Source organism: Elaeis guineensis, chromosome 1 (assembly GCF_000442705.2).
Source record: "Elaeis guineensis isolate ETL-2024a chromosome 1, EG11, whole genome shotgun sequence".
NCBI classification, from domain to species: domain Eukaryota; kingdom Viridiplantae; phylum Streptophyta; class Magnoliopsida; order Arecales; family Arecaceae; genus Elaeis; species Elaeis guineensis.
The window spans coordinates 113,592,418-113,664,506 of NC_025993.2; the positions used below are offsets into that span (position 1 = coordinate 113,592,418).

Below are 72,089 nucleotides of genomic sequence, written 5' to 3' on the forward strand. Positions count from 1 at the left end.
TTCTACTCTGTTCCACAAAAATAAAAACAAAACAAAAAAAACAAAAAAACAAAAAAAGAAAGAAGAAGAAGGTTGCTCCCCGACTTGGGTCACGTATGATTCTTTCATTAAACAATAGAGATTGATATTTTTATATTTTTTTAATAGCATAATATTTTTATCCTTTAGTTATACTCTCTTATAGTGAAAAATGAGTTCCTTTCCGATGGCTATATTTGTATTAGGATGATATATTTGTTTATCTAAAATAATAATTTGAAAGAGTACTCTACAAAAAAAATAGCTCAAATGTCAAATAAAATAAATTATCAAAAATAAATGAAAAAAAATAATATGTTTGATTTTAATTTTTATCTTTAAATCAACAAAATATTCGATCACAAATCAAATATTTTGAAAGTTATGATCATTTCAATTTCTATTTCAATCCACTCTGATTTCAATATCAATTCTAATTCAACACCCCTTAATTTCGATCAAAAACTTGACCCTATGAACGTGAAAAATAGAAACATGGAGGGTCTTTTGAGGTACCACCTTGGCTGAGCAGACGGTAACAATAATCAATGATTCTTTGAGCAGTACTTATCATTTATATTATCTAATTAAATATCACATGTTATCATCCAACTCTAATAACAAGCTTATTCATTCCCTCAAGCATGGAAACCAACATTTTATGATGTCAAAGGAGAGCATCGACCATGAGACAGGCAAGACCGAAGCTGGCTTGTAAAACAATTCAAAGCCTCATCATTCTATCAAAGGTTATCAAGTAACGCTAGACGGCAAGGTTGCAATTTGCAATGGTTCATCATTCTATCAAAGGTTATCAAATAATACTAGAAAAACAAGGTTGCTTTTTGCACCATGCTTTGAATTCACTTGATAATTTCTACCCTGATTAGGACAGCAGCATCGGAAAGAACTACAAATACAGCATGGGTCGCAGACCTTAAAGACTTCGATTGAGACCAATCAAGATATATGGATACTGTAGCAGCCAATCCCCTCATCGCCTGGTCGCCGGAAGTGAGCGTCTGCAAAAGAAGTCCGCACTGATCGGAGGTGACTCCGGCGGAGACTCTCCGACGGTCAAGTCAGAGAGGAGACTAGGCAATAGTAGAAAAGAATCAAGGAGCTCAGCGATGAGAGAGAGAGAGACCTAGAGAGGGGAGAGTTCAGGGGTTTCGAAAGAACCTCCTCCAACGCTGTTGCCTTCTCCGTTTTATAGTAGAGCGTGGCATGGCGCCGTCATTAATGACGCAGATAATGGGAGGAGTTGTCAAATCGTCGGAGGCTGTCAGAATCGTCGTGGACTGTCAAATCACCGTGGGTTGTCAGAACGAACCCATGTCCTCGGCAGGACAATGTCCCAAGGCGGCTATGCCGCATGCCTTTGTCAGGACGGCGGCCCTCAGTAGTCGTACGGTGTTTGAGGAAGCCGACCGATCATACGTCGGCATTTGGTTGTGGGATGTCAGGTGATGATCCGGAGGCACCGTCGGCTGATCAGGTGTCTTGCTTAAGTCGGACGTCGGCTGCCAGCTCTGACAGTGAGTCGGTAATATGGGTTTGGCCGCTCGATCGGTCGGGAACAGCATGGGTCGGTTCGGCCGACACTCCTTCAGTCGGACAATATCGGCAGCTACTATCGACAGTCATCGATCAGTGCGGTCGGTAGAGTCGGGCATCGGTCGGAGTCATCCGTCGGTCATCGATCAGACCGGTCCGAAGGTAAGTCGGCGTATGGGGGTCAGTCAATATATCCCAACAATTGCCCCCTCCACTCCTGAGTCCGATGTCGTGTTGGCTCGCTTGAACACGTGGGCGACGGCTTCGGACGAAAGGAGTGGTTTTCCGTTATGTCTTGCCCCGACTCTGACGATCGCATCAACGAACGATCCGATGTCGGTCGTTCCGACTGTAGGTCGAGCATGCATGTTGGGTCGTTGCTCGTCGACACGATCATTCCGCAGAGTCTAATGGTCGAGTAGCGTCCGACGTATTTGGATAGGATAACGATGGCAAGTCGAATATCCATTGTCCGACCCCTAGGTCGGGTGTACACATCGGGACGTATGATAAACGGTGGCAAGCCGAATATCCTTCGATGGGTCGTGACCGGGTCGGTATGTCGCAAGTAGCATGTCAAGTCGTATGATAGACGATGGCAAGCCGAATATCCTTCGACCGGTCATGACCAAATCGGTATGTCGCAAGTCGAATATCCGTTGATGTAGCATGTCGAGTCGTATGATAGACGATGGCAAGCCGAATATCCTTCGACTGGTCGTGACCGGGTCGGTATGTCGCAAGTCGAATACCCATTGCCCAGACCTTGGTCGGGCGGGTATGTCGCGGTTGTCTTGGCGTTTTGCCCTTTCTTAGTCGAAGTTAAGTTGGCAAGTTAGCCAGCCGCATTGGTCGAAGCCCTTTGCCTTCAGAGGTGGGGCCGTCGGTTCGACGATCGGTGATCGAGCCGTTGATTCGATGATCGGCGATCGAGCCATTGGTTCGACGATCGGTGATCGAGCCGTTGATTCGGCGAACGACGATCGAGCCGTGTTGGTCGGGGCCTTTTGCCTTCAGAGGCTGAGGCCGTCGATTCGGTGATCAATGATCGAGCCGTTGATTCGACGATCGGCGATCGAGCCATTGATTCGACGATCGACGATCGAGCCGTGTTGATCGGCGATCGAGCCGTTGGTTCGGTGATCAATGATCGAGCTGTTGATTCGACGATCGACGATCGAGCCGTTGATTCGACGATCGACGATCGAGCCGTGTTGGTCGGCGATCGAGCCATTGGTTCGACGATCGATGATCGAGCCATTGATTCGGCGATCGACAATCGAGCCGTGTTGGTCGGGACCTTTTGCCTTCAGAGGCCGAGGCCGTTGGTTCGGCGATCGAGCCGTTGATTCGGCGATCGACGATCGAGCCATGTTGGTCGGGGCCTTTTGCCTTCAGAGGCCGAGACCGTCGGTTCGGCGATCGATGATCGAGCCGTTGATTCGACGATCAGCGATCGAGCCATGTTGGTCGGGGCCTTTTGCCTTCAGAGGTCGAGATCGTTGGTTCGGCGATCGATGATCGAGCCGTTGATTCGGCGATCGAGCCGTGTTGGTCGAGGCCCTTTTTGCCTTCAGAGGTGAGGTTGTTGGTTCGACGATCGGTGATCGAGCCGTTGATTCGACGATCGGCGATCGAGCCGCTTCGATCGAGGCCTTTTGCCTTCAGAGGCCGAGGCCGTCGGTTCGGCGATCGATGATCGAGCCGTGGATTCGACGATCGATGATCGAGCCACTTCGGTCGAGGCCTTTTGCCTTCAGAGGCCGAGGCCGTCGGTTCGACGATCGATGATCGAGCCATGGATTCGATGATCGACGGTCGAGCCACTTCGATCGAGGTCTTTTGCCTTCAGAGGCCGAGGCCGTCAGTTCGGCGATTGGTGATCGAGCCGTGGATTCGGTGATCGACGATCGAGCCGCTTCGATCGAGGCCTTTTGCCTTCAGAGGCCGAGGCCATCGGTTCGGCGATCGGTGATCGAGCTGTGGGTTCGACGATCGACGATCGAGCTGCTTCGGTCGAGGCCTTTTGCCTTCAGAGGCCGAGGCCGTCGGTTCAGTGATTGGTGATCGAGCCGTGGATTCGACGATCGACGATCGAGCCACTTCGGTCGAGGTCTTTTGCCTTCAAAGGCTGAGGCCGTCGTAGATTCTTCGCTCCTTCGAACTCTATCAGGATCTGCGCACGAGGAGCGGGGAAAGGAGTGTAGGAGTCATACCTGCGATGCGTCGGTCTCAGACTCCATTGTCGGGACGAGACCTGTCTATCGGTGGGGCTCGCTGGGTTCAGCAGGAGCCCGATTTTTCTTCCGCTTCTCCTTCTGACCCGTGCTCTCGGTCAGGCGTCGGTCGAAAGCTCCTTCGTCCATGCGCATGTATTTGTACGCGTGCTCCAGCAATTCGGCATACGTCCGGGGGAGGGTCTTGTCCAAAAAATAGGTGAACCGAGACCCCCTTAGTCCCCACTTCATGGCCGAGATAGCCATGTCTTCGTTGAGGTCCCGGACCTCAAGTGTGGCCACGTTGAATCGGGCCACAAAGTGTCGGAGCGTCTCGTTTTCTCTCTGCTTTAGGGAAAAAAGGCTGTCCGAGATTCGTGGGGGCTTTCGGCTAGTACTGAAATGGGCCACGAAAGCATGTTCGAGCTGACCGAAGGAGCGGATGCTTCCTGAGCGGAGGCCGGAGTACCAGGCCCTGGCAGCTCTGCGGAGTGTGGCGGGGAAGCTGACGTAAAGGAGGGCATCGGTTGCCCCTTGGATTGTCATGAGAGCCTTGTAGCTCTCCAGATGGTCAATTGGGTCGGTGGAGTCGTCGTAAGGCTCCACATGTGGCATCTTGAACCGACTAGGGATCGGCTCGTCGAGGATGAGTCGGGAGAGAGGTTGGGTGGTCCGAAAGTCGACGTCGTTCGAAGACTTCTGGCCATCCACCTGGAGTTGAGCGAGCCGACGGTCGATTTCTTCGAACCTACGTTCGTAGTCGTCCAACCGTCGGTGTTGAGAAACCCCAGGAGTTGAACCTTCCAAAGAATGTGAGGGTGAGACGGACGGTGTCCTCGGCCGCTTCCCCTTCCTTGCCCGCTCCAGCTGGGAAGGAGAGGGATGCCGAGACCGGTGAGGGTCATGCCGTGGCTGCCTTGCTCCTTCTCGGCGGGAGTGCTGAGGTGGCTGCTCTTGAGGAGGAGACGGGAGCTGATGCAGGCATCGGCGGCTGCTTCTGGACGGCATAGGGTGCGTCGCCGGTTGTTCCGCTGGCGGTTGCGGCAACTGAGTCGATTGCTGTTGGAGGCTTTTGACTGCATCCGTCAGAACGGTCATTTGCCGCACGATCGTTGCGATTTGCACCTCCGTAGTTGTCACTGGATGCGGAGAGCTGGGCTCCACCATGGAAGGTGGAGGAGGGGCCTCTTGCCGGCGGGTAGAGCGCCTCGCCGACCCGGTAGCCCTCGATCGCTGAGCTCTGGTTCTTGTCATTTCGAAAGGATGTTTCGAGTGCTGTGAAGGTCGTGATCCCCCCTACCTGACGCGCCAAACCTGTTATGGCCAATCCCCTCGTCGCCTGGTCACCGGGAGCGAGCGCCTGCAAAAGAAGTCCGCACTGACCGAAGGTGACTCCGACGGGGACCCTCTGACGGTCAAGTCAGAGAGGAGACTAGGCAACAGTAGAAAAGAATCAAGGAGCTCAACGATGAGAGAGAGAGAGAGCTAGAGAGGGGGGAGTTCAGGGGTTTCGAAAGAACCTCCTCCAGTGCTGTTGCCTTCCCCATTTTATAGTAGAGCGCGGCATGACGCCGTCATTAATGATGTAGACAATGGGAGGAGTTGTCAAATCATCAGAGGCTGTCAGAGTCGTCATGGGCTGTTAAATCGCCGCGGTTGTCAGAACGAACCCATGTCTTCGGCAGGATAATATCCTAGGGCAGCTATACCGCATGCCTTTGTCAGGATGACGGCCCTCAGTAATCGTACGGCATTTGAGGAAGCTGACCGATCATACGTCGGCATTTGGTTGTGGGATGTCGGGTGATAATCCGGAGGCACCGTCGGCTGGTCAGGTGTCTTGCTTAAGTTGGACGTCGGCTGCCACCCCCGACAGTGAGTCGGTAATATGGGTTCGGCCGCTCGATCGATCGGAAACAGTATGGATCGGTTCGGCCGACATTCCTTCAGTCGGATAATGTCGGCAGCTACTATCGACAGTCGTCGATCAGTGCGGTCGGTAGAGTCGGATGTCGGTCGGAGTCATCCGTCGGTCATCGGTCAGATCGGTCTGAGGGTAAATCAGCGTATGGGGGTCAGTCGGTATATCCCAACAGATATCTATGTTCATTACCACAAAATCTTCTAATGCAGGGCCAAAAAAAAAAAAAAAAAAAAAAATTCTCCTGTACCACATATTCCGGCAGAAAGCCCCAAACAATACAACAAAGCTTACCAAATTGTTACATGGTTAACCCCAACCCCTGGTGTGCTAAAAGTGAATTTTAAAGGTACAGTATAGGCTCTTCCGCTGCTGCAAGCTATGTTACTTCGGATCATAGAGGATCTATGCTTGATGAAGGTGGTCAAAAGCTTAAGCGTTCTTTAGTTCCATTCGCTGAATTAGTTGGAGCCTTGGAGGAGTTACAGTTTGCAGTTTTTCAATTTCAAGTTTCTCAGATACGGATTGAAGGTCACTCTTCTGTGGTTATTCAGTGGATTCAAAATCTTAAGTGTTCTAAGCATTTGCATCCTGTTTTGTTGGATATTTTGCATCTCACAAGGTCGTTGGGCTGTTAAAGTTTCACACGTCTACTGACAAGGGAATAGAACATCCAATTGGTTAGCTTCTGCTGCTCTTCACGCTGATGTTGGACTGGGAATTTGGTGATCTTATTCCTTCTGACCTTGCAAGGCTTTTTAGCAGTTGATGTTTATGGGCTGGGTTCTTTCAGGTTGTAAAGTTTTGACATCCTTGTTTGTATGTTTTCATTGCTAGATTGTATGTTTTCATTGTTAGCTTGGCCTTACATGTACCCCCACCCAAGCCCCAACATAATTAACAAATAAGTACTCAGCAAAATAAAAATAAAAGGGATTTCTTAACTAACGAACTGTCTTGTTCGAAGGAAATGCATTTCAAACCCAAATATCATCCTTAATGTACAATGTCAACAGCACCATCCAACTAACGTGATTTACTCTTTGCAGGTGTAAACGCTTTGAGCACTTGAAAACAATTACCTGATCTTTTTAACCTTCTCGACAGTCAAGTTGTGGAAGTCCATGCATGCACTTCAGGACTGATATGTTGATGCTGTTACCACTGCAGATATATCTGTATCTACAATAGATTGTAAAGCATACATTCATTTATCCTTCCGCTGATGTTGCTTACCTTCTCCGATGTTTGCAATAATCAACGACAGATACTGAGCAGACACCGGTAATTTAGCAAATTACAAGAGCAAACTTACAGTTCAGTTAAACAAAATGGCTGTGACTTAAGAATTAGAGACCATCAAAAAACTTTACAAATTCCTCAAAAGTCTCCCCATGCCTAATTTTCACCACTGATCCATTGTCCACCTATAAAGTAAGCAAAGTAATGATAGTCTTAGATGTTCTAATAATTGATGAAATGTGCATGCGCTAAGAAGAGATTAAAAAACTACTTGTGAGATACAAATTTCCCACCCAGTATTCAGGAGGGCGCATTTTAAGATTATATGTTGAAGCCATGCTCATGCAGTACGCACCAGCATCATGAACCACCAAGCCAGCTCCCTGAAAGTGCATTAACCTCCATTTGGTAAATGAAGAAAAGACTTGACCAGCACAAGGAGAAGGAATAGACACTATTAGAAGAGAGAGAACCTTGGCTGGTGTTGGAAGCTCTCTATCTTTCCCTAAGAAGTCAGCAGACTCACAGACAGGTCCAACCACATCAAAGGTCGAAACTTCTGCATCTGGAAGGGAAGGAGAGACCAGCTCTATGTGCTGCAGCACAATCAGAAAGACATATTATCAGCCGTGAAAAGAGCATCGGTGATAGTATTGCAGATTGGTTGTTTTGTTTTCTGCAGATATAAGATCATAGTATAGTGCCAAAAAACTTGTCATCCATGTAAATTATTCTTTTTATTATATAAAGATGCAAGTTAAAAAGTTTCCCACTAAACAAGTATGAAATGTGACCTGTACAATAAAGCTAAGTAAAAGGTCAATGTTGTTTTCCCTGTTCAACAAGCATGTGCTTTTCCAATCAATAAAAGTTGGAGAGTGAAGGTCCTTCAGCATTTAGAAATAAATGAAGAATTTTAATTAGGTCTGACTTGGTCTCAGATTGTATGTCCAACAAATCTGCCAAAAAGCAAGGTGCACGCATGCAGAAGTGTGTCTGGCTCAAACCCTACACATTGATTGCCTAGATAAATGGTTTGTTCAATAACTATATAATGTAGCAGACAACGGCAAAAACCAGATATTCTTATGCTGTGTTATGAAGATTAAAATTGTGGGTTCAAAGGTATGTAAAAAATAGGTCAGAGTCCAGAAACATTCCTCTATTAGTATTATCAACATCTAAAAGTTTCTCAATGACAGGTGCACATTTAACACAAATACACAGAGTTCGTCAGATAGGAAATGAGCATTGTGTTTTCCATTTTTCCCCGAGTTATGTGTGCATTCCCCAATAATTTCACATGAAAAAAGCAGAGAAAATATACGGTCCAGATCAGGGTTTGCCGTATCGGGCCGAACCGCCCGGTACGGGGCATACCGAGCCGCACCGATCCCTTACCGGTCCGGTTCGGGCCTGTTTTTCGAAAAACGACCCCGAACCGCACCGAACCATCTGATTCTGTGCGATTCGGGCCCATACCGCCCGGAACCGGGCGGTATAGCTCAGTTCATCGTTGGTTCAAGATGAACCGAACCGTACTGCTCGAGAGACCATTTCACATGAGGGAGGGGGGAGGGGGGAAGGTGGGAACCTTTTCACGTGGTTGGGGGGGGGGAGGGCCTGGTGCTTAAGGAGGGGGGAGAGAAATGGGCGTGGCCCACTTCACATGGAGGGGGGAGGGTCCAGTGCTTTAATAAGCACCAGGCCTTCGATATTCTCTGAGAGTTCTCTGAGAACACCTGTGGCCGTGGGTAACCTTGGTCTCAACGGTTTCGTTGAGACCTCCAAAAAATTAAAAAAGAAGGCAAAATTTCATAAAATTGAAGGAGTGATTTGAGAAGAGGCTGATCTTTGGCCAGAGGTAAGATAATCTGTTATCTTGTTAGTATTTTTTTTTTGTTTTTGTTGTTAGAAATAGGATAAAAATGAGGTAAAATGAAAATAGGAGAAAATCATGCCAAAATCTTATGATTTTGGTATGATTTAATTATATGTGATAGATCTTTGGAAGATCTACACAATGACACCAAAATTGTTAATTTTTGTTAATTATATATATTTTAAATATTTTTATATATTTATTCATTTAAAAATTAATAAAAAATAAATTTAAGGAAAAAAATCAAAATTTGAGAATCATGTTTAGAATAATTCAAGCTACTTAAATCTAATCTCAAAATTTTTTTGAAATATTTGAAATTTAAAAATATTTTTTTTAATTATTTAAATAAAAAATTAATTATAAAATAAAAAATATATAAAAATAGTGTTATATTTTAGTTAATTTAAAAATATTATTTGAAGCATATAACATATTTATTTTGAATTTATAAATTTTAAAATAATTATTAAAATTATTTTAAAATTATACATAATTATTTTAATTATCATTAAACTATCATGTTTTGTTATACTTGCATATATTTATAAGAAAAAAATTTAGAACACGACGTTTGTTTACTTTAATTAATCAGATATTTTATAGTATATATTTATTTATATAAAAATTATTAAAAAAATAAAAAAAATAAAAAATCAAAGTTAGTTTTGAAATTGAGAATAATGTTTAGAATGATTCAAAATAATTGAAAATTTTGAATCTAACTTAAGATTTTTTTTGAAATTTTTTTATAAATATTTAAATAGTAAAAAATATTATCAAATAAAAAATATATGTAATTAATGTTATATTACAGTTAATTCAAAATATTAGTATTTTGTTATACTTGCAGAAATGAGTAAGAAGAAAGATCTAGAGCGTGACATCGGTTGGGATTATGACGAGATGCTCTCGGCTCGGCATCATTAGAGATATAAATGGTGCAACATAGAATTCAAGGGAGGAGGGGTGACTAGGTTGAAGCAGCACATGGCTGGTGGTTATCTTGATGTATCCATGTATCGAAAATATCCGCAAGAGGTCCGACAATTGATGAAAAAGTACTTTGCTAATTCGAAAGTAGCGAAGGAAAGGACAAAGCAGAAAAGGACCAAAGTAGACCGTCGAGCTGCAGAACCACCTTCTTATTACTCTAGAGAGTCAGAGGAGGTTTCTGCTTCAGATGATGAGGAGGCACGGATTGAGGCTGCCATTCAGGCGAGTTTGACAGATCAGTACCGGCATGAGGAGATGGTCTGATACAGAAAGCGATTCGGACCATCATGCTACGAATCAGGGTCTGGATCAGCAACTGGTGGGAGAAAATTCAAGTTAAGGAGGACTAGCTCAGTCAGAGAGCCTGGTGGTAGAGGAAGCAAACGCAGCATGTCTTTTTTGTTGGGAGCTTTTGGCAGTAGGAGGTCCTCCAGAGATATTCCAATAGGAGCCAGCATTCAGGATTTGGATCCACATGCTTTGCCCAACAAAAATTCAAAGCAGCAGAAAATTGACAGTATGCTGAAAAAAGATAAGAAGAATGATATGTGACGAGCTATTGGATCATAGTTTTATTTCAGCCATATTCCAACAAATACAGCAGCCAATCCTTACTACCGATCTGCTATTTCAGCCATAGAAACTGCCGGCCAGGGTGTAGATCTTCCAGGACCTAAGAACATCTATGGTCAGCTTCTTGACAGCAACAAGGAGGATTTGCAGAAATGGATTGTTTCTTACAAAAATAAATAGCCTACATACGGTCTGACAGTGATGTGTGATGGTTGGACAGGTCCTACTAGATGGAGCATCATTAATTTTTTGACATACTATGATGAAAAAATATTTTTTCACAAATCAATTGATGCTTCAGATAAGATGCACGATGCCACATATATCTTTAGTCTGATGAAGGAGGTGATTGATTCAGTGGGTGAGCAGCATATTGTGCATGTCATCACAGATAATGGACCATAATATAAGGCTGCCAGAGAGTTGCTGATGGAGCAACGACCGCAGATATACTGGACCCCATGTGCTGCACATTGCATTGATCTTATATTGATGGATATTGGAAAGATTTGCAGGGTGCAGCAGGTAGTGGAGATTGTCCAGACCATTACTAGATTTATTTACAATCACACATGGATTCTTTCATTGATGCGGACGTATACTGGGGAGGAGATCTTACGATCGGGTATCACACGATTTACTACCAACTACATAGCACTTATAGTCTTCTTCAGAAGAAAGCAGCCCTACGTCAGATGTTTGTCAGTGCTGAGTGACGGAGAACAGATAAGCGAGAGCCGACACTGATGGAAGTCATGTGGAGAACTTGGTAACGAGTCAGTCATTTTGGCAGCGGCTGAAAAGGTAGTGAAGGCTATCAAGCCTTTATATGAGGTGCTTTGCGCTGTGGACAGTGAGAGATACCCCTAGATGGGCTCCTATATTACATGATGGAGAGGGCAAAGAAACAGATCAGTGAGAATGATCCCAAGCATGCTCAAGAATTCATTAATATCATTGAGCACCGTTGGAACTATCAAATGGGTAGAGATTTGCATCTAGCTGGTAAGTTTGGATTCAAGAATGTTTTAAAATATTTTTTCGAAGCATGAAAATAAAAGTATCTTAATCAGTCTTGAAATTTATCTGCAGCTTATTATTTGAATCCGAGATTTCAGTATATCATTCTGGAGATAGATATGGACAGCGAGCTTTTTGTTGCTTTTCGCAATGTCATATATAAGATAGTGCTCGATCCAAAAATCGCATCGTTGTGTCTGCAAGAGATATGCTAGTTTAAAACAGATATAATTATTCAACTGAATTCGATCTGATATATTTATAAATAATAAATATATTTTATTTCAGACGAAATAGTTTAGAGAGAGATCACACAGTTTTAGAGTTCCATCAGCTGTCGTAAGCAAAAAATAGATGAATCCAGATAAATTACATATTAATAATGAGCAACATAGATTGATATGTAATTTTACTTAATAATATCATAAATTTGATATGTCATTTTGCTTTTGCAACTGAATGGTGGATTCATTTTGGAACATCAGTAGAAAATTTGAGACATATGACTGTCCAAACGACGAGGACGATCTTTGCTAGTGGCTGTGAGCGTAATTGATCCACTTTCGCCTTTATCCACAGCAAACAGAAAAATCGTCTGACACAAAAATGCCTCGACGATCTTATATATGTTCACTACAATCTGAGGTTGAGGCTAAAATGCATTCAGGAGGAAGTTCAATTAAAGTACACTGATCCGATGCTGGATGATTATGCCGACGAGGACGACGATCCAATCATCGGATGGCTTGCAGATCAGCAGCAGGAGCCAGAGCTTGATGAGCCGGGATCCCCTCTACGATCAGTCAGTGTGGTGGCGAGGGAGATCAGGATGGATCCAGAGCAACGAGCAAAAAAAAATATTCTACATAAGGTTCCAACTGATCAGCCATAGCCTGAGGGGACACAAGGGACTCATTCATCACATAACTCGCTGTCCGATACATCTTCCCAGAGATTCGAGCGAGAGATGTATAGACGATCCTCCCAATGCCAGCAAGAAGGCATCCATCCTCCCAATCACAAAAAACTCAATCACAAAGAGGCACAAGAGGGAAAAGAAAAAGACAGTTGTACGTGCACCACTCTCGAAAGTACAGGAGCTATCTGGCTCAAATACGGACACCAGGGAGAGTGATGATGATACTGATAGTAGTAGCCATGGATCTGATGATCAAGGAGGAACTAGAGGATAGAAGATCACTGTTTATGAGACAGCCACAGAATGACATTCGATTCATCGACGAGTCTCAGTTTACACATGTCACAGAGGATAGAGATCATGGTGGACGAGTCGGTAGAGACTGTGGGGAGCCGATTTCATATAGACAACGGATTCCTAAAGGTCGTCCAGCATATGATGCAGCTGCGAATGATCTTGCACGTGAAGTAGGGTCCATGGATGTATCTGCATCATCCTCGCATTATGGATCTTATTATCCGCAGCCACCTTATAATCCATATGCATATGGTGCATCCGAGGCATCATCTTCTAGTGATTACTATTCTATACAGCCTGGAGCATCTTACGAATCAGATTTTGCTACTAACATATTTGGATGGACTCCTCCACAACCGTACCATCATCCGGAGGATACTTCTCAGAGTCAGAGTTTTAGTGAGAGATCTGAGATGTCTTACAATCCAGAGAGGATGCCTTATGGGATGAATATTCGAGAGTACGATGCAGCTTGGCTAGAGGGTTGGACTGATATCCCTCTAGATTATGTTAATGATCCAGACATCTACGAGCATCACAGACACTCGATAAAAAATTAAATGCAGAGTACATCTTGAGGTTCGTATATCAGTTATTACGCTTTGTACTTAAATATTTAAATACATTTTAATGCATATTTTATATATTTTTTCTTTAGTTTTAAGATGACATAGTTAAAATATAATGTAAATAAATATATGTTTGAAATTTTGGATCAAGAGTCTTTGTACCGCTACCTAACTCCAAATTCAACCCAAATATGTCAATAATATGCAATATAATACCATTTTGAGGTTGTATTTATCAATTATTAACTTCAACATTCAAAAAAAAAATTTGAAAATCGAAAAAAAAAATTGTATACCGATACCGAACCGGTACGCTTTGGCATACCGTGTGTCGGTAATGGTATGGTATCGGTATCGTATCGGACCAGCACCGGCACGCCATTCGGTACCGGTACAGGAAACTTTGGTCCAGATTATATATATATAAATATTACTTCCAAAAATAAAAAGAATAAAAAGACTAACAACAGATATCATCCATTAATTCTCCCGCAACAGGATGCAGTCAATCTTTAGCAGGAACATAACATAAATTTTTCAAATTGAATACACATTCTTCAGAAGTAAGCAGATTTGTGAACTATTTAATCACAAATACCCTGCTGTAACTCACTTTGTAATCTTATAGGCATATAATAAGCAGGCAACCCGTCAATAGTTAGATAACATGCACGATGTACCTGATATGCTCCATGGAGGCTAGGCCGAATGAGCTCTGCCATGCTGCCATCAATCACTATAAATTTTTTTGTCCCATTCGTTTTAACACCAGTCACCCGATTAACCAAGCAGCAAGTATTAGCAATAAGCGATCTTCCAGGTTCAATAATGAGAGTCAGATCTCGAGAAAGGACCAACTCACGTACCTATATGTACATGCCAAGTCAGTAAACTACAAAGAAATAATTGGAGAAACATGGTTCAGTGTGCATGAGAGTGTAAGTTCATGAATGAATGCATGTGTCAGTCTATAAGAATTTGATGCCAACAATCATGCCAGAAAATGCATGATTACATTTTTAAAACCACCTATGCTGAAGAACTTGCTGACCATGATGTCTATCACAAATAATCAAATATACTATTGCCACCAGAGCATGTAAAAGGAAATTAGCACATATGTTAAACTTACAGTATTGATGAGATCCATGGGTGCTGGAAGGACCGTGCCAGTATGATAGTAATCTATCCCCAAACCACCTCCAATGTTCAGATATTCTAGTTCAAAACCTTGCGCGCGAATTTGATCAATGTAATTCACCATCAGAACTGCAGCATCTCTGAATATGTCCACCTACCAAAACAAGAATAGCTCCTTATAGTTCAATGATCAGGATTCCATGCTGTACCCATAAGTTAATCTTCGCACATTCTTGGTCATTTGTTTATGAGAAAATAACTTGCTAGTTTGCAATAGTCTAAGCTCCTGCTAATTGCAATGTGTCACACTTGCTCAGGATCATTCAATTGTTCTCCAGCAAAATAGGTTTTAGATCATATGCAATTTCTGTTAATGAATGTTCCATGAACAAAATAAAAGAGCACAAGGGTGGTTCGCTAATATATGAAACTTTAATAAAGAAAGAAATCAGATACACCCTAGGCATCAAAGGACGTTCATCAAGTTCATAGAGATATTAAGTTAATTTATCAAAATGAACCATAAATATATCAGATATATCCATAAGAACAACTTATTACAAAGTGACATAAGTTAAGAGACAAATACTACAAAGACAATTGGTGCATCCTACTCTAGTATTTAGTAGAATAATTTACATGACAAAACCTGCAGTCCAGTCTCCAATTGGTGCTTGTTAATTTGTTATAGAATCAAAAATTAAATGTACCAGTCCAACCAGAGAAGTGATATCTATAAAAATTACTGTCCATTGACCTTAAAATAAACTATATTGGTGATTCATATGTTTTGCTACTGAAAACCATCTCCTAGCATGGAGTTTGTCAGATTGGCTCCATACTGAAAGTTGCTTACACAGAAAAGAAATAGTATAAAGGCAATGTAGAACTTAACCATCCATTGGCATGAAAATATATCCATAGTAAGTACATACAGGAGGTATCCAACTCCTAGTCTTCCCGCGCACAGCCAGCATCACCTTGTGGCCATCCATTGGCATGAAAATAGACTACTAATTGAGTCACTAGAAAACAAAAGCAAAAGAGGGAAATATATCCATAGTAACTACATACAGGAGGTATCCAACTCCTAGTCTTCCCGCACACAGCCAGCATCACCTTGTGGTACCTCACATTGGTGGGAAATGGAAAATCATTTCACACTGCATACTCTAGAATCTATAGTAACCTTTTCTCTGTGAGAGATCAATGTGAGTGGTACCATTAGAAATCTATAGAGAAAATTAAGAAATTATAGAAATAAAAGGATGGGAATATAGATCTTGGATGATGAAAAGCTTTAATCATAACTTTTAAGAAGAGATACAAGCCCAGTCATTCTGACAAGTTCAAAAGGTAAAATGTCATCACGACATGTGGCAATCTCCTTCATGCTGTAAATCCTTTAGAATACTTATGTTACATTGTGTTTTTCTTAAAAGTCTTATCCAGACAAGGAATAGCATCTAAAAGTCCCAACTTAGTTATATGTTAATGGAATGTGTATTATTCTGATTAGGAATAGCATTAAAATGTTTCAATTTAAGAAATAGAAACAGAATCCTATAGGTAGCTATATTGCAATGGTCTGGGCATCTTTTTACATGGGAATCCATAGGAATCTGAATTTCTATTAATATCATGTGTTCTCTAAGCTAAAAATATTCTTTCAGAATGCAAGTTGCCTACATTGGCCACCTTATTTTTAGCAATCAAGGAAGTTACAATAACGGCTTAACAAATAAATTTTAGCACAAGCTACTTAACAACCTTTTCTTGTCTCTTTTATTTATTTCTTCAATTACAATACTGCATCAAAGATTTTCAAACATTAAAGCAGGATATAGCAGTCGGCAGACAAAGGTCTTATCCCACTAAAAAGAACACTAAACTATAGTAATCCAAGTATTACATGCATGGTTCATTGAACCATCCCAAACTGGACGGTTTTGGGCGTTCCGAGCCGTACCAGCTGCAAATCGGGATGGTTCGGTCTTTCAAATCGGAACACCAGATGAGGGAGAAGAAAAGAGAGAAAGAGAGAGAGAGGAGGGGAGGAAAAGAGGGGACGACGCCTCTGTAGGGCCGATGGTGGCCCGCCGAGGCCATCGAAGGGCCATGAAAGCTTCTGCAGTTCCGTATCGCCCGATAGGGTGTTTAATCGAGGGAGATAGATAGAGAGAAAGAAGGGGAGCAAGGGTACCGAAAGAAGGCACATCCAGAAGGCGTCGTGGCCACCAGACGGTAGAAAAGGCATGGCAGAGCTGCAGCAGAATATGGAAAACCATTCCTGTTGATCTGCTTTTTTTAAAAAAAAATAATGATGAATAGTGAAGCCAGCAAACCTGTTGCCGACTTTAGTGTGGTCGGACTTTTTTAAAAAACATCATGAAACAGATAATCACCCTTGTTTCACGTCCGTAGAGTTGCAGGCCGTGATGTCACCATTCGACAACTACGGTGGCTAGTCGGAGGCCCTTTGACGACCTTTCTGCCAACTTTTCCTCCCTTCTTTTCTTTCCCTCGTAGAGGAATCGTAGGCTTTGGTGGCCTTCCAAGCGCATCCATGGCCTACCTGTGGCCACCCTGCCAGCGTCTCCTCCCTCCCTCCCCCTCCCCTCTCTCTCTTTTCCTCCTCCCCCATTCCTTTCTTCACTTTTGTGTTGATTCGCACTGGTCCGATCTGATACAAACCTGTACCAACTTGTGCCGTCAGCCGACCAGCACAGGTCCCAATACCAATTCCGCAGACCTTGTTACATGTATTGCAAGTGAAAACCATTCATTTTTTCAGAATCTAATGCAATAAACCTATCCTTTCTTTTTCGTCAATGCATATGCACACTCAATATCATAAGGAATCAAAGAGAATAAAGATGAATCAAGATAAAATGCATACAATTGTAACATGAAACATAAACTTTATGCTCATACAACTCCTCTGTACTAGTAAATTTATATATCCAATCAGTTATATATTTGTAATATTTTTGTAACAAAACTACAGAAGACATGATCAAAACTTTTCCTATTATGCAAAATCTATAATTGGTGCAGCGGAATAAAGAAGTAGGTTTGATTGTCAAGTTAACGTTTCATCTGGAGTACCCTTTAGCACGTAATTTTGGAAAACAAAGTTTGAAGTTCTTTTGGGTTTTCAATCCATTTAGAAGTCAATCAGAATGAGGAAAAAAAAAACATGTCAGAAGATTCAGCAAAGTGAATAGGTACCTTTGTGATCGTCGATCCCAAATGACAGTGGGCTCCAACAAGCTTGATTTCATTTGAGTATGACTTAATAGCATTTAGAAACCAGTGTAAATTCTCATTGCGAATACCAAATTTGGAAGTCTTGTTTCCAGTGGCAACATAAGGATGGACCTACAATAAATAGTAAGAATAGACAAATTTAAGTGTGTAAGTAGTCACAGACTTCTGCCTGAATCGCAAACAAATGTATGCTTCAAACGTAAGTCAAAGACAAACAAGCTGGGCCAACACTTGTTACAGTGATAAATAAGAACTATAATTTTTATAAATTTCATTATCCTAAGTTCTGATATTGGTTCCAGTCCTCCAACTGAATTGGCTTTCTTTCACTGTATGAGAATCTCACTTAATCCATGAACTTGCATGTTATGATTTACTCAATTCACCAAGTTTTATTAGTATTGCCTTTCCACACCTGTCCTAGATTCTAGCATAAAGAATATCACAAGAGGCCAATTTTTTCATTAATAAACATGCACTAGCACATGATTTCAGGAAAGCATATAACAGAGTACAAGGATGGATGATTCAATGGGCACTAAAGTATAAGATCAGACAAAAAGGATGTACCTTAGAAACTTAATATTGTAGGATACTCAGCTTTGTGGCCAGTGTTGACTAAAAGTCAGTGATAAGCCTTTTTTGATTCTTCATTAGCTCGAGATAAGTTGATGGATAAGGAGTGGCATGTAGGAGGATGTCTGAGATAGTCCAACTTGCAGATAGCATACTGTTTAAGGGCAATATAAGAAGCAAAAACCTGAGAAAATTGATGAAAGCTTCAGGAGATGATTTAGAAAGCAGCATAAGAAAGGAGCTAAATGTCATGCAAATTAAGTGAATTTCTGGACATAGAACAGTCAGTGGCAACAAAACAACTCGGGAAGATCTTTTTGTTATCCAAAATCCGTTACCCATAGGTGGGGAGAGTTGAGTTAGATTTATGGATGAACCTGTGATAAGCTTCTAGACCGTTGCATTATTATCACATATTTACTATGGTAACTAGCACTACAGACCTGTAGTGCTTGTCCATTGGGAGTACAGTTGGGGACTTGATTAAACACATACTGCAGAGGCAGCATGAATAGGAAAGCCTGGAGTATAATTAGAAAACATGTGCTTTGAGGCCATTTTCCTATATAATACAGTCATATTAAACAAACAATTAAGATATAATAAAACAATGTCAGCATATCAATCGAATAAATTAAAAGCGTCTGCATCTAGAAAACTATGTTTAAGTGGATAAAACTAAAGGAAGTTTATGTACACAACATAGACTAAAGTAAATGAGAACAGGTCGCAGAATTATAGCTCCACACAAGAAAGACAGAAGGTCAAAAGAATAGGAAATGGGTTCGCGTGATAAATTCAATATGGAGGTACTAAATAAATTTGGATGAAAGATGTGACTAGAGAGACAAAAAGGTTCTGGAACCATTCCATCCTTGCTATGTACGAACAGCATTGAGATTAACAGTCTCCCAAATCCAATCCACTGGACGACAGAATGCTGGATAACTATTGCCACAATTATATTTGTTATGCACATCATTCTATTAATATAATAAACATGAATATCATGTAGCAAGCACACTTTATACATCATAATAGATATAACTGAATGGCAACATCATACCTGTGGATCAACATCTGGGTTTATTCTAAGTAAAACTGGAACTTTCTTTCCCACAACTCTTGCTGCAGTCACAATGTTTTCCAAGTCAAATTCACTGTCAACATTAACAAATACACCATTTTCGGCAGCTAATACAAGGTCCTCCACAATCTTCCCGTTTCCATTGAATATACACCTGGTCTTCAAAATACCAACTGAAAACATTAAACATTGCATGAACGGTGAGCAAAGATGATCATGTAAAACAAAACCTAGATGATTATAGAGCTATAACAACCCAAACATATATGCTATTATTCGGGGTACTAGACCAAAAAGATACACTTACAGCTCGCCACCAGGGCCACGTATCACTACATGGCAAGACAGAAAAAAATACAGGTATTGCTTTAATAGGAAAAAGTGGAAAGAAGAGATCCAGCGTGAATATTTGAGGAGTAAGCCTAAAGGCAATTTGAAGAATAAACCTCAGATATCTCATTCAAGTATAACAATGTAATGACAATCAGATGTATGACCCATGAGGCTGCTTACCACCACTGATTACCTCCAAGGGTGAGGATAGAAATAAGGAAGTGAACATAACTGATTGACATCATTAATGAGTCATTGCCATTCTAACAACTGATGGAATTATGAGCTGGTTTTTATTCTTCTCAGTCACGAAGGGATATTGTACAAGAAATCTACAACTAGAAACAATTTGACCCTATAATATTTTAACAAGTGTTGTCACTAGATGGAAACAACGACAAAAACCATAAAACTATAATTTTTATTGCTCTTCAGATGTTGGGGGGAAGGGGACTTCTTACCATAAATAAATCAAAGCATTTACTGCGACAAGCAGGAAGCCAATCAAAGAGCTGCAATCTTTCTTAAAGAGTTAAAGTGAGCTCAGGGAGAAGAGAGGAAGAAATGTTAAGGCTTCACCTGGTAGGGTCAAAGCCGGCACGGAGGGCAAGCCTGAGCTCGTTCCCGCTGACGAGCACGGCGCCGCACCCGAGTCCCCTGAGGTGCTCCAGGATCTTGAGGTTGTTGTTGGCCTTGATGGCGTACCCAACGATCGAGCGCAGCCCCTCGAGGGCCTCCCGGTAGGCGTCGAAGTTGCGGGTGATCTGGGCCTTGCTGTAGAGGTAGAAGGGGCTCCTCTCGGCTCCCTCCATGACGTCCTGGACCCGGACGCCCTCGCAGTAGAGGTAGCCGTCGGCGGACTTGGAGAAGCAGTGGTGGAACGAGGCCTCGGCCGCCAGCACGGAGGCCGGGGCGGCGGAGGAGGACACCCTGAGAGCTAGAGATCTGCATCGGGAGGGGGTTGGGAAGGAGAGGGAGGGCTTGGAGGAGAGGAGTGGAGCGGCGGGGTTAGGGTTTCCGAGGGGTTTGGAGCAGGAGAGAGGGCGGCAGACGAGGTGGGCGACCGCCATTTTTAGGAAAAGGAAGCGTGGGACGGGAGCTGCCTCGGTGGTGGGCAAGGGAAATTAATGGAACGATGAGCGTTGGGGTTTAGGGTTTTTGGGGCATATTTTTGCTAGGCTACTGTCCAGGCCCAAACTTTGTGCCCACTGAGTCAATTTGACTAAAGGTTTGACATGGAGACCAGAACATCAGGATCTATAGCCCGTGTTTAATTTGGAACCATGCGCCAAATCTGGTAAAAGTGCATCCAACCAGACCAAAGTTGGCTCAATCTCGTACCAGTGTGTTCAACAGAAATTGCTTAAAGGCATCCTATAATGATATTAAATATATAGAGAGAGGACCTAATTTAAAGTTAAAATTGAAATCAAAATGGATTGAAATGTGAATTAGAATGATTATATTTTTGACCTATTTGATTTTCGATCAAAATTAAAATGAAATCTAAATATTAAGAAAAAATAGAGATCGAATTTTATAGAATTGAGATATTCTGGTATGCTCTTAAAATCTGAACGTGAATAAAACTCCCTTCAATCAAATAATTGAAATAAAAATTACTTATTTCTATTTCAAAACCAAAATCCTCCAACTAAACATGCTGTACATTGATTCATAAGATCCTATATCTTATATTCATCAATATGAATTTATTATTATAATTTTAGTACACTTTGAATTAGATACTCTGTGTATGAAAGCTTGATAATTATTATTCCATCCTTCAAACTTTTTGGATTAATCAATCTAGTACATTGCAAATTATTAGTCCCTCCCACCAACTTCCATCATCAAAATATTCTTACTGACATGGATGTAATGCAATAGAAATAATAAATAGCATTTTAAAAGCCAAAATATCAAATTAAATCACACACACAACAAAAAAGTATACCTAAAATTCAAGAAAAATATATCTTAATGCTACTTTGTAGCCAATGCTTTGTAATAAATACTTCATTGACTTGATTATATACCTCATTAGAAAGTTAAAAAGATTGATTAGAAAGAGAGAAAAGAGGTTGAGTTAAAATATGTGAAATGAGAATAAGAGAGAACGTTAATTAGAGGAGGGTGGATGAGAGAGAGAGAGAGAGAGAGAGAGAGAGAGAGAGAGTAGGGTGTGGGGGAGCTAAGAGAGGGAGAGAAAAGCTAATAAGGGAGACATAGAGACATATAAAGAGGTGCCATATAGCTGGAAAACCATTTCTCTTTTTTTTTTTCTTTTCTTTTTCTCTCTCCATGCCAATCTTTTTCATTCCTGTCTCCCCCTTTCAAGTGGATATCACAACTTTTTTTTCTATTTTCTCTTTCCATGCCAATCTTTTTCCTTCCTCTCTCCCCCTCTTTCAAGTTGATATCACAACTTTTTTTTTTTTTTTTTTTCAGATTTCTTTTTTTTTTTTTTTTTTTTTTTTTGTAGATGTTCAAACTCTTCCCATCTTCTCTCTCCTCCGGCGTAATACATACGATTGGGTGAAGAACTGCTCACTTTTCCTCCAATCGCATCCAATTTTGATGAGACTCGATCGTTATCTTGTTAACCGTTAGATCTAAATCCAACGGTAGAAAAATTATCAATACTCCCAAGAAACTTTAGAGGCTGGACGCGTGAAGTAAACCAAACTCGAATCCGCAAGCCTACAGACTTCTCATCTCTTCCACCCGGCCTTCCGCTCGCTGTCTCCGTCCCCGCGCCGCCCGGCGGCACCGCCTCCTCCGCCGCCGCGTAAGATCGCTAACTCTCTCTCTCTCTCTCTGGAGAATTCACACCTCCAGCCATTTTCTCTCTCCTCGCCGTCGAATCAAATCCAATTTTTCTATTTCTCACGCTAAAAAAAGGATCACCCCCCCACCCCAATGTATCGTACAACTTTTTCTTTTGTCTCCATGATTTCAATAAACTGAGCGTTGTGGATGATAATTTTGACAGATTGATGATCGATTTCTGGAAGATTGGTGGATTTTGAGATTTGGTTGAAGGATGTGTAGCATTCAGACAAATATTGGTTGCCCTAGCAAAGGACTTCCTTTGTTGGGTCCCAATGGGAGGAATGGAAGAAGTTACACTTCTTTATCTCTATCTTGTTTATACGCTTCAGCTCCTGTGGAATTCCAGCGAAAAAAGGTGTATCCAAGGCTGGTTTATAGTGCGCCGACGTCTAAAAGATGTGAACCAGTTTGTGCGTTTGGTGCGAAAGGAAGCTCGAAGAGCCAAGATGATGTAATGGAACTTATGAAGTTTGTTGGATTGCATTTGCTTTCTTCTTCTTAGGGTTCTTGTAAAGTTCTAATTGTTGCCGTTGGAAATCATTGGGTTTCTTGTTGTTTGTGATTATTATGGAACAGCATAGTGTAGATAGGACAATGAAGGGCTTTTCGCGTGCCTTTTTTTTTTTTAATCCAAGCACAAGATTAGGTTTAATTTGCTAGTGCTAAGTCAGGAAATTACATTTTACACCATTTGCTAGAATATCTGCCTATATAATGTGCTTTTAAATTGAATTCAGGCTTTTTCAATGGAATCCCTAAAGAAAGCTATGGAAGGTGTGAAACAAGAGAAATCGCTGCAAGATATGTTGAAGCAGCAGATGCAAGACTGGAAATTTGGGGGAGGTGGAGGCAAAGGAAATCCTCCCAGAGGTGGTGGCGGCGGTGGCAGCGATGGTGATGGTGAGGGTGCTCCACAAGATGAAAGTTCTGCAGAAACATTTGATGAAATAGTGCAAGTGGTTTTGGCAACCATTGGCTTTATGCTTGTGGTAATTATATCACATTCTTTTCACTAACTTTGCCTTATATTGATATGTATTTGGTACAATATAGAAGCATTTAACAACAAGAGGTCCCATGCTACTTTCTTCGTTTTATTATTTTACCTTTAGTAATCTATGAAATTTATCTTGCATCCCTACTATTTCTTGAGTTCTTTATCTGATCACTCTTCCGACCTTTCTTATTTAGCTGTCTTAGCAAAGGCATGTACAAAAGGTTCATGTTTTATTTGTTTAATTAGTATGAAATTGTCTTTTTAATGTGTTTATTTACATAACATTGTTATGAATTACACCTTGTTCCTTGCTTATATTATCCATCAACCTAATTGGCAAGGCCTTTTTGACATTAAACTTACCATACTATATCTTTATTTGGACAAACTGGGAGTTTGAGGAGCAAAAGCAAGGGAGGTCCATTATGATGATGAAAATAATCTACTAGAAAAGGCCTATAGGTTCGAGAGGCACTAGCAAGCAAGGATGGTAAGAGAATTCAAAGGGTATCAGTGAGGAATTTACGTGACCCTTCCTATTTTTCACGTAGATTGTCATATTTTGTATTTGTGCTGCTTGGCAGGGCTGTGGAGAAGCGACAATGTGCTCTTCTTGGAAGTTAGTCGAAGATAGTTCTTGTTTGTTTATTTTATGGTGGTTTTTTTGCAAAGATACATATCTTGACTTTTGAGATCTTTGGAATCATGAAATATAACTTGATAAAGTGGTGATGGAGTGTCATCAATTGTTGCATAGACCCTGCTTTGGAAAATTGGAAGTGAATCTAGTGACTCTGAATCAGTCATCTAGATGAGGATACTGAAGTTATCTCTTGACTATTAGCAAAGCAATGTAGCTTGATATTTTAAGAGCTTGCATGAAAGTAGACCAATCGAACCTTTTGTCTAGAAGATAACTTTAGGAATGGTGGGAAAGTGTTGTGTAAGGAATGTAGGTATATCATGTCTTGACATTTTCATTTAAGGATGTAGGTTTGAACTAAATCTACCCAATCTTTTTTTTTTCTTCTTTTTTTGGTTTTGAAACCTTTCTCGAACCTTATCCCAGTGAAAAAAAACCACCCTTAGCTTGTTATTTTACTTACCAATACTTCATTTGGTCACTTGCTTAAGATTCCCAGATCTGCAGTTAACTCAATGGTACTTCGCTTCATTTGCATTAATTTAATATATTATATTCAAAATTAGTTTTCTAGTCCTTGTGAATGTAGATAACCAAGACAACAAAGATTAAACCCTGTTTCTATATACACCACAACAATCGTAAAGTCTCCTTTATATTTTCAAGTCTTAGATTAAGGTACAATATTTTCTGTCCTATCCCATTTGCATTCATATTAGACAAGATGAAAGGAGAGCATTTTCCACTTAAAATTGCACATTCAGATTTGGCTAAGGTCTTAGCCTTGATTTTGATCAGAAAAGGAGGAAAGTGAGTGCATGTGGTAATTAATGTACTTTTTAAGATAAATACGAGTATTCTTGGTATAGAAAATGACAGATGGAATCAAGAAAGATTATTGTCTAATTCCATAACTGTTATTTTTGTATACAGTACGTATGTGTATGTGTCTATTTATATTTGAGATAGATCAGTCTGGAACTATCTATTTAATATTAAAATATCTAAAACCTTTTAAAGCAAAATCTAAAAGGAAGAACCTAGAAGGTGAAGTAATGGAAGTGAGAAAAGAAAAATCATGATGGGCATTATTTTGTAAGTTATGAAATGCATAGTTGACAGGAAACATGTATTTTCATGCAAAATTTGAGACATTCCTTGCTTTTTGGTTTACATATAAAAAACTAAAAACTTACTATGCAATAATTATCTGACTTAGGGTCCTCATGGGAAATAAGATCTTTCTTTTGCACATACGGAACATTTATGAGATTTTGTTTACTTAGATTTTTTGCATAAGAAAACAGTAGAATAATAATTTTTCTTATTTTACTACCGATAGAAATTGCTCAAAAGTTGGTGATATCATGAAAACCAAACAATACTTCTCTTGGTTGGATATTCATGGAATGCAAGCACTAATTTATTAGTCAGGTTCATAAAATATGGACAAGCTTAATTTTTCTTGTAATTTAATGCTCAAAAGGAAGGCTTCGGTTTAATCGCCACACTTGAGTTAGCAAAATTCTAGAACGTCATCCACAATCAATGATTCCTCCCTCATCACAGAGAGCTGCAATTTTTTTAAATTAAAAAAAGAGCAGTTAATGGGTCATCTGTAGCTGAATTTTAATCTGACCAAAATGCTATGTTTGTTTTTGACATAACCCAAGATTGATTTTGCTGATACCAGCCAAATCCAGCTAAACCCTAAAATGGGACCAGTTTGGTATTAGATTATGCAACAATTGTTCTTAAATTACCCTGTCATTTTGACTTGGCCAAAATCTCAAACTTCTAGTTTGTCCAGAACCTGCCATTCTTAACCAAATCCCAGTCTTTTCTGCAACCTGTTGTCTGCCTACCCTAGTTGCATTCTCAAAAGTCTGCTTTAAATCTTGAAATATCTGACACCCCAGTCCAGCCCTTTGAGTATGGCTAAAACAAAATTGGATGCAGGTCCCCAATGTAAAAGATCCAGGAACAAATTTCTTGTACACTAATAACTTGAATTTGAAAGTTTGCAGAAGGCCTGAGACTTTTATACAATGTTGCTTGCATTTTAATTAGCATTTCTCTTTCCTTAACTTACTCCCATCAGATTTGCATCAGCTAGAAGGTTTGAATTATTATGACCGGGCAAAGTAGCTGAAATATCTCTTCTAAAACAATTAAGCTAACATACTACAATTTTACCTTCATTATATCATTCTTATATAGATAAATACAATGAACTAGGTTCTAGCATCCGATGTCCTTGAGTTGTCTTGCAGCTCCTTTTTTCTTAAAGACAAACAAACCCATGAATGTGAACAATTCCCTTTGAAGCCTGTAGACCTTTAGCATTTAGATTTTGCATTCATTCTTGAAATATTTATCCTTGGCTACCATTATCTTCAGATCAATGTTCCATGTTTACTGATGCCAGCATACAAGAATGTGACACTATTGAAATCAAAATGCCCTGATATATGTTCAGTTGCTCAAGCACATTGAGTGTCCAAGAATTTAAACTGGTGATAGCTAATGCATGAAACTTCTCCATGTGCATGATTAGATATTTAAACATTTGCATGAACACGTGGATGTTAATTTGAGTTGCATACTTATCTGTTACCTAACCTGGCTATCGAACTACCACTAACTTAATGATCAATTTTTAAGCTTATAGTTTGGATCTTGGTGAATCAACTGCAGATTCTTGCCTCTCCACATAACTCTTAACATTACATCTTCTTCATGCCAAATGTGTTTGGATTGGTACATGTCTGATGTGTACTGTAATTCAGCTAAAGTACACGGTATCAGTTCCAACAAAGCAGCAGATTGTTTAGGTAATTATGGGAGTCATCTTTTGGAGGATTATCTATTCTTGAACTTTGATCAGCTGTCACATGATGTAGAGATTATACTGATAGAGGATCTACTTGCATGTGCCATGATAGCTTATTCAATGCCTTAAGGTCTTATTCTCCCAAAATGGGAAAAAAATGCTAAAGTTACAATCTCTGCCATATTTGTAGTCTTTATATCATTGGTTTATGAGATACAAAACCAGTTTTGTCCTCAAGGAAAGATAATAAAATCACCGAACAGATAAACCTTGTATAAATTTATTATAGATATTTTTTAGGAATACCAACTTAATTTTTATGAGCATTGCTTTAGCTTGTTCAATGTAAGTAATTTATGCAAGTAATGATGCTTAATGATAGCATAGGCCAATTAGATGATCATTATGGATACATTATGTTAAGTATAAAATACTTACCTTTTTGACAATTCTGTTTGCCTACATTATTTAGTTTTCCTTCTGAAGTGACTTTATGCCGTCTAATTGAACAGAACTTCCTCTAGGATGGCGCTGATGAGTCTATAGGCTATTGATCAGTTAAGACAGACCTAAATGTGAACCATTTAGACATAGGATTCCAATACTGGCAGTTTGAAGGCAAGATGTTTTGGAGCATCCTTGAAAAGTTGTCTAGAATATCTTAGGAGTAATTCAACGATCTATAGTTTATGATCATTAGAGCTAGAAATGGAGAGGTAAGAGGAAGGTAATATTACCTTGTCTCCATAGCAGGAGACATCTTCATCTTGCATTATGAGGGGTGTGCATGTAGTTCAAAGGGTACATCAAATCAATGTTCGCAGTATCAATGCGTGTGCCGCCTAAACTGGGCATAGTATTGTACTGTACTGATACTCGATACAAGGGTTGTACCGATTGTCAGTATGCCGAATTAACCCCCATACCGAGCATAATGATACTGTACCAACATGATATCCAATGGGGTCTGGTATCAAGATTGCGAACCCTGCACAACAGTGTTGGTGCATGGTGAGTTTTTGCTGAAATAGAAATTTTGCACAGAACTGCTGAAATATCTAAAACTCCTAGAATTTTCACGGTTTCAACAGTTTTTGTCAGTTCTGCAATTTTATGACTAACCAAGATCTCACTGGCTCTACTTGCACATCACAAATATATACTTCTAAAAGAATCATATTTTTGTGGTTTTTACACGATAGCCTGGCTTTGGTTTTACATGTTTGTTACCAAACAATACCTTACAATTTCAAAATGGTTGTTAATTGTATTGTTTTCCTTTTTTTTTTAGAGTTTCTGGTATTGTTAATTTTCTATCGATTTCAATGGTTTACACAAAAGGCTCCAGTGAATAAATGTAATCTAAAATGATAAATCATATGGTTACCCTTTTTTATTATTTTGTCCTTTATGACTTTTTCTTTTTTTGGCTGAAACTCCAAAATTTTAATCAAAACTGAGCTTTTGAGGTTTGGTGTATGGTCAGCAAAAGGACTAGATTGACTTTCTGACTGATCTTTAAGCTTGAGATATAACTCAATGTTCGAACTTGTGGTGATATAAGTACATGCTTCTTCAAGATGCCCTTTGAAAATTTATATGGGCATTCAGACTTGGATATGGAAGAGTTGTTCATGTTTTCCCACTACTAAATGAAGTTCATCTATCATTCATCCTCAAGATAAACAGGTTATGAGTCACACGAATGTATGCATACTTAAAGTCAGCAGTTACGATCAGACCCTTTTACCACCTTCTTGCCTCTCTGCTATATTAGTATTTAAGACTTCAGAATGAACTTGTTTGTTGGTAACTAAAGGGTATATACATTTTTTTTTGCTTCCTAATTTCTGGAAGGTACAATTCTTGAATGTCCACACCCATTTAATAGTTATTGGTGGCGTTGCATGTCATGTGGCTGCTAAACTTTGATAGTGTTGTTGGCAAAATAGCATAATCAGGGTGGGAAGTCAATTTCATTCACTTTGTTGTCCGTACTTTTTTTTTTTTTAAAGCACTTATACCAGCCCAATAGCCACTCAATATGCGGTTGTGCATATTGATAGGCTGTGGTCTAACTTAGCCCACAGAGAAATCAAATTGTTATGGAGACGGGAGACCCATTTGTTCAACAGGTAGGTCATGCCTTGTCCCGGATGGTTTTGCATTGTGGTAGGGTAGATAGTTTGAGATGTTGAGTATATCCAGGTAGCATCAGTGACTTTTCACTTGTCTCAAGTCTGACCAAACCTCAAATTTGGCATGGATGGTGAATTAGGTTCAGAATTTAGACCTTACCTAGTGTGCATCCAATTTTTGTGTGTAGTCTGGGTCTAGATTGTCCTGACTCCAGGTTGGATCTAGGTCTATCCAACTGCTTGCAGCTTTACCTTGAATAGCAACTCATGATACAGTTGTTAGGTAGCAACCATCCAGTAAACCATGAGCATCATTGATAACTTGCTATCTGACTTCTGTTTTAGTGGGCTGCAGTCAACGTTTCATTAGTAAATCAAGATTGATTTAGCTAATAATATGGCTCTTATAACGAGCCTTTTAACTACAAAAGATAGACAAAGTATTTAGGTCTGAGTAATGCTGGCTCTGGCTCTGGTAGCAAAATCTTCTAATCATGTTTTGTTGTTGCGGTCATACTTGCAATACCTGTCTGTTTGACAAAACTTTTATAGAAGAAAACTTGAAAGGAAATAAATTTTTTGAGCGTTGACAAGTCATTATCGTCCTCCCAAACATCATGTAGCTAGAAATGTATAAACATGCAAGAGAACTTTGACAACTTTTAATCGAGTAAAAATATCTTTATGCTAAAGATTCTTCTCTTACCCCTGTTCATCCCTCCTTTTCTTGAGTAGAAATGACCTAAATTAGAAGATTGTGTGGATCTCTCTAGCCTTATTACATGCAATCTTGGAAGTGTGTTTTTGACTGCATGATCATCAGGAGTATTCTATACCACTTGCAAATGAAATAATATTTTAGGTTCATGTTTTACTGGAAAAGTATTCAAAATTTAGGCATTACATGCATTGTTATATTCTATATTCAATACACAAAAGGACTCATCCATTTGTTGGTTTTGCAGTACATTTACATGATCAGAGGTGAGGAACTGGCACTTCTAGCTAGAGACTACATCAAATATCTTTTTGGGGCCAAGGAAACTATGCGGTTGAAACGTGCCATGGATAAATGGCACAAGTTTTGGGAAAATATAACCAGGAAGGAGGTGGTGAGTGAAGGTTGGTTGGCACGAGCGATTGTTACTACGCCCACATGGTGGCACAAACCAAAGCAGTTGGCACGTCTGGTGGAATCTCTCTATCGAGACTATAAGAGACAACAAGAAAGAGAACATGAATCTTAATATCTCGGATTCCTTTTTAATACCTTTCTTGTTCCTCCCAATCTTTCAAGCACAGTTTTTCAAGACCATGTATGGATCTGCATACTAGGTTAGACTTTGTCCATATGGGAAAATGGCCTTTGTTGTTTTGGAGACTATTATATGCTCGTTATTGAGATAGTTAATCCATTCACCTTAGTGCACGGACAATCAATGTTTTGTAGGAAAATGCATTGAAGATAAGTTTGATATGCTTTTTCAAGTGTTTCCGCAGTTCAGCTCTAGTTACTCACCTTTGTATATGATTTTGCCCTTTTCCGGCAACTAAGTAGCTATTGCCTATTATGCTTAACATCTGTGTATTTGATGTGGACCGATGTATTAGCAATGTTTGCATAATAGCATGGATGCAGCTAGCAAGGAATTCTTGGATGGTATGTATAAGATATTACAACAGATGGGATGCCCTGTTAATACTTAGGTTCCATCATCACATTTGCTTTGGTTTGCTTAATCTGTCTTATATATTTTGTTGGTTCTGTGAGTTACAGTTTTCATGCGGAACAACTGAGAAACTAATCCTTCAAAAAGCTGTAGAACGTATCATCCATTATCTGGAACGACATCTTGATATGTTTGATTGGCTGTGAATTTTAAGGGTTGGTTGTTTTTGTTCATTCTGTTATGCAGCTATCCATTTGTTTTGCCAGCCATAGCTTCCATGATGTGCATGCCAAAGATGGTTCGTGATACTTGTGGCCTATATGACGTTGTGATGTGCTTTTCTGATGATGTAGCCTTGCTCTTTCTTTTCAACTGGCACCATAGAGGCTGCCTTTGCAAGGAGCAGCAATATGCTGTAAATCAGCTGTGTTACCTTTCAATGCAAAATTTTTGTTACTAAAGCATCCCTTTAAAAATGTCTTGTACTTTCGTTCATTGTTTTGATTTATTTAGGATAACGATTAAGAAGTGAGACTTCAATTTTGGCAGTGGGGTTCTTAGTCTAAGGTGATATAACTGTGTGTTAATAGAATGCTCGGCGATTCAAGGGTTCTGTATTTGGTAGTCAAAGTTTGTAATCATAGGGTGCTCCTACCCTAGAGTCAAGTTGTTGTAGACGATTAGTTTGCTTTGGCTCCTATTATCATGGTAGGTGAAACTCCACGTGTTCTCTCAACAATTTATTGATAACTGAACTTAATAGGGCTTTGACAAGCTTTGTGGTGATCACTGGCTTAAGCCTGAAAAATTGAGTGTTGTAATTAATCTTTTGAAAGGTGCAACGTGGTGAATTTATATCTTAAGTTTGGATTACTTACCCAAGTTTGCTCTTCTATATCATGTTCAGGTTGTATCTTTTGCACGGAAGAAAGCTTAATCTTCTTTTGTGACATCAACCATTGGGTCACGTAGGTCTCCGAACACTCCAAACTTGTTCATTCATCTTCCTACATAGATCTTGAAACAACTATTGGTAATCCAACAATGGATTTGTGCTGAGAAAGTTCATCTTTCTTTTACATAAAAGTAGACCAGATAATATCCTGTCTAATCTATTTTCATGTTTGAATATATCTGAATATTTATAAAAATTTGAACATTTAATTAATATCTATATCTGTATTCGTCAAAAAACAATAAACATGGACATAAATAGATAATTACCCGATCCATATTTTAATATTCAATTCTATTTGTAATTCAATTTAATTTTATATAGCACTTATAAATTTTTAAAATATATATATAATTATATTAGCATACTATTAACTTTATATATCATTCATTTAGTAATATATTTGATTCTGTAGTCATAAAGTTTAATTATATGATTTATATCCGCATCTATATCGATATTTTCAGTATCTTATTTATATATATTCATTTAAAATAAATATGGATATAAATTTTTGTATCCGACTAATTTTTATATTTATATTTATAAAATAAAATAAATATAAATATATTGATATCCAATCTGTACCCCATTTAATTTCAGCCCTACCTTCTAATAGTCCATAGAGGCCTGATGTTGATACGTGACTTTGGTCTGGCCCGAATCAACCCTCCGGTTGCTTTTCACCGTCCCTCTCGTCTCAATCCTGTGAAAAGTCATTGATGCTAAGACTACGACAATGACGGGGAGCAGTTGGAAAGACAAGGGGAGCAGTTGGAAAGACAAGCATAACATGAGCTTGGTCTTCTTTCACGTCCTGTTTTGAAAGAGAAGAGTGGCAAGTACTCTAGTCCTTCATCACACGGCAAACAATATTTTACTTCCTCTTCTCTCTATCAACAGCGTTATACGAGTGCAACTCCCAGTACAAATCAGTCAAGGCAATATAATTCCCAGTCGATATTGAAATTACCATCAGAAAATTATATTTACCACACTTTCTAGATGAAAATTAACAAGCAAAAGCATTCCATGACCAGAGCCAAGAAGCCAACTCAATGACCCTCGTGACCAAAGCCAATTCAAGCTCAGATCATGTGGACCGCTGGATCACCTCGATAGACACACCGTGCCGGCAAAATTATGCAACAAAAACAATGTTCCAATCTCATTTCCTATCGGATAATGATCGATCAACCGCCATGCGATGCATTTGTAACCAATTGTTTTGTTTGTCAATTTCATATAGTTGATACAATGCGTTAGAGGACGACATTATTTATGGACCAAAGTTTTGGTTCATCCAAATGTACAGGACCATTTCCCAGTAACTCCAATTTCTAATCTGGTCATCGCTTGCACGAGGTGCCGGGACCTTCATGCAAAATTAATGATGTAAGTGTGATTCATGGTATTCATGACGTAGCATGGAAATCTCACATGAAAAAGTTACACACCTCATGCAGCTTGTACCTGATATATAGCATAGATTGTCAGGAAGGTGCAAAAAAAAAAGCTACCCATTTTTTGTGTGAATCTAAAAGATTTGTGTGATTTTGGGACTAGGACGGCTGGAAGCCCAGCCCCATACCAAGTGATGGTATGTCATCAGAGACAGAGATGAGAAACTCTGCCAACTTCACCAATTGCTCCTAATGTGAGGTTTTTGTTACACTACCAATACCCCCTGAGGTAACGTGTGACATGGTTAAATAGCTTGCACTGATCATTAAATTGTCGGTGGTTGCACAAAAATTGTAGCCAGGCTGCCTCTATAAATACCTCTACTGTTCATCCAATTCTTTCATGAGCTAGTAAAATGGCAAGTACTAGTATGATCTTATTCATATCCCTCCTGCTAGCTGGAATAATCTCCCCCTCAGCCTCGCAGAATTGCCGGTGCTCGCCGGGCTTATGCTGCAGCAAGTATGGGTATTGTGGCGCCGGCAATGACTTCTGCGGTCCGGGTTGCCAAGAGGGGCCGTGCCAAGCCCCGGCACCGGCACCGGCACCGGCGAACGGTGTCTCGGTTGCGGATATTGTCGCGCAGCAATTCTTCAATGGAATCATCAATCAGGCTGGTGGTGGATGCCCTGGCAAGGGCTTCTATACGAGGGCTGCATTTCTTGATGCACTCGGGTCCTACCCTAACTTCGGCCGGGTCGGGACGACCAATGACTCCAAGCGTGAGATCGCCGCCTACTTTGCTCATGTCACACATGAAACTGGACGTAAGTTTTCTACCATGCAAGGTCTCAGAGAAAAAGTCGAAAAGTTAAATTTCTCTATAATTTTATGAAAGAAGGTTGTCACTTGTTAAGACACAACCAATTTCAATGAGGCTAGGAAACTAGATATACCTAAGTAAAAGAGAAGCCTTCTAGCCCACAAAAAGGCAGGAATGGGATACAAAACAAGCTAAACCATTTCCAACCCATGTACGAGAGGTAAAGGGTTCTCTTAAGAACTCAAATTGTGATGATAGTTCTGCAACTTGGATGATAGGCTGATTATTACCGGCTGAGACCAATAGAGGAAAACTACTTCTTAGCTATTCTTTCAGTGCAATAAATCGGCTATCATATTTTATTTATTTATTTTTTGATCCTCGGTGTGCAATTTATTTTTTTTTGTAGAGTTGTGTAGCCGCATACTGCTGTCCCACACCGTCCTGATACTTGGGACATGGGACGTGCTGTACACTTGGGATAGTAGATATCACAAAATATGAGAAACTAGGATGATGCTAAGATGATCCTATCCTAATACATGGGATGGTATTCTATCCCAGTATTCCATGGCGGGATATGGATCCTTAATGCTAAAATATCCACTCTTAGATCTAAACATTTCAACAGAAAAAATGCTGCAACTAATTTTTCATTTTTCACAAGCAGACCTCTGCTTCATCGAAGAGAAGAACGACACATCCCAGGACGACTACTGTGATAAAAGATTCATCCAACAATATCCATGTGCCCCAGGGAAGAAATACTATGGCCGTGGCCCTCTTCAATTGAGCTGGAACTATAACTACGGTCCTGCCGGAACAAGCATTGGATTTGATGGCTTGAACAAGCCTGAGATAGTGGCTACTGACGTGAACACATCCTTCAGGGCCTCTTTGTGGTTTTGGATGGAGAATGTGCACTCAGTCATAACTTCTGGCAAGGGATTTGGAGCCACAATCCGAAAAATCAATGGTGCTTACGAGTGTGATGGCAAGGGGGTGGATTCGATGAATGCTCGTGTTGGATACTATAAAGATTATTGCAAGCAGTTTGGTGTGGCACCAGGGGATAAGCTCACTTGCTAGGTCATATGGGGGAGCCACTTGGAATAATACCTATATCATGTATGCGAGTCTGAAAGAAATAAAGATATCACATAACGGGGAATAAATATTAACAACGTAACATGACATGTTTGCTATTTAAAACTACAGAACTAGGTGCCAGGTCATTGATTTGATAAAATATTTGGATGCTGAATGTTGGAGACCTAAGTTCGATCGTATTATCCTAACCTTGATTTTTGTCGGACTTCCACCTTAATATTTTTTTTCTTTTTTCAAAAGGATAATTTAGAGAAATAGCAAACAAACCTTAGCCAACTCAGACTACGTATGCTATCTAGTGCCACATTGGCCATGTTAGGGGTCCCAAGTGTTACAGTCCCACGTTAACTAATAAAAAGGATGCTATCTAGATTTATTAACCTGGACTGGTCCTCCTCCCGACGGTTTAAACTCTTGGGATATGAGTCCATAACAAATGATATCAAAGTCAAGTCTATCGTGCATCACAACTTTTATGAGTCATATGGATCTCCTGCTGAAAGATACTAAGATTGAGGACCCAGGCCAGGAGTAGACCCCCTCTCTCGAGACACCAACCATGACAAGGGTATTCCAAGATGGGTAAGGAAAATTGTTATAATCCCACATTATCTAATAAAAATGATGCCATATAAATTTATTAGTCTGGACTGGTCCTCCTTCCGACAGCTCAAGCTCTTAGGCTATAAATCCATGACACAAGGAGAACCTCTGATGCCATGCCTCTTCTACAAATGGCATTTATTGCATGGTGAATGTAATATGGTTGCTAATTGCCTCGCAGGAATGGCTACCACGCTTCCAGATTAGGTAAGCAAGATTGAAGAGGCTTTTCCTCCCCTTGTGAATGCTTCTGGAGGGGAATAGCCTTTCTGAGGGCATCCTTCGCTATGATCCTGTTACCTCATAAAATAAAATAAAATAATTTTTTTAAAAAAAATTCTTGGTTACATGGAGACCTACAATTAAATCCAATCATGTCCAGCCAGCTTGATCTAAAACAACTACTTAGTCTTGGACTTTGAGATTCAGACACATTTTTTCCAATTTTTTTTTTTAAAGGAGAATTCAGGTACAAATCCTAGTCAGTCACTTGGTGAGCTGCGCGATATTTGCTTTTGGATCATGTCTATGTTGGCTACGGGTTTAATTCCCATAAATCATAGAATCACATATATGCTCTTTCAGACACAGCAAGTTACCCTTATACATGCAAAGAAAAGTGGATATCAAAAATTTTACAAAGTTACAACTCTGCTTTCCAACTGATAAATTATTACGTATAAGCGCACATTTTGAAGGTACTTCATGGTACTAATAAATTTGACATCCTCCATTACTATAAATTGGGCACAGTCCACATATGATGTGTTAGTAAGAGCTATGAACTACCACTAGCAGCAGCTGAGGCTTCTTGAGCCTTTTTCTCCCTCTGCTTTTCCCGGCGCTTCTTGTTTCGCAATGCATTTTTGCTCATTTCTCTAAATTCATGTAAATAACATTGACAGTTAGCAACCCACTGACATCTATATAAATAAAAGAAACAGAGAGAGAGAGAGAGAGAGAGAGACTCACTCCGCAGGAGCAATCCCCCCAAAGAGCTGCCATTTACAGAAAAGAATATCATTAGAATGTCTTAAATATCTGACTGCTGATAGTCTGCAAAATAATTGTGCATATTTCGTATGATGGTACTACCCCTATCTCTTATCAACCATAATTTTTGAGATTATGGATAACATCCAGGATACATTTTGGTGTACAAAATATAAAACTTGAAAAAAAAAAAAAAAAGCTGGTGATGAGACAAGTGAATAGGGCTTATATCAAAATACTGATGAAAGCTATTAAGGATAAAAGGGTTTAAAATTCAGCAGCATATAGAAGCACATATGATATACATATTTAGTCTGAATAAAAATGAGAACCAAATTTAGTTTAGTGATGGCAAAGAGGAACACCAATCTGATCATTTTTGTTATCAATCTAAAATGCTGAAAAAACAATGACATACATAAACACATTTGCGATCAAACTAGAGTTAATTATACCAAGAGAAAATGCACTTCTAGGATGCATGGGTGAAAATAGATTGGACTTTTGTCTGTTCGGAACTGTTTGTGTCCAAATCTATTTGGATATAGATATAATTCATGTCCAAATATCTAATTGCATTTGCAATTCGATTTAGTTTTATATAGCTCTAATAACTCCAAAAGAAAATAAGCAACAACATCAACATATCTTTGTTTAATCTTTTTTTTTCCCCATACAATGATATATTTGATTTGATCCATTGCATCTTAATGATCAGTTTTTTAATCCAAAAATGTAACTTGGCAGAAATGTTTAGGAAAGCTAAGATAGAATTGATAGAACATGAAACTTGAAATGACTTGCAGAGATATCGTATTTAGCTCAGCTGTTAACAAAAGCTTGCTGGTTACAATTACAGGGCTCTCTTAAAACTATAATAACACTTCCTGATATTCCCAATTAGATGTACGACTTCCAGATCTAAATGCTATACAGAAGAGTGGACTCAGCAGAAGTATTGAGGATCTATTAACATGTCACAGCCATTCAAGAATTTATTGTGGCCCATAAAACCTAAGAATACACAGAAGATAGCATTACTTGCACATTTAAAACACAAACATGGCAGTCATGACATTTGTCCAAATTGATATGTCATATAGTAAAACAGCAGTGCATAGAAGTATGAGTGCTGTATCTTTGTTCCAATAAGTGCCTAAAACCACAGTAGCCATCCGTCCATATAATGAACTCCATTCCAACTCTCAAATACTTGCAGCCACAACTTCAATTATGACAACCATCGGTGAATTGGAGGGGGCAGTTGAAACAGAATGCTTTATAGAATCCTAGTTTCACAGGGATTCTCATATTGCACCTAACCCATGTATGAAGTTCCAACCAATTCAACACCGACCATTCAATTCTGATCTGGTCAGTCTATCTATGAGATCCAATAAGAACACATCAGTCCAATCCACTCGTATTAATTATCTGGGTAGCATAACAAGCTCTTTTTTTTTTTTTTTTTTTTCAGGAATAAGATGGAGCTGCAGACACCTTTGAAACAACAGCAAATCCAATTTGGGGCCTATAGGTCCTTTAACTTGCAATATCCTTCAGTCAGGTAAGACATTGTGCATCCAGATTTTCACTTACAACTTGAAAAACAACAAGAATTTTTTTATTTAAAAAAAAAAAAAATCTCTCAAGCTTTCTTCATTACTCTTGTATTTTCTAACTTCCATTTTTTGGCTTAAAGTATTTTTCATTGGAACATTGGAACTATTGTATACAACAACCATTGTTGCATACTCAACCAGGCTTAGTCTACTTGTAGATGGTATTCAAGCATGAATGGGTCGAGACCACAGCATACATACATAAAAATGCACAAACTACCTTTTAGTCTACTTGAAGAACAATACTGGCCATTTTTAGATGAATGAGTTCTCTCTTTTTTTTTGCTAACTTTGAAACTATCACAAGACCACATAAATTTGAATAACAACATATGATATGACTGAATACATACCTCTGCTTGAACTGCAGCAGCACTCTTAGCCTGTGGTGGACGATAGGCAGCCGGTTTTTGCACAGTATTTGCAGAGATCTTAGCGGACGCTTGCGATGATTTAGGACCTTGTGCTAAAACAATAATGAAACTCATGAGCCAGACATGCACAAGATTTATAGTTTTTATGAATTATGGAAATAAAATAACCTTGCTTTTTTGGTTCATCAATCTTTAAAGTATCGACAGATTTCACAAGATCGGTAATATCACCAAACTCTTCAGGTGCTTCTGGCTTCCAATCAGCCTGCATCATTAATATCATTTAATTATAAAAAAAATGAGGGCTGATTTGGGCATGCCACTACTCATACAAATATATAACATGGTCGTGCAGAGTTGGGGAAGTTTGGGACTACTCTAGAGAATGATAGACAGACCTGATACAACTTATTGAACATCTTCTTAAAATACAGGGAGCCATTGTGGTGGAATATTTTTATCCTTCAGGGAGAAAGCAGAGTCATGTTAATCACAGTTCATTTGGCAGAAACTTTTGAGAAAATGAAGGTGCAACATACCCATTGTCTATTTGTAACCGTGGTGCTGTTGTGGCTGTCATGAAATAACGTCCATCAGGAGACCATTCGCTTGTCACAGAACATTCTGCCTTTGTTGTTCCAAGCAACTTCTTTTCTGAATAATCCCAAAAGGCCTGAAAAAGAATCAAAGCACTCAACTCTGATGCAAAGGAACTATCAAAAAGGAAAAAAGATGACTTGTATAAAAAACTTCATTGACTGTCATGTATTCCATGAAGGTGTCAAGAGTTAGCTAATCCTGATTGGCTCGACAAAATTTGTACTTGGGCCTAAAAAATATGCTCTTGGACCAAGACTGGGCATAAAACTTCGCAGTCTAAGCAAGCTTAGTCAATGGTTGGGCTTAGGATTTAACAAGATGCATTTCCGCCAATTCTCAGCCACATCCAGTCCAAGTGGAGCCCAAAATTATATAGATCCGAAGCTTATCATATTCAAATCTGTTTCAAGCAGACACATATAAGATTAGCCCAGCCCACCCCATCCTGGCTCGGTCTCAGTTGGGCCTTCAATTAAACTTTCTGGCCTAATGAGTGTGGTCGGGTCAAGCTTTTTCAGCTATGAATTGGGCCAAAGGTTCTTTAGATTATAGCATGGCATAAGCCAACCTTACAACTGATAATGCATATATCTAAAATATGTATTTTATATAATATGTTGTAACTTTATAAGTTATGTATATACTTTTAAGGTTCAAAAACCTAAACAAAAGATAAGGGAGTTAGATTCCAGAAAATCCTAAAACCAGCTCTCCCTTTCTCCTCTAGCTGACAAAAACCTTGCAAATCTGCTCACTCCAGGTCCAAGGTACCACCCCACTCTCTCCCCTCCCGTCCTAGTCGACCACCGCCCTCTCTCTTCTCATCCTCAACTCTCTATGCTCTGCCCTATCCCAGCTGATTGCCGCCTGACCGATACGAACCAAAGCCACCCACCCTCTCTCTCCCCCCTACTCCTTCCTCTCGTGTCCCCACTACCCTGACCAATTACCGCCTTACACTTGTCAGCCAATTCTACTTTCTCCCCAATATTTGAGTCAACTACTATCTGAACCATGCCAATCAGAATAATCCTCCATCACACTCAAATGGGTTGCAAAGGCTGGGGCCAACCAGCCCAATATAGCCAGGATGGATCGGTTGGGCCTAGGTCTTTCAGTCTTTGATTGGGTTAAACTCAGCCCAGGTATTTTAAGCCTGGCTTCAAGCCAAAGTAAGCTCAAGCTGGATCCTGTGTTGACAGATCATGTTGTCCCTGATCAAACCCAGCCTAGCCCAACAAATACTCCTACAATAAGTTACCAGTTCATCCACAACTAGGATATAGATCTCTTTTTTATTCTTTTCCACCACAATATTCATTTCTTTAAATAGTAGTATCACCCAATGATTGCTCTCCATGCTTGACGTTAACTTCTTGTTGTTCATCACCTATTTCCATTCCTTCCACCTTACCAAAAACTAATGATTCATAATGTCTTGATTGCGCTTGTTGTACCCACGATGAACTTTTCCACAACGATAACAACAAAGAATAATTTTTTCATATCAAAATTCCACTTGTATTATAGATTCTAGATCCAATCAGGGCATTAAGTCTCAAAGATTTTTGAAGATCAACTTGTATACATATTCTTGCATATTATTTCATAATTCCTTACCAGCAACAACATCAGATTTTAAAACTTACATAATCTTTGAGACAATGATTCTTAGAATATCTAGTTCCCAGAGTTCAAATTGGAGTTATTGTAATCTTACCCAAAATGGCTTCCCTCCAAAAAAAAAAAAAAAAAAAAAAAAAACATAATGGTTGAGTTTCAAAACCTGCATTAGAAGGTCGGAAATCCTTTTTCCACCTTTGTCAACCCAGAAATCTTGCATTATTCGCTCAAGAACCTCAAGGAAAAACATTCATCGGATCATCTTCTGTCTGGAATTAAAAATATAAAAGCCATGCTTCATATCATTTGCCATGTAAGGTTGTTAAACTTGCCATAAAGATGTGATAGCTTCTCTTAAGACATCACTATGTAGTTCAGAACTGAGCATATCATGAATGAATCAGGGTAAAAGTCTTGAGCTTCTAAATATTTGCTTTTGTTAACATGGGGTATACTATATTTGCTTGAACTTTCTTTCCCACAACCTTTGTCCAATGTAGATGTCTTGGCGGAACTAGGTCCTCTATTTAGTTGGCTTCACCTTGTAAAACCTTTGATGCACTTCTATCTCCATATTAGTGTTGCATCAATGGTTTGAAGCAGCCATCCCACCAATTTCTGAAGGCTCAATCCTACCGGATGGAGAAGCCTACTCCCAACCCTCAACAAGCTTCTCCGACCCATTCAAGTGAGAAGAGGGGCATGTAAACATAAAGTAGGAAGAGAGAGCGAAAGGGGCATAATAGAGAAGGAAGAGATTAGGTTTATGTGGTTTTCAACATGCCTTTTAAGGTACAATATAAATGTAGAAGTTTGCACTTAGAGACATTTCAAGGATATGCTTCCACCTAATCATTTACTACCACTTATTTTTTGCAAAAAAAAAAAAAAAGGACACCAAAGGAAATTTCTTGCTATTCAATAGAGCAAGATCCCATCATTTTAACATCTGTTTTACATAGAAATGCATACATTTGCCCAAAAAGACACTATGGAAGGGGAATTTCTATCACTAGTTACTGCTATCACCAAGTTTTTTCTTTAGATATTTGTTGTCTTCTACACATAAGATGAAGCTTTGTATTGCAATAAAGCAAATCAATTCTGTAAAGACGATCTATAATTCGATCAGATGCAATGACCAAAACATGAAACAAGATTAGCAATGAACAGTGTAAGGATAAATAGCAAATGAAAATTATAGAAAGTTTCCTTTGACTAACGAAGGCACTTAAATAAGAGAAATATAGACCAGTGAACAAATAATCAAGTATATTTGAAGTTATAACTGGTAAAACAGGTTAGCAGGCTACACCCTGATAATACATTTCCTTAGTCGCACTCATTTAAAGCAACCTTACAACAGGAACCTATCATTTGACATTTAAAAAGGCATTTCCTCTAGGTAATGTCCAGATATTTGGCATTAGCTAACATCTAGAAAGTGAAGGCAAGGCGTACAAATGCCTGCATGTTGTGTGGATGGGTGAAAACCAGTCCAAACACAACAAACTTCTAAAAGAGGCTGTCATCTTCTTAATCTGTATAGTGTATAGCATATATTAATAGTCTAATATCAGTAAACAAAGTAACAATTGTGTGCTAAAATCAAGACCCCATCCTTCATAGAAAAAGTAGTTATGGACATACCATATCACCAGGCAAATTGCCAAAACCTGCCAAACAAATAACTGCACAAACCAAAGTTAAGGCAACAAGTTCGAATATATGAAATAAAGCATCTCGATCTCTATAGTGCAGCTACAAATCATTCAATAAAGAACTATTGTTTTCAACAACCCTTGACACAGTCCATAACCACAATTGGCATGTAATAGTTCTCAATGATTTTGTGCTGAAGGATACATCTTCCTTTTGGGTTCCATCTGATTGTGTTATAAGGACCTTGACCAAGATCGAGCAGTGGATTGCATTTCTTGTCAAAAATTGTTGCTTTAGCAGGCATGACTGAAACAAGTGAAGGAATGTTATAACAAAAGCAAGATATGTAACATGTAATAAATTAAAGCACACGTGATGCAGATAAGGGAATAGAAATGAAAAAATCGAGAGGTTACATCCATAAACAACAGCAAATTCAGAACCCGAAGAAGACCACTGGACATCATGAACAGGCCCATCTTTACCTGTGATCCATTCTTATGATCAGCAATGCTGCATGAATACATTGACAACAGTGACTTTAAGATTCAGAACTTAGAAAAATAAAACATACGCAGAGGAACAAGCCCTTCATGTGTTCCATCAATTGTCAAGTAATTCAACTTAGATTCACCATAATAACTCTGGTTGCTTTTATCCACATCAGATTGGGCCACAACAAGAAGCCCCGTAGAGCCACAATTCCAATGCAACTGCACAGTAGAACAACGGAAAAAGCTTCGCCTGGCAACAGGCTGAGCCTGTGCATCTTTATTACAAGAAAATATTTGAACACTGGCTGGGATACCCTGAGCAGAAGGTTGATGTCAGATGCAAGTTTCTTAGGAAATGCTTACCCACACTGAATATGATAACTGACCTTGGATTCTGCCACAAATGCTGCAATATGAGATGCAGGAGCCTTCGAAAGCTCCACAGCAACCACCCCAGGTATTCTTAACCTGTAAGTAACTCCTTTGGAAAAATCTTTGGCATCAAAAAATTGTATCTCATTTGTGGCCATCCGGCAGGCAATAGATTCATCAGAGCTAAACTGAATTGATGGCCTGAGGAATTAAGTAATTAAATGAAGCATTCATAGATTAAAGTCTATAGAAACAGAAGCATGGAGTTAAGGTGTTTTAACAGACCATGTGGTTTTGGACATATTCTTTTGAAATTGTTGATAAACAGGAGTACCAGTCTCTATTTCCCATAACACAACATTTTTATCTTGCGGTGTAGTGGATTTCTGGAATGTCTGAAGGTAGGTTCCACATGGAGACAGAACAGCAGCAAGGAGAGAAGGAATCTCAAAGGATCTAATCTCAGTGAACCCAGAGCAATTATAAACAACAACAGTAGAGGAGTTTTTAATCACGATAAGCCTACACCCATTTTCACTGAACTTTGCAGAAGTACAGGGAACTCTATCAAGACTGACATGTGGTTCGCCATTACTGAATGGTGGTCCTCTCCAAATTGTGAATCCTTCAGGTTCTCGAACTGAAGTAACCATGAAAAGAGTAAGAAATACTAAAACAATAAGGAAAATTGGCACAAAAGCCACAGAAAGTTACCTAAAATTTGCAGGCTTGGTGATTGATCCATGGACATTACCAGCTCTGAGTGTAATTGGACCTCAAATGGTCAAGAATGGAGGGATAGATGCCAACTTTGAGCAGTCTCCAACTTGTATGCCCTACACTTGAGGATTAGGATACCAGCACCTGTCATTCATAAAAGGGTTTGCCTTCATTCCAAAATGACAATGACCTGATAATACAGCTAGATATAGGTCTGCCATATCAGGTGGGTTCTTGTATAGTTCCTGTTTTTTTCTTTTTGGAATTCACCTACCTATTGGATCATCCAAAGTCACCCTGATACTGTAATGATCCAAGTATAGGTTGGGTTGGATTGGACTGTTACATTTCTTTTTTTCCTCTAGAAATTGTTTATCTCATTAGCATTTGATAAATTGGATCTCAATCTGGGTTTATTCCTTTTCCAGGTGGCTCATACCAGACCCAGTTATTAATCAGGTGTGTTGGTTATACATACCAGGGGACAAGACCCTACTTATTAGCAGAAACATAGCAGGATGTGAACATAGACCAAATCCAGTACATCCAAATTCAGATCAGATCTATGGCACACTGATGGACTTGGCTAGATCTCTTCACAAAGAATGCAAACACATTCAATTTCCTTAACTGCCGGTATATGACACATATGAACCCCTATAAAAACCTTGCTGCTTAACCCATATTCAGATGTTCATGCATCCATAATCCCTAGCTGTACATAGTAGCAAAATTACAGAAGAATAGATCATGTGGTGAAGCCAAGAAGCAAGACAGTGTTTCAATAGAATACTTCTATGTTTTATGATTGCAGTGTTCCTGCTTTTTTACACTTATTTTCAATTTTCGAAGATATGATATTTCTTACAGAACAGAACAGCTGAAGTGGATGTAAACTGACATAATGCATTTACAACGATGTAAATATCAAAAGATTCAGAAAGTTGCCATATATCATAATAGTATAGAGGTTTCATTTGATGCATGAAGTGCCTCTTGAAAGCAATCAAGCAAAGCTGGAGGCACCAAGAAATCAGCTTTCAGACTGTAGGAGCATCTGAAGAACAAGATAAAGTTGACGCAACTGAAATGGAATAAACATACTAGTTGATACCATCAATAATGAATCCTTGAATAAAGTCATCCAAAAAAAAAAAAAAAAGATGTCTAATCATCCTAAACTGCTATATAATGGACACACCAAATTCCAGGTCCACTGACCAACTTCACCACATAATGACATGTGCTTATATAAACAGAATCCTATCATGCAGGCATAACTAGTACTGTACAGACCCAAAATTTAAAAGAACTCCATAAAACCAAGATATCAAAGAGCCTTTTAAGCTTCAGCTTAAATTATTTTCTCAGTTTAATAAAGTTGAAAATTTTAAGTATCCATGGAAAATGACAGAAATATCAGTCCACTGAAATTTGCAACATAATATGGAGCACAATAACCACAAGCAACATAGTACTAGCCTAACAGGGACAGGGTTTCAATATGGGTTGAAATTGAAGCTGAAAGCACCAGATATGTGTGTGCCCAAGGGTGGGTGGGGGGCGCCTATTTGTTTTATAATCTCTGGCCCAGATTATATGGCTAACCGAATAAGTCCCCTCTCAGCCCATTCAAATATAGAACAGCATAATCCATTTAGAAGTAGTGTAATGTATGACATCTCACATGCCGACGAGGATAGAAGTGTTCTAATCTCCAAGATGTTCTACATTTCAACCTCCAGCCTCTGGAATAACCAAAAGTTAGAGGGAAACTATGCACAGTGCAGGTACGCAAGCATGCATGCAAGCACACATATAAGTCAAATGTCATATCAGATGATAGAAGAAACGTGTTACCTAATTTTAAGAGTCCTAAAACTATAAATCAACCATAATATCAAGTACAGGACTCAGGAGTAGTAAATGCCAACAGCTACATCACATTTTCCTTTACAAGGTTTCTATCTCCATTGTCCAACACTCCAGGTTGAACAAAGAAAAACACAATCAATATTTGAACTGCCAAACAGCCAAGGAATGACTTGCCACATCCAAGTCTCCACGTACGTCAGCATCCTGAAATCCTATCAAACCACAATGTCCAAATTAAAAAATTCCTAGTTTTCTAGGAATAATAACACTCTCCATGATGTTTCACCACTCATGGGCTCTCATCATCCACGTCCTCATCTTGATCAAAGTATCAACCTCTCTACCTAAATTGATGTGCATCACCAGTTAAAACAAACGATCAATTACATCAATAATTAAGTAAATTCCCTCTTTCTTTCCTTCCGTGCGTGATATGCAAATCCTGTAATTACATTCACCAATTTCAAGCCAAAAGCTCTACTCACATATAATCGTTTAATCGGCACAGAGTCCGACAGTGGCATCAATTCAACATCACATCCAAAATAACCAGTGATCAAGAAAACGCTTTTGTATAAGAGATTATAACAGCATGCATTAAACATCAACAATGGATGGTTCTAAGTGTATGACACTCTATATTCGAAGAGATGGTCCGCTAAGAAAAACTAAATGGAAATAAACAAGAAATAAAACTATTCATTATCGGAGAATCGGCGTTCCATCAGATCTTAGATGCATCATTCCCAGGGAGAAAAACCGACCTGAAAGGCTGCGATCTTTGCTTGGATTTTGATGGAGAGAACTCCACAGAGCAGGGTTCGGGGCGCGGCGGGGCGTAGAAGGGTTTAAGCTGCTCCGTTACACCGCGAGATCCGTTTTAGGGTACAGAGAGAGAGAGAAGCGATGTCCGGCGGCGAGGTAGGGATGGCGCCCGGGTCGGATGGTAGTTTGCGTGGTGGCTGAAACGATGGGCTCAGGCCTGGTCCGTTTAAGGTCCAACAGCCCGTTTTAATTGACTTGAAAATAATAACATATAAAATATAAGCTAAATGTGGCTCTGTTTGGAAAAAGATAGGATCGCCCAAATCGTATAGGATTTGGGAATCCTATTTGATACGAGAACTATTTGGCAGATCTCCGAAAAAGAGAATGAAATCAAAAGAAAACGAAGCGAGACCTATCCATATAACGTCTTACCTTTTGCTTTTTTACGTCTTTCCTTTCTTTTCGTTTTTTTTTTTCCTTTGTTCCCCCCGTTTTTTTCCTTCGGTTCTTACGTCCTCAGGAGTCTCGATCGGTTGGGCGGCTTGGAGCAGCCGAATGGGGAAGCTTTGACGATGGGTGGAGAGTTGCATTGGGTATTTATATATAACAGTTTAAACGGTATAAATATATTATCAATCAATCAATTTAAAAGTAGATATGAATCGTGGTTTTTTTGGTTAAGATAGGTTTTACTTGATCTAAAGATTGAGACTTCAAATCAATATAACCCGACCTAATATAACTCAAATCTAAATCCTTCTTTCAATTATTTATGATTTTTATATGATGAACTTCTTATCCAATCCGATCCGAGTCCTCTTATTTATCCGATCAGACCCGAAGTGGGTATGAATATAGGATTTTTAATTACAGAATGGATACGAATATTGACTGACCAGAATCTATAATTATTTATAATATTTATATGATGAATTTTTTATTCAATCCAAATTCTCCTATTTATTCGACTAAATTGTAGACTGGGGTATATGAGTATGGGATTTTTAACTGTGGAATGGATATAAATATCGGTTGACCGGACTCATTCTCAGCCCATTGCCATCCCTGGGTTCGAATAGGGGATATCCAAGAGGTAAATTCTAAATCCATCCCAAACTTAAATAGATGTTAATTTTAAATTCCAAAAATATGCAAAGATATATTAGTATTTTTTTTATATGGATTATTTTGTAATTATAATAATTAATATGATATTTTGATAATCATAAATTTATTATTTTGATAAAAGAAGGGGTAGAGAGAGAAGAGAAGAGGAAGAAAGAAGGAGGAATTTTAATTTATCATTCAAACATAGGACAAAACTAGCTATGTAGGATTTTTCTCCTAATAGAATTTTATGTATAATTTTATAGAATTAAAATTTACATTTCATCATGAATTTTATTCTAAGGTTATAAATTCTAGGTACCTAAACAAGCCCTCAAGAAGTTGAAAATGCGTCCAAAGCTCCAAACCTCTTCACAACCAAGAAAAAATCGTTGAGCATTCACATATGATCCATAACCATACTAAATATCACATTTTCTAAGCCCCCCAATATCATGTTATGGCTATGTAGTATCTTGGCTAACCATTGCTCATCTCAATACCCCCACGAGGCATCTACCCAAACTTCATCCTAGGGTTCCAAAGTATCGAAATTGAGGAGCATCACAAATTTTAACCCATACCAAATCATTCGCATCATCGTACTATGCTCATGCCAGCACCCTTTACAATAATTTTGTAGCTATATTAATTTTCTACTTAATCTAGTCAGGTCTATACTTGACAATAGAAATTTCACATCAATGATCCAAGTTATTGAATAAAATCTACTATCTTTTTAAACTACTAATATACCAAAAATCATAAAATTTAGAGATTCCTAATCTATGCCTCAAAAAAAATTTTTTTAAAAAAAAATATAATTTTATATAGTTAGACTGATTAATTTTTTAATCACTTCATACATAGACTAGAAGTTTTTAAATTATATAAATTTTTTTATATATAAATAATTTAGAGCTAATATATTATATCTAATAGTTCAAATTATCGATACGGGACTTCCACTATCGAATATAGATCTGATCAGGATTATATGTGTACATGCAAATATATACATATTTTGCTGGTTCTGCTATTCGAGTATGTGGCTAGCCAAATTAGAGGAAAATAATTAGGAAAGAATCAACGTGAGTGAAGCAAGGTATTATTAGATGCCTTGACGGAGGGGTCTTCACCATTTTCTGCTGAGTGTAAACGAAAAGGTAACAAACCATATGATAAAAACGTAGGATATGACTGACTAATTAATAAATGGCACTGCATGAACAAAATGATATGGAATAACTAAATTGTTACTTGGTAAATAAGTATCATTTGGTTTATATCCGATTACTTGCCAAACTTCCATTAATGATGAATTCTTGATTGATAATTGCTTTGGAAGAGTGCCCAAACAAATCTGACAGTCATATAAAAGAGTTTAATGAGTTGATTACCATAATTTATAATTAAGTAAATGGAGCTAAAATGAAGCTCAAGTTTTCCACCAATGTTTTGGGCCGTCATAAAGAGAACTTTAGCAGGCCAGGCCTAATATGGGGCTATAGGGCTTTCCACTCCATTAGTGTTATACCGGCCTTGACCTTTATTGCCCAGAGGTCCCATGCTCTTTCTGTCATATGACAATAACTTATAAATAAAGAGTCAAGCATTAAGATAAAAGATGAATGATCGTATAGTAAGTGTTAAAAGAAGATAATTTCAATTTGCTAAACATCGAGTCACATAACAACACATGATTAGCTAGCATGATTATATAGATAACGTTAAAAGACACTGGGATGGTAAAAGAAGCCATTGCAAAGATTGTCGGAGGGAATCTTTTAGGTTACAATTACTTGTATTTTTCAAATGAGCGAATTGTATTTCAAATAGTTTAATTTTGATCTGATATAGCACCACCATTTACTATCAAGCAAATATTTACAGGTTCAAGTACTTATGACATTAATAGTTTCTTAGTTAAAGATATATCTTGTCATGGTTTTATTCATTCATTATTTATTACAATAATCGATCTAAATTTATGCTCAAAACTATTTTTCATGAACTATATGTCATGCCTCTATTTACTGATTTAATTTATCTACATTCTTTCATCCAAACTGCCTTTTGAACTATTTTTTAAGAAACACAGTAAGAATGTGACCATCTAAATTCAAATTCAAACCTCTCTCATCAAAAGCATGCACTGTTCTTTATAAAATAAGAGGCCTTCGGGCAATCTTCTACCAAACAAAAAAAAAGAAGAAGCATGCACTGAGGTTTTATGAATATGAGTATCTAATTTATCATTAAAATGGCTTTGTATAAAGATTATTCTTCAACCTCGCGCATGCTTATACCATTAAGCAAATATTTTGGATCATGATGTAAATTTTATACGTAGAGTAAATCAATTAAAATTTGATCCCAGCATAACTAAACTTCATGAGGATAAGGCAATGTTACTTTAAGCAAAACTTGCACATATCCAACACTCATGCTTGTTTAGCACGCAGTTGCATGGCTATGTTATGCATGGATTGATATTTAAACATTTTTATGTTACAATGAATGTGGTAAATCGTAATAATAATAATAAATGAATGCTTTCATGTTATATAACAAATATAATAATTTGAGAGACAAGCTCTAGGGTTAACCTATGGCATATGGACATACGTGAAATGACATTTAATCACTTTCACATTATAATTCTCACAGATATAACAAGTCGTGTGCAGACAATAACCCAACAATCATATTAACATGTCAATCATGATCATATTGCATACATTAATAGGACTCTAAATTGCATTCTTTTTTAAGCCCTATAATTTGTCTATCTTTAGATTAAGTGATATCACAACATAATTGAAAAAGGTTTGATGAGATTTGCCTCACCCAAAACTAAGAATTGCCTATATCTTTATATTTGTGAAAATTGTACTAGTATGTTAAAAATATATGTATAATATTTGCCAATTAGTTGACAACCAGCACACACATTGGTTGCCTGTGGTATTGCCTTAACGGGGGTTACCTTTGGTGTTGCCTCATTCCTATCAGTGGACAACTGAGATTTTGATTCATCTGAAGCAAGATGCAAATGGGGGTTAGAAAGAATTTGGAAATAATTAGGGTTTTCTAAAGCCTTGGCCAATATATAAAAACAAATATATTTAATATGCAGCTTGATAAATTTAAAAATAATAAATGATTACTTTTAGCCAATACATAAATCAAAATTCAAAAACTAATTTATATATTAGTTATATTGAACATAAATTATTAAAAACATCCAGTTGTTCATATGTATATTTGTATGTGTGCCAATGTATGTATATATGTATTTACATGCATGTATATATGTATGTATATATGTAATGATCCAAAATCTTGTCTAAAATGGCTAGCTGAAAGATTTAGATTTTTTGGATCTGTAAATATCCAAGGTGCATGGTTCCTTATACACTTCCCTATTTAAGTCTTTTTAAATATCCAAATCCAATTACAAACATCAGGATTGGTTCGTGGTTAGACCCAAATACATGCTATAGCATCTCTTAGTTCAGATGAGTTATTGACCTAGCTTATCCTGAAAGCACTTGTAACAACCTAGATATTCATTCACAAAGACTATCCGAAAGATATTTTCTTGACTTTATACATGTACCCAATATTTATCTAGTACATAATTGATGTCAGACTTAATATATGTCCCCATGAGTTCCACTTTGTGGTCAATATATTACAATAATGGTCGAACTGAACTATTTGATATGGTGTTATATGCCATGTTTAATTTAATATTACCTAAAGCCATATATGTAGATTCATGTCTTTAATAGGATTGATTATGTCAAACTCTTCGTGAACATGAATCTGACTGAAAGGCCTTCAAGTTATGACTTAGAAGGTGGCGTTGCTTAACATTTTAGATATGTTTAACTTGATTCAACTTATTGCAGGAGGTTACTGTTGCGGCCAATCCCCTCATCGTCTGGTCGTCGGAAACGAGCGCCTACAAAAAAAATCCACACTGATCGGAGGCGGCTCCGGCGGGGACCCTCCGACGGTCAAGTCAGGGAGGAGACTGGGCAATAGTGAAATGAAGACAGAGAGCTCAATCGAGAGAGAGAAAGAAAAGGAGCAAGTCTGAGAGTTTTCGGAAGGACCCCCTAGCACTGTTGCCTTCCCCGATATATATAGTGGAGCATGGTATGGCGCCGTCATTAATGGCGCGGACAATTGAAGAATTGTCAATTCACTGTAGAATGTCAGAGTCACCGTAAAGGTGTCAAATCGCCATGGGGCCGTCAAATCACTAAAGTTGACAAAGCCATAGGCGGGATAATGCCGCTAGGCGGTAGCGCCGCATGCCGTTGTCAGGGCTGATAGTCCCTGGCGGTAGTACGGTGCCTGGAGAAGTCATCCGACCTTGGGTTGGTGGCCAGCTGAAGGGCGTCGGGTAGAGCTTCGGACCCCTCCTATGGTTAGCCGAGCCTGTCGCGGGAGTCAGACACCGGACCCCCCGGTGTAGTCGGTCGGGAGGGCAGAAAGGATCTGCCCGACCGGCATACTTTCGATTGGTCGGTCGGTCGGTCGGTCGGTATATCCCAACAGTTGCCCCCCCACTCCTGAGCCTGATGTCGCATTAGCCCGCGTCTCCACGCAGGCGGGACGTTGGGCGAAAGGAGTGGACTCCTCGCTGCGTCCCGGACCAAATTTGCCGACTTCGCCGGTGGATGGTTCGGGCAGGTCGACGTCAGGTGTCCCGTTGTCCGATGATGGGACGTCGAACAGTCTGGTGTCAGGCGATCGGGTGTCGGACGATTCAGTGTCAGGCGATCGGATGTCAGACGATTCGGTGTCAGGCGATTCGGTGTCAGGCGATAGGGTGTCCGGTGCCTTTTGGGGAACGCAAACCGCCACCCAGCGCCGGTTCTGGGGGTGCGGGGTGCTGTCAGGCGTCCCATCGGGGACGCGAATCGCTGCAGGCAATTTAATTCCGAATCGCGGCCCTTCCGCCACGTGTCAGGGATTATCGGGCCGACGTCCTTCGCATTTAATGAAGGCGGCGTGGCCTTCTCGGGATGGGTGCGCCGAACCGCCGGGCCGAAAGGGGGCCCGGATGCTGCTACGTGTCGTCCATCCGAGAAATCTCGGTCGGCACGGCGTCATCTCGGTCGTTGAACGGCCCTATATATATAGGGCCACTTGTGCCTGAAGCTTCATTCCTGACGATTTGCTGCGGAGACTCTGCCCAAGCGGTCCTTCCGTCGTCGCCGGCAGCTGCCTCCTCTCCCACTCCCGCAAGGGTCCACCCGGGATTCGTGCTCCTTCCTGTTTTGCCCTAGCTTTCCTTTAAACCTTCTCTCTTCCTTCTCCTTCTCCTTTGGTCTTGTCTTCCTCTTGGTTCTGGTGTTATGGCTGGAACCTCATCTCAGGAGGCTCGGTCGGGAAACCCAACCGATGACCCTCGGTCAACTTCGAAAGTTGAGGTTTCCTCGCTTTCGGGGCCGAATGTTGATCGGCTTCGGGATCAGTATCATATCCCGGAGCAGTTCCAACTTTCCGCCCCAGGGGACGGCGGTCGGGTTAACAACCCACCGGCGGGCCAGGTGGCACTGTACATCGAGGACCTTCGGGTTGGTCTTCGACTTCCGATTCTGGAGTTCGTCCGAAATCTGCTAGACTATTACGGACTTTGTCCGGCGCAACTGGCGCCGAACTCTGTTCGGCTAATAATTAGCTTCACCCTGTTGTGTCAGCTTCTGCCGACCAACCCTCGTATCTCTCTCTTCTGGGCATTTTTTATCCTCCGACCCCACCCTAAGGCCCGAGGGTGGTGGCTCTTCAACCCCCGGAAGGGTCTTTCCTTCATCACTGGTCTTCCATCATCCGTTCACAGGTGGAAGAACCAGTTTTTTTTTGTTTCTTCTTCTTCTCCCTGGGGCTTCCCTTCTCATTGGGGCGCCCCCCGAATCGAGGCGAACGAAAACAGCCGGGTGGAGGCGGACGACCGGAAGGACTTCCACCGACTCAAGGACATGTCAGTCCCGAAGCAGAGGGAGCTTGTTACCGAACAAGCCCTCTATGACGCTGGCCTGAGCTTGGTCCCCCGTCTAGGTATCGCCCGATCCATCGGTTGTCTTTTTATTTGGCATTCATTCTCGTGCATATACTAATCCTTCTGTCAGTATCGCAGGGACACCGCCGAGAATCGGCCGACCGACACTGAAATCCGACAATATGCGGTGAGGAAGAGGCCGGCGTCGGGGGTCGGACCTTCACGACCGTCGAAGAAACCCTCCACAGCGGCACCGACCGTCGCGACATCGGCGACCGATCAGTCGGAGCCGGTGATCGCACTCTCGGCTCCGACGGTGCAACCGGAGGAGCGGCCGACGAAGGAAGCGGCTGAAGGAACGTCGGCGGCTTCACCGACGGGAGTGGCGTCGGACGCCGTTCGGGAACCCGAACGCTATCCGACGGCGTCTGCAGCTGCAACGGGGGGTGCTGCATCAAACTCGAGCATCCCCTCCTTACCGGATCCACTGGCTGGGGCGGCCGATCGAGGGAAAGCCCCGATGGACCCTACTGACGATACGAGGTCGGGGAGTCGCACCGCGCCACCTGGCGCTCAGATCTCCGAAGGGGCGTTGGCGCTGGCCGACCACAACTTGGCCAGGAGACTATGCCAGGGGATCCTCCTCCCAGCCGACGTGGAGGTGCTGAAGTCTCGGCAAGTGACCGAGATGCTATCTTCGTTCTACCCGACCATGGTCGGGGTAAGTTCGACTTCGCCTCCTTTTTCCTTAGTGTTTTCATTACTTCGCTTTCCTGACGTAGTGCCCGCGTCCGCAGCTAATCTATACTATGTCCGAACTTGAAGCCGGGTATCGAAGGTTCGGGAACGTCCGGGCGGCTTGGAAGGATAGGACGGCGGCCGCCGAAGCCGACAGGACGATGCTGGTCGAGCACTTGAAGCAGTCGACCGATCGGGAGGCGAAGTTGGTGGACGAGGTCTCTCATCTCGGGTCCGAGCTCAAGTCGGCCCAAAAAGAAGCCAAGCGCAAGGGTCAGACTGCGCACCGTCTGCGGTGCGAACGGGATGGCGTCGCCGCCGAGCACGAGGCCGAACGCGAGCAGCTCTGGGTCAGCCTGGAGAATCTCGCCAAGGCTGAGGAGGACTTGTCGATTGCCCAGGCCGATGCCGAAATAGAGAAGGCAGAGGCAGAGTCGGCGAAGGACTCTCTCGATCGGGTGGAAGCGGAGGCGAGGTCGGCGAAGGAGTCAGCGGGTCGGGCGGTGGACGACTTCCGTGGCTCCGATCGATACCGAGAGGAGCTACTGGAGTCCGGCTTCGCGTCGTACCGGGTGGGGTACGAGGATGGTCGGAACGCAGTCCAAGCTCTGTACCTGGAGTTGGACCTCAGCGGCATCATTCCACCGGGGGCCGAAAACCAAGCTACGGAAGAGATGGTCGACCCATCGTCGGGGGGCATCGCTGCGGCCGGAGAGGTCGTCCTGGAACAGATTGCTGAAGGAGGGACGGCCCCGACTCCTGACCAGGCCCTGACACATGATCCGGCATCGACCGTCGGTCCAGCACCAACCGACGATCCTGCCTCGACCGTCGACCCAGTGCCGATCATGGTGGATACACCGGTCATCCCCGAGCTTCTGTCAGTCGAGGAGATTGACTCCGAAGGATGATCGTGGCCTCGTCTTCCTTTATCATTTTTGTTTTTCTTAGCACACTTGTAACTGGGCTTCGGTCCGATTTTGTAACCAAATGAACTTAAGAAATTTCTAGTTCCTCTTTCGACTTCCCTTTTCTTGCCTGCTAGGATGTGCTTGTAATCGCGGGGTCATAAGGTCGGAGGGCCGCAGCCTTGGCGTGCCGCATTAGGACACCCAATCGTCACCCTGAGTCGTTAGTCGAGATAGTCGGCGGTTCAATGTGAGGTAAGCAAGACGAACCCCAACCACTGATCGCCCGTCTCAGGACCTAGACCGAACATCCGTCGTTAGGCCGCAAACTGAATGCCAGAGTCGAACGCACGTCATCCTGGCGTGAGTCGAACGCATGTCGTCCTGGCGTGAGTCGGGGGTCGACCGACTTCCAGGCACGAGCGCGCTGAGTCGGTCGCACTGGCGGAGTCGAAGGTCGTTCGTGGGGAAGAAAGTCGATCGACTTTCGGACGCACCTCGATAACCCGAATGTCGTCCGATGTGATCGGTCAGACTGCGTCTGCTACATTATCGCACGCAGTCGACGCGTCTGATCGGGAAGGCGATGGTAAGTCGAGTTCCCCTCACCCAGACTTTGGTCGGGCGCTTGTGTAGCACCGTGTGATAAACGGTGGTAAGCCGAATACCCTTCGACCGGCTTCAACCCGGTCGGTAAGTCGCGAACGCGGCGTTGGTTGCGTTGGCGCTTTTGCCTTTCCCAGTCGGAGCGGGGTCGACGAGTCGGTTGATCGTTCTGCCCGAACGTTCTAGCTGAAAGTTGTAGAAGGAGTGTAACTCCCATTTTTGCAAGTGTGTCGGTCCTTTAAACGTTCGACGAAACACCGTCAGCCAGTCCGACGGCCTGAAGTAGAACGTAAAGTCCGTGTTGGGAGTCGGTGGCCCGCATTCCTCGGCGAGCGCCGAACCCCAGTTGAAAGGTCGAAATTCCAGACTTCGAAGTTTAAACTGAGTTCGTATTTCAAATGGGGGGAGGTATGGAGTTCATTGATGGTACAACCTCAGATTATCGGCATTCCAGGTTCGGGGAATGGGTTTTCCTTCCAGGGTTTCCAGTCGGTAAGCTCTCGGTCCGTAGGCGTCGGCTACCTTGTAGGGTCCCTCCCAGTTCGGGGATAATTTTTCCTGATCCGAGGGTTTCGAGACCTCCGCCTTTCTCAAGACCAGGTCTCCAGGTCGAAAGAGCTTTGGCTTTACCCTGGTGTTGTAATATCGGGCCACCTTTTGTCGGTAGAAAGCCATACAAAGTTGTGCCTCGCGTCATAGCTCGGGCAAGAGGTCCAAGTCGGCCCTCCGACACTCGGAGTTCTCCGGCTCACGGTATTGCTCGACCATAGTTGATGGCAATCCGATCTCCAGCGGGATCATGGCTTCCGTTCCATAGGTCAAGCTAAAAGGTGATTCTCCGGTCGGGATACGGGGTGTCGTCCGGTACGCCCACAGGATGGAGTTTAGCTCTTCGATCCAGAGGTCCTTGGCTTCATTCAGTCGGGTTTTGAGCCCATGCAATATGGTCCGGTTGGTCACCTCGACCTCGCCATTGGACTGTGGATGCCCGACCGAGGTTAGTCGGTGTGTGATGTGAAATCTTGCGCAGAAGTCTCTGAAGTCCTGGTTGTCGAATTGTTGCCCATTGTCGGTAATGATGGTGTTTGGCAGTCCGAACCGAAAGATGATGGACTTCTGTACGAAGTCTTTCATCTTCCGCTCAGTGATTTGTGCTAAGGGTTCAGCTTCCATCCATTTAGTGAAATAGTCGATCGCGACAACGATGAATTTTCGTTGTCCGGATGCCGGGGGAAAAGGTCCGAGTATGTCGATTCCCCACTGGGCGAAGGGCCACGGGGCGATGACCGGAGCGAGCTGGCTGGCGGGTCGGTGTTGTATGTTGGCATACTTTTGGCATGGCTCGCACCTCCGAACCAATTCAGCGGTGTCCTTTTTTATAGTGGGCCAGTAGTAGCCCTGTCGCAGGAATTTGTAAGCCAAGGACTTGCCCCCCAAGTGATCACCACAGATTCCTTCATGTACCTCTCTGAGGGCATAGTCCGCGTCGATCGGCCCCAGGCACTTCAGCAAGAGAAGAAAAAATGACTTTTTATACAGTCGGCCGTCGATCATTACGTACTGGGAAGCCGCCCACCGGAGTCGTTTGGCCTCCGCAAGGTCTTCGGGGGTAGATCCGTCGGTCAGGTAGTAAGCGATCGGGTCCATCCAGCTCGGCTCTGCCGCCAATTGCAGCACCTCTTCGATCCGATCGACGCTTGGTCGTTCAAGACTTTCCACGAACGTCCGACCCAAGGCGCAGTAGTCGGACGTCGCGAGCCTGGAAAGCGCGTCGGCCCGAGCATTTTCCATTCTGGGGATGTGGGAGATCTCGAAGTATTCGAAGGGCGCCATGAGATCTTTTACTTTTTGGCGGTATTTGACCAGGGTCGGATCTCGTGCTTCGAACTCGCCTTTGATCTGCCCAACGACCAGTTGGGAGTCGGAGAAGACTTTGAGTCGGTCAACCCCGAGCTCCAATGCTAATTTCAAACCCGCGACGAGCGCCTCATACTCGGCCTGATTGTTGGAGGCCTTGAAGTCGAATCGGAGGGCGTGCTTAGTAACCACCCCCTTCGAGTTGGCGAGTAGGAAACCGGCCCCGCTCCCTTGAGCATTGGAAGCTCCGTCGATGTGCAACACCCAGGCCGAATTGGGGTCACAGTCGGAGGTCCCGACCTCCGCGGGGCTTCCCTCCCTCCCTCGATGGTAGGTCGGTCGTCGGGCATTCGGCGATGAAGTCGGCCAGAACCTGAGCTTTGAGGGCAGGTCGTGGCTGGTATTGGATGTCTAACTCGCTCAGTCTTACAGCCCATTTTGCCAGCCATCCCGATGTGTCAGGGCAGTGCAAGATGGCTCTCAGGGGCTGGTCGGTGAGGACCGCGATGGCGTGTGCCTGAAAGTACGGACGGAGTCGCTGTACCGAAATGACTAGAGCGAAAATCATTTTCTCTGCTTTCGAGTACCGAGTCTCAGCTTCGTGGAGCACCTTGCTGACGTAATATATCGGTTGGTGAACCTGGTTCTCGTTCTCTCGGACGAGTACCGAACTAACCGCCTCCGGAGATGTGGCCAGGTAAAGGTACAGGATCTCCCCGACCTCCGATCTCACTAGGAGTGGCGGAGAGGCTAGGTACCTCTTCAGTTCCTCGAAGGCTTGCCTGCACTCGTCTGGCCAAGAAAACTGCTTGGCCTATCGCAAGGTTTTGAAGAACGGGAGGCATCTCTCAGCCGACCGAGAAATGAATCGGCTGAGCGCGATGATCCTTCCGTTGAGCTGCTGCACCTCCTTCTTGGTGTCCGGGTGTCGCATGTCGATGATGGCCCTGATCTTCTCGGGATTAGCCTCGATTCCCCGCTGTGAGATGAGGAATCCTAGGAACTTCCCCGAGGTCACTCCGAAGGCGCACTTGGTCGGGTTCAGCTTCATCCGGTGTCATCGTAGAGTGCGGAAGGCTTCTTCGAGATCCCGGACATGATCCGAGATTTGCGCACTCTTTACCAGCATATCGTCGACGTACACTTCCATGTTGCGCCCGATCTGATCTTTAAAGACCTTGTTGACCAGCCGTTGGTAGGTGGCGCCAGCATTTTTTAGTCCGAACGGCATTACTCTGTAGCAGTAGAGGCCCTTGGCGGTCACGAAGGCGGTGTGTTCCTCATCTTCGGGTGCCATCCGGATCTGGTTGTACCCCACGAAGGCATCCATAAAGCTGAGCAGTCGATAGTCGGACGTCGCATCCACTAGTTGGTCGATCTTTGGTAGCGGGAAGCTATCCTTCGGACAGGCCCGATTCAAATCGGTATAGTCGATGCAGATCCTCCACTTTCCGTTGGCTTTTTTCACCATTACGACGTTGGCGAGCCAATCGGGATAAGTGGTCTCCCTAATGAAGCCTGCCTCGAGCAGCTTATCCACCTCCTCGTCGATGGCCTTCTGTCTTTCTGGAGCGAAAGATCTTTTCTTCTGCCTCACCGGCCTCATTGACGAGTCGATGTTGAGCCGATGGATCATCATCTCCGAGGGAATTCCCGGCATGTCCGCCATCGACCAAGCGAATACGTCGGTATTTGCCTTCAGTAGCTCTGCCAAATGTTGCCGCTCGGGGTCGGATAATTGAGACCTGACCCACACCTTTTGGTCGGGGTTCCCTGCTATCGTGATGGGAACGAGCCGTTCGGCCGGCTCGCCCCGCTCTTCCTCCTCCCGTTGGTCCAACTTATCGGCCGTCAGGGGGCCTTTCGATTCGTCGCTTTGAGCGGAGATCTGAAAGCATCGACGGGCGAGGTGTTGATCTCCGCGCATCTCTCCGACGTCATTTTTGGTTGGAAACCGAACCAGGAGATGGTACGTCAAAACTATCGCCTTGAGGGCATTCAGTCCGGATCTTCCGAGTATGGCGTTGTAGGCCGAGGGCACCTGGATGACCGTGAAAGTCAGGAGGGCCGTGCTTTGTCGTGGTTCGATACCGACCGTCACAGGCAGAGTGACTTCTCCTTCCATTGTGATTGTGTCCCCAGCGAAGTCTATCAGGGGCGTAGAGACTCTCTTGAGTCGGTCGGCTGACAGTCGCATCCGTGAGAAGGTCGAGTAAAACAGAACGTTCGTTGAACTTCCATTATCTACAAAAATTCTCTTTACATCATAATTGACTATTGTTGTCGAGACAACAACAGCGTCATCATGGGAGATTTGGATGCCCCGAACATCTTCTTTCGTAAAAGCAATTACATCATCCGAGCATGGCTTCTTCATTGGCTACCCCCCAACAGACGTCCCCGGGCCCAACCGTTTGGAAATCATATTGATGACCCCGACCGTTGGTCGATTATCGGTCGCCTCTTCAGTCGGCTGGGGTCGCCAGTCGGCAACTGGTCGAGCCGACGGGTTCCTCTGAAATTTATCGAGATACCCCTGGCGGATGAGGGCTTCGATCTCATCCTTAAGCTGGATACATTGCTCGGTGTTGTGGCCGTGGCCCCGGTGGAATCGGCAGTATTTTCGTCGGTCGAGGCCCTTTGCCTTCAAAGGCGGAGGCCATCGCAGGTACTCTTCCCCTTCGATCTCCATCAAAATCTGCGCACGAGGAGCAGAGAGGGGAGTGTAGGAATCGTACCTGGGGTGTGTCGGCCTCGGGCTCCGACGTCGGGGCGACCTCTTGTCCCGTCGTGGGGGCGACACCCGACCGTCGGTCGGGGGCCTGCCGGGCATAGCAGGGTCCCGACCCTTTCTCCGCTTCTCCTTCGGGCCTTTAGGCTCGGCCAGGCGTCGGTCGGAAGCTCCCTCGTCCGCGCGCATGTACTTGTACGTGCGCTCCAGCAACTCAACGTACGTCCGGGGGAGGGTTTTGTCCAGGGAGTATGTAAATCGGGACACCTTCAGCCCCCGTTTTATGGCCGAGATGGCCATATCTTCATTGAGGTCCCGGACCTCAAGTATGGCCGCGTTGAATCGCGCCACGAAGTGTCGGAGCGTCTCATTTTTTCCTTATTTAAGAGAAAAAAGGCTGTCCGATGTTCGGGACGGCTTTCGGCTGGTGCTGAAGTGGGCCGCGAAGGAGTGCTCAAGCTACCCGAAGGAGTGGATACTCCCCGATCGAAGATTGGAGTACCAGGCTCTGGCAGCTTTGCGTAGCGTGGTGGGGAAGCCGACGCAAAGGAGAGCGTCAGTTGCCCCTTGGATCGTCATGAGAGCTTTGTAGCTCTCCAGGTGGTCGATGGGGTCGGTGGAGCCGTCGTAAGGCTCCACGTGCGGCATCTTGAACCGACTGGGGATCGATTCGTCAAGGACAAGTTGGGAGAGAGGTTGGACAGTCTGGAAGTCAACGTCGTTCGAGGACTTCTGCCCGTCCAGCTGCAACTGGGCAAGCCGACGGTCGATCTCGTCGAACCTGCGTTCGTAGTCGTCGATCCGTCGGTGCTGGGAGACCCCAGGAGTAGAGTCTCCAGAAGAGTCCGAGAGAGACACGGACGGCGTTCGCGGCCGCTTCTCCTTCCTCGCTCGTTCTAGCTGGGAGGGAGAAAGCCGTCAGGGCCGATGGGTGTCGCACCGCGGCCGCCCCTCCTCCTCTCCATGGGAGCGCTGCGGCAGGTGCTCCTGCGGAGGCAACGGAGATCGATGCGGGCGTCGGTGGCTGCTCCTGGAGGGCATCGGACGTGCCGTCGGTTGCCCGGTCGATGATGGCGGCAGCTGGACCGGCTGTTGCTGAAGGCTCTTGACCGCATCCGTCAGCACGGTCATCTGCCGCACGATCGCCGCGATCTGCGCCTCCGTGGTCACCACGGGGTGCGGTGAGCTAGGTTCCACCGTGGAGGGTGGAGGAGAGGCTTCTTCCCGGTTGGAAGAGCGCCTCACCGATCCGGTGACCCTCGATCGCTGAGCTCTCATCTTTGTCATTTCGAATTTCGTGGAGATAGCGTACCGCAACATCCTGTACGTGTCATTCCCCTACCTGGCGCGCCAATCTGTTGCGGCCAATCCCCTAGTCGCCTGGTCGCCGGGAACGAGCGCCTGTAAAAGAAAGTCCACACTAATCGGGGGTGGCTCCGGCGGAGACCCTCCGACGGTCAAGTCAGGGAGGAGACTGGGCAACAGTGAAATGAAGACAGAGAGCTCAATCGAGAGAGAGAAAGAAAGGGAGCAAGCCTGAGAGTTTTCGAAAGGACCCCCTAGCACTGTTGCCTTCCCCGATATATATAGTGGAGCATGGTATGGCGTCGTCATTAATGGCGCGGACAATTGAAGAATTGTCAATTCACTGTAGAATGTTAGAGTCGCCGTAAAGGTGTCAAATCATCATGGGGCCGTCAAATCACTAAGGTTGACAAAGCCATAGGCGGGATAATGCCGCTAAGCAGTAGCGCCGCATGCCGTTGTCAGGGCTGACAGTCCCTGGCGGTAGTACGGCGCCTGGAGGAGTCGTCCGACCTTGGGTCGGTGGCTAGCTGAAGGGCATCGGGTAAAGCTTCGGACCCCTCCTATGGTCAGCCGGGCCCGTCGCGGGAGTCAGACACCAGACCTCCCGGTGTAGTCGGTCGGGAGGGCAGAAAGGGTCTGCCCGACTGGCATACTCTCGATTGGTCGGTCGGTCGGTCGGTTGGTCGGTCGGTCGGTATATCCCAACAGTTACCTTCAAAATTGTTGGATTCAACTTGATTCAACTTATTGCCTAAAAAGGCCGGATAATGATTGATGGATTTTTGACCTATCCTATATCCAACATGACCTAATTGCTACCCAAGTCAATGTTTAGAGTGGACCTGGATTTGGATACCAGCTCGCCTGACCCACTTACTTTCCATCTAATAGAGGAGTTGAATGATCTAGTTGATCTACACCGGAACAAAAGTACCTATTGGACCTCTAACTAGCAAACAAAGAGTTCTGCCACTGGGGTAGCTCCAGTAATAATATTGGCCCAATGCCCTTTCATGTTTTTATATATAGGCTAGAGCTGATAATGAGTCAGACCTCAAGCCTAACTATAGTGATGTTTAGTTGGAAGCTTGGCCCATTTTTAGCGTGAATAGGGAATATCATCCCCGCATATCTGGATCATTTTCAGCTGGAATATGGAATATCATCCCCGCTTATCTGGATGAGACATAGGGTGTATTAGCCAGGAAGCAAAAATATTAATTAAACCATAAAACTAAAATGGGAGAAATTATTGATTAGAATGTGTACATTGGACTATCCAATAATAAGTTAGCCATCATCTTTTAGTGATAAAAGCTACATTATTTTTTGATAAAAAAAAAAAGCAGTATTGTTATCCAAGTATGATTGTAAATTTAAATGCAAAAAAATTTCACTATTAACTCTGATTGATTACTTGGTAATTTTTGTTGTTTTCAATAAAAAAAGATTTACTTTTTTGGATGGCATGCTAGCTTGTTATTGGATGGTCGAATATACACGTGGTAGAACTATTTTAATCAATAAATTTTTTTGAAATGGAGAAAAATAGAAGGGATCTATCGGTTCGTGGATATATTGATTGGTGGATTTTTATGATCTCACAGATCCGAAGTGTGATGGCCCAGCCCGAGTAAAGAATCCCAGCCCACCAAAACCCAAATAAAAAAAAAAAGAGAAAAATAGAGGAGAAGAACTCCCGAAGGGAGTCTTCTTCCTCCTCTCGCCGGCTCCCAATCAGAGTCGGAAAAGATCCCTCCTCTCGCTCTATTTAAGGAGGAGATCTCTCCTCTCTCCCTTCCACTGAAGATCCTAAGCCCAGTCGGCGGCAATCGCCGGAAAACCATCGCGGAAGATCGCCTGTGCCCGTCCAATTTGCTCGCCGGAAAAGCCTCGCCGGCGTCGGAGGTAAGCCTCCTTCCCTTCCTCTCTTCTCCCCTTTCCTTTCCATGCCGGTGTGCATGCTCGCCGGTGACCAGAGTCGCCAGATTTCTTTGAAAAAAAGGGGGGTTTCCAGTTCCGTTGGATGTTTGGGCGTCGGTGGTTACTGCCGACCATCGGTTTGGCCCTCCTCTTGTCGTTGGGCCGCCCCCCTCCTGCCAATGGCCGCCCCACACCAGCTGTGCCGTCGGTCGGAACTCCAAGGAGGGGACTTGCCGGTCCCCTGTTTCGGCCAGGAAAGAGCCTGAAGAAGAAATGAAAAAGAAGAAGAAGGAAAAAGAAAAAGAAAAGAAAAAGAAGAAGGAAGAAAGAGAAAAAGAAAAGAAGAAGGAAAAGAAAAGAAAAAGAAAAAAAAGAAAAAAAAAGAAAAAAAAAGAAAAAAAAAGAAAAAAAGAAGAAAAAAAGAAGAAAAAAACTAATATAATAATAATATAATAATAATAAATAAGATTTTCTCTCCTCTCTCTTCCGTGAAGAAAAAAAAAAAGAAGAAAGAAAAATAAAATACATTAATAAATAATGATATAAATAATAAAATATAAGAAAGAGAGTTTCTCTCTCTTCCCTCTCTTTCTTCAGCTTGAACTAGTATTTTCTCTCTCTAGAATTGAACTTTCTCTCTCTAAAATTTTCTCTCTAGATTATTTCTCTCTCCTAAGATTTTTTAGAATTTTGAGAAGAATGATGATGAATTTAAATGATCCTAGTGATGGATTTTTGATCTGCGATTGTCGGACGGTACACCGATATCCACTTTGATCAGGTTAGGTATTTTTAAGATTCTATTTTTTATGATTTTATTGAATTATCTATATGATAATTTTAGCATGATTTGATCCGATCGATCGGATTTGTTAAATCATATTGTCTGAAGAATTCAAGATGAATTTTTTCTCTAGAATTTTCTCTCTCTAAAATATTCTATCTCTTGATTGATTCTCTCTCTAAAAAGGTTAGTGAATGAAGAAATTTTTTTTAATAGTCCTGATCTGATTCTAATGAAGAACTCTGATCCATGATTGTCAGATAGCGTACTGGCACCCACTTTGATCAGACAACGAATCTTTAGATTTGATCATCCATAATTTCGATCTAGCCATGACTTGATTTGATTATGTTGATTTCACCAATCGAGATATTGGACCAATCATAATGTAGGATTGTGTCACCTGATCAATTCAAATTGTACCTCATAAATTCTCTCTCCTCTAATTGTCTCTCTCTACTTGATTTTGTGAAATCGATGAAGAAATCTCGGTCCTATCACTTCGAATCCGATTTGATCTGATAATCAAACTTTGGATCGTTTAAGTCTTAATTAGATTTTGATTAGATGAAATTAGATGATCGGATCCAATCTAAATCGTTGAAATATGGTATTCGTATTCTTTCTAATTATTGAAATTGATTCTGTATAGGATTGTGGATGTTTGATCATGGGATATCACAATATGATCTACGAACAGAATTTTTGGAAGAAAATTTATAGAATTATGTAGATTTATTGGAATGCGTTCGAGGTAAGTAATGTTTCACTTTTTTTAGATTTATCGATAAATTATAATGTATTTTTCTGACATGATTTGTGAAACGATGCATGAATTGGATGAATGATATTTTGTTATGAAAATATCTTATTTGAAATATTATGATGAAGCATGATTGAACATATTGATTTCATGATGCATTATATTGATTGATTTCGATACTACATGATTATATATTTTATTATCGAAATTAGAATATGAAATATGATTTATGAAGAATTCTGATATAAGAACAATATGAATTGACAACCTGACTATATAAAGGACCCCGCCAATGGGGGCATATATGTTGGAAATTGATTTGTCCTGAGGGGTTTACGTCGCCAGAGAGACCAGCGATAAATCGCCAGAGAGACCAGCAGTTCCGAAGGACTTTGCTGCCAGATGATTCGCAGCTCACCGCAAGAAGATACGCGGTGTTATGACCCTGCCACAGGAAAAATGTGGTCATAGCTCATGGTTGACGAAAAGAATTGAAGAACAAAAGAAATTGAAATCTGGAAAGAAATTTGAATTTTCGAAAAAGAAATGAATTTGGCATGAGTAATGTTGCATAATTGAAATTGATTTCGAATTGATGAACTCTATATGCTTATTTTCTATAAATGATTATTTACTTAAATGCCTGATGAAATCTGTTGAAAAGTGATCATTGCTTACTGGGCTGTCTAGCTCATTACCTCCTATTTTACTATTTTTACAGATGTTGAGGAATTAAGATGATACAAGATATGAATGAAAAAGTGATCAGAAGCAGAATCTTTATACTTTTATTTTCGATTGAAAGTCTTATTGAATTTGATGTAAGGACTATGAATCATTGTTGAATTTATTGAGATATTAAAGAAGAATTTAGATCATTATGTTTTGAATTTAATTTATTGACTACTTATTCCACTGTTGTTTTAGAATAGCATGATAAGATGCCTTGCATGCTTATGGGAAGAGTTTTCTATGAGTATGCGACGATTGCCATGATCCTCGATTCATAATCTCGGATCGAGGGTGTGACAATTATAGTGGTATCAGAGCATAAGTGGATGAATTATGAAACATAGAATCAGATATAGAATGGTTATAAGTGGATAGACACTAGGGACATTATAGTGTAGATCTTTGATGATTGTAGTGAAAGAAATCTTTATAAACTTTTGATTAAATATTGAGATTATGTATAAAAGGATCGCAAGAGATTATGACATATGGAGTTTGAAATATGATGGATAATCTATAGATCATGATATGATTAGTTAGATCTTAATCGAAAGTAATCACAAAAGGATTGACTTAAAATTTTATTGTGCATTATGGTTATTAATTTGATCATTGGTTATTTAAGTAAATCATAAGTTCAAATTCGATGTGAGAATAATACTATGATATTACTTCTAGTTGAGAAATTGACTATTATTGGCAAGATAAAGATTTGACGATAAAATATTATTTCAGGATGGACTAAAAAAAATCTTTTATGATGCTTGATTGGAATATTTATCGAAAGTGAACTTGGTATGTGGATCATATATAAAGTGGCATATTATGATGAATACATATTTAGAGATATTACAAAGAAACCTATTTCTTATTGATGAAATTGATTTTGAGATTGAAGGATATTCATCATACTGGAATCTTTAATCATTATCCTTAGATCTAAATAATGGATCTTATTATGTCTCTTGGAGATTACATGATGTGTATGAAATTTCAATCTAAAGATTTCGTATCTAAGTTGATCAAGAGATTTTTTGATATTATTGTTGAGGTTGTTAATGAAAAATTGATATCTTTAGATTAAGACAAAAGATCTGATTTATATTTATTTCAGATTAAGGGATCCATGTGAATTTACAATTTAGAAATTTTGAATTTAAGAATTGATATGGAGTTTCTTTTGCTTTTGTTAACGAGGTCCCTAATTGAATCTACTATTAAATGGAGATTTAATTTTTTTGAAACTTGTATGATTGTTATGAAAGGATATTTGATAGATACTGAAGATCCTGATGATAGAAATTTTAGAAAAAAAAATAATGATTTGAAATTCTTATATATTCTGATTATGTCTAAATTTGGTGGAGCATCGAAAGATTTTTTTCATTGATTTGACTTTTAAGAATTTTTAGTTTGAAAATTATCGAATTGAATTGATATGAGAATTAAAATTTGATTCATATTGATTATAGTAAATCTATATAATGGTTTAAATATGATATTGGACTCAAGGGTTAATCAAGATTATTGTACACCAGTAAAAGTATGAATGAGAATCGAAAGTTAATCTTTGACTTCAATTGAAATTTAAAATTTTAGATCTTTTCTATTGATAAGATAAAGAAAAAATTTGATCAAATTTTTTTGGTAAACCTAAGAAATTTTGATTGTTAGATCAGAGTACGCAGCGGAAGCATGGTAATCTGGATTACTTTGAGTAAGTCAGGAATATTGACCCTTTGAGTTAAAGAATTATGATAGATGATATGGTTTGATACAAGAAATTTATTGATATTAGAAAGAATAATATTTTAAAATTTTGAATTATTTTAGATATCCTAATGTAATTTTTAAAAGTAGTGCTTCCACTTACTATGCTACAAAAAATTTTTAGCATCCTAATTTTAGGATGAGTGGACCCTTTAATTTTTGATTTTAGATTTAGAATATTTAGAGATAATTTTTTTATCTTAAAATTAAATTTTATAATTCTCTATTTATTAGGAAGAATTTGAGATTGTTTATCGAATGATGATTTTGATCTTAAATTATTATACTCAAATATTTAGTCCCAGGATATAATAAAATTTAAAGTTTGAACTCTTTTGATTATTATTATTTCTCTGACTAAATGAAAAAGATTGAGGTTATCTATTGATATTGATGATTGTTCTACAAAAGATGGATTAGAGTTATTTATAATTTAATTTGATAATAAATTGATTAATTAAGAATTATTAATATTTAAATAAAGAAAATTGATATACTTACTTAGAATAGAGATATTGATTTTGATTATAAAAAAAATATAGTTTTGATTTGGATCAATTTTTGAGTTATTGATTTTTATTATGGAATGACTTAATGATAAAATTTGCTTCAAGAATTAGAATATTTAAGAGTTTGAGGGTTTGAGTAAGAAAATTTTGATGACTAGAAATAGTGGTTTTGATTCTAATCAACACCGATGATATTGATCTTTTCTTTATGAAATGATTAAATGATGAAGTTACATTGAGAATTAAAATATCAAAAGTTCGAGAATGAGATTGAAATGATAAATCTTCAACCTTTGAAAGTATGAATAAGAGAAAATATTTTTGAATTTTGATTGATTTGGGATGTCATCATATGATTCACATAAGTATGTTTTTCCTATCTTATGATGGGTTGAAATTAAGAGTGGATAATATAAAAAAAAATGAATCATGATGATGAATGAAGTTCTTGTGCAAGAATAGAGACATTGATTTTTTTCTATTCACAAGAGATAGATTTGATTTTAATTTGAGTCATGAGATATTGAACATTAATTTTTACAGGAAATGAGATCATAATTTCAAAATCTTGAAACATTGAAAATCTTTGAGATGTTGATTTTGATAAATAAGAAAATGAATGGTTCCATTTCAGATCGATAATTGATGTACCGATTTTTTCTTATGAAATGATTTAAGAATGAATTTATATCAAGAATTAGAACATTGAAATATTTATGGATGAGATTCAAGTAAGAAACTATGAAGACTCAAGCAAGAAAAATTTCGAAGATAAAATTTCTTTTAGAGGGGAAGAATGTGATGGCCCAGCCCGAGTAAAGAATCCCAGCCCACCAAAGCCCAAACAAAAAAAAAAGAGAAAAACAGAGGAGAAGAACTCCCGAAGGGAGTCTTCTTCCTCATCTCGCCGGCTCCCAATCAGAGTCGGAAAAGATCCCTCCTCTCGCTCTATTTAAGGAGGAGATCCCTCCTCTCTCCCTTCCACCGAAGATCCTAAGTCCAGTCGGCGGCAATCGTCGGAAAACCACAGCGGAAGACCGACCTGTGCCCGTCCAATTTGCTCGCCGAAAAAGCCTCGCCGGCGTCGGAGGTAAGCCTCCTTCCCTTCCTCTCTTCTCCCCTTTCCTTTCTATGCCGGTGTGTATGCTCGCCGGCGACCGGAGTCGCCGAATTTTTTTGAGAAAAAGGGGGGTTTCCGGTTCCGTTGGATGTTTGGGCGCCGGTGGTCACCGCCGACCACCGTTTTGGCCCTCCTCTTGTCGTTGGGCCGCCCCCCTCCTGCCGACGGCCGCCCCACGCCGGCTGTGCTGCCGGTTGGAACTCCAAGGAGGGGACTTGCCGGTCCCCTGTTTCGGCCAGGAAAGAGCCCGAAGAAGAAAAGAAAAAGAAGAAGAAGGAAAAAGAAAAAGAAAAGAAAAAGAAGAAGAAAGAAGAAAAAGAAAAAGAAAAGAAGAAGGAAAAGAAAAGAAAAAGAAAAAAAAAAGAAAAAAAAAAGAAAAGAAGAAGAAAAAAATAATATAATAATAATATAATAATAATAAATAGGATTTTCTCTCCTCTCTCTTTCGTGAAGAAAAAGAAAAAAAAAGAAGAAAAAAAAATAAAATAAATTAATAAATAATGATATAAATAATAAAATATAAGAAAGAGAATTTCTCTCTCTTCCCTCTTTTTTTCAGCTTGAACTAGTATTTTCTCTCTCTAAAATTGGACTTTCTCTCTCTAAAATTCTCTCTCTAGATTATTTCTCTCTCCTAAGATTTTCTAAAATTTTGAGAAGAATGATGATGAATTTAAATGATCCTAGTGATGGATTTTTGATCTGCGATCGTTGGACGGTACACCGACATCCACTTTGATCAGATTAGGTATTTTTAAGATTCTATTTTTTATGATTTTATTGAATTATCTATATGATAATTTCAGCATGATTTGATCCGATCGATCGAATTTGTTGAATCATATTGTCTGAAGAATTCAAGATGAGTTTTCTCTCTCTAAAATTTTCTCTCTCTAAATTTTTTTCTCTCTAAAATATTCTCTCTCTTGATTGATTCTCTCTCTAAAAAGGTTAGTGAATGAAAAAATTTCTTTTAATAGTCCTGATCTGATTCTAATGAAGAATCCTGATCCATGATTGTCAGACAGCGTACTGACACCGACTTTGATCAGACCATGAATCTTTAGATTTGATCATCCATGTTTCGATCTAGTCATGACTTGATTTGATTATGTTGATTTCATCAATCGAGATATTGGACCAATCGTAATGTTGGATTATGTCACCTGATCAATTCGAATTGTACCTCATGAATTCTCTCTCCTCTAATTATCTCTCTTTACTTGATTTTATGAAATTGATGAAGAAACCTCGGTCCTATCACTTCGAATCTGATTTGATCTAATAATTAAGTCCTAATTAGATTTTGATTAGATAAAATTAGATGATCGGACCCAATCTAAATCATTGAAATATGGTATTCGTATTCTTTCTAATTATTGAAATTGATTCTGTATAGGATTGTGGATGTTTGATTATGGGATATCGCAATATGATCTACGAACAGAATTTTTGGAAGAAAATTTATAGAATTATGTGGATTTATTAGAATGCGTTCGAGGTAAGTAATGTTTCACTGTTTTTAGATTTATCGATAAATTATAATATATTTTTCTGACATGATTTGTAAAACGATGCATGAATTGGATGAATGATATTTTGTTATGAAAATATCTTATTTGAAATGTTATGATGAAGCATGATTGAACATATTGATTTCATGATGCATTATATTGATTGATTTCGATACTACATGATTATATATTTTATTATCGAAATTAGAATATGAAATATGATTTATGAAGAATTCTGATATAAGAACAATATGAATTGACAACCTGACTATGTAAAGGACCCCACCAATGGGGGCATATACGTTGGAAATTGATTTGTCCTAAGGGGTTTACGTCGCCAGAGAGACCAGCGACAAATCGCCAGAGAGACCAGCGGTTCTGAAGGACTTTGCTGCCAGATGATTCGCAGCTCACCGCAAGAAGATACGCGGTGTTATGACCCTGCCACAGGAAAAATATGGTCATAATTCATGGTTGACGAAAAGAATTGAAGAATAAAAGAAATTGAAATCTGGAAAGAAACTTGAATTTTCAAAAAAGAAATGAATTTGGCATGAGTAATGTTGCATAATTGAAATTGATTTCGAATTGATGAACTCTATATGCTTATTTTCTATAAATGATTATTTACTTAAATGCCTGATGAAATCTGTTGAAAAGTGATCATTGCTTACTGGGCTGTTTAGCTCATTACCTCCTATTTTACTATTTTTACAGATGTTGAGAAATTAAGATGATACAAGATATGAATAAAAAAGTGATCAGAAGCAGAATCTCTATACTTTTATTTTCGGTTGAAAGTCTTATTGAATTTGATGTAAGGATTATGAATCATTGTTGAATTTATTGAGATATTAAAGAAGAATTTAGATCATTATGTTTTGGATTTAATTTATTGACTACTTATTCCGCTGTTGTTTTAGAATAGCATGATAAGATACCTTGCATGCTTATGGAAAAAAAATTTTAT

The 72,089-nt window shown here is 40.7% G+C and overlaps 4 protein-coding genes across 4 annotated transcripts; 2 read left to right on the forward strand and 2 right to left on the reverse strand.

The window, feature by feature from the left end:
- Positions 1-6,669: 6,669 nt before the first annotated feature.
- On the reverse strand, positions 6,670-20,795 carry LOC105038619 (probable diaminopimelate decarboxylase, chloroplastic). Its single transcript, XM_010914482.4, has 8 exons — positions 20,196-20,795; positions 19,263-19,437; positions 17,582-17,731; positions 14,343-14,504; positions 13,891-14,076; positions 7,428-7,550; positions 7,248-7,337; positions 6,670-7,139 (listed from the first exon to the last, which is right to left on the reverse strand). Exons 1-8 carry the CDS (start codon positions 20,684-20,686, stop codon positions 7,062-7,064), a joined length of 1,455 nt encoding a protein of 484 aa, XP_010912784.1. The 5' UTR covers positions 20,687-20,795; the 3' UTR covers positions 6,670-7,061.
- Positions 20,796-22,268: 1,473 nt separating this feature from the next.
- LOC105038620 (uncharacterized) lies at positions 22,269-30,561 on the forward strand. The gene is made up of 4 exons (XM_010914483.3): positions 22,269-22,407; positions 22,612-22,902; positions 23,189-23,440; positions 30,028-30,561. Exons 2-4 carry the CDS (start codon positions 22,663-22,665, stop codon positions 30,307-30,309), a joined length of 774 nt encoding a protein of 257 aa, XP_010912785.1. The 5' UTR covers positions 22,269-22,407; positions 22,612-22,662; the 3' UTR covers positions 30,310-30,561.
- A 2,662-nt stretch (positions 30,562-33,223) lies between these two features.
- LOC105038621 (endochitinase EP3) lies at positions 33,224-35,103 on the forward strand. The gene is made up of 2 exons (XM_010914484.4): positions 33,224-33,918; positions 34,585-35,103. Exons 1-2 carry the CDS (start codon positions 33,507-33,509, stop codon positions 35,001-35,003), a joined length of 831 nt encoding a protein of 276 aa, XP_010912786.1. The 5' UTR covers positions 33,224-33,506; the 3' UTR covers positions 35,004-35,103.
- A 1,148-nt stretch (positions 35,104-36,251) lies between these two features.
- On the reverse strand, positions 36,252-46,931 carry LOC105038623 (eukaryotic translation initiation factor 2A). The gene is made up of 14 exons (XM_019848742.3): positions 46,727-46,931; positions 44,082-44,231; positions 43,653-44,007; positions 43,382-43,568; positions 43,076-43,310; positions 42,918-42,986; positions 42,706-42,807; positions 42,490-42,530; positions 39,156-39,289; positions 39,015-39,078; positions 38,785-38,881; positions 38,596-38,708; positions 36,600-36,625; positions 36,252-36,505 (listed from the first exon to the last, which is right to left on the reverse strand). The coding sequence occupies exons 2-14, from the start codon at positions 44,116-44,118 to the stop codon at positions 36,406-36,408; spliced, it is 1,560 nt and encodes a 519-aa protein (XP_019704301.2). The 5' UTR covers positions 44,119-44,231; positions 46,727-46,931; the 3' UTR covers positions 36,252-36,405.
- Positions 46,932-72,089: the final 25,158 nt, after the last annotated feature.

Coding starts and splice junctions, on each gene's coding strand:
- LOC105038621 (XM_010914484.4), top strand. CDS start 33,507: ATGGCAAGTACTAGTATGATCTTATTCATATCCCTCCTGCTAGCTGGA. Junction 33,919..34,584: donor TGTCACACATGAAACTGGAC/GTAAGTTTTCTA, acceptor TTTCACAAGCAG/ACCTCTGCTTCATCGAAGAG.
- LOC105038623 (XM_019848742.3), bottom strand. CDS start 44,118: ATGTCCATGGATCAATCACCAAGCCTGCAAATTTTAG. Junction 43,311..43,381: donor CATTTGTGGCAGAATCCAAG/GTCAGTTATCAT, acceptor CCTTCTGCTCAG/GGTATCCCAGCCAGTGTTCA. Junction 42,987..43,075: donor TGAAGGGCTTGTTCCTCTGC/GTATGTTTTATT, acceptor AATGGATCACAG/GTAAAGATGGGCCTGTTCAT.
- LOC105038619 (XM_010914482.4), bottom strand. CDS start 20,686: ATGGCGGTCGCCCACCTCGTCTGCCGCCCTCTCTCCTGCTCCAAACCC. Junction 7,551..13,890: donor GCCTCCATGGAGCATATCAG/GTACATCGTGCA, acceptor ATTGTGCTGCAG/CACATAGAGCTGGTCTCTCC. Junction 7,338..7,427: donor AGCTTCCAACACCAGCCAAG/GTTCTCTCTCTT, acceptor ATGCACTTTCAG/GGAGCTGGCTTGGTGGTTCA.
- LOC105038620 (XM_010914483.3), top strand. CDS start 22,663: ATGTGTAGCATTCAGACAAATATTGGTTGCCCTAGCAAAGGACTTCCT. Junction 22,903..23,188: donor GCTCGAAGAGCCAAGATGAT/GTAATGGAACTT, acceptor AATTGAATTCAG/GCTTTTTCAATGGAATCCCT. Junction 23,441..30,027: donor CCATTGGCTTTATGCTTGTG/GTAATTATATCA, acceptor TTGGTTTTGCAG/TACATTTACATGATCAGAGG.